The sequence below is a fragment of the Pan troglodytes genome, chromosome 2, assembly GCF_028858775.2.
Source record: "Pan troglodytes isolate AG18354 chromosome 2, NHGRI_mPanTro3-v2.0_pri, whole genome shotgun sequence".
Classification (NCBI taxonomy): domain Eukaryota; kingdom Metazoa; phylum Chordata; class Mammalia; order Primates; family Hominidae; genus Pan; species Pan troglodytes.
The window spans coordinates 130,403,628-130,464,575 of NC_086015.1; the positions used below are offsets into that span (position 1 = coordinate 130,403,628).

At 46.9% G+C, this 60,948-nt stretch overlaps 1 protein-coding gene and 1 pseudogene across 1 annotated transcript; one reads left to right on the forward strand and one right to left on the reverse strand.

Annotated features, from left to right (window-relative positions):
- Positions 1 to 21,037: 21,037 nt before the first annotated feature.
- On the forward strand, positions 21,038 to 26,111 carry PRR23E (PRR23 family member E). The gene is made up of 2 exons (XM_001136135.5): positions 21,038 to 21,199; positions 24,514 to 26,111. The coding sequence occupies exon 2, from the start codon at positions 24,609 to 24,611 to the stop codon at positions 25,335 to 25,337; it is 729 nt and encodes a 242-aa protein (XP_001136135.1). The 5' UTR covers positions 21,038 to 21,199; positions 24,514 to 24,608; the 3' UTR covers positions 25,338 to 26,111.
- A 22,996-nt stretch (positions 26,112 to 49,107) lies between these two features.
- Positions 49,108 to 51,456, reverse strand: LOC134809648 (proline-rich protein 23E-like; annotated as a pseudogene).
- Between the last annotated feature and the right edge of the window lie 9,492 nt (positions 51,457 to 60,948).

Consider the following 60,948-nt stretch of genomic DNA (forward strand, 5'->3'; position numbering starts at 1 on the left):
CATGTCAAGCCCAGGGAGGACATCACCCCTTTCCTAAGCTTCACCTCCTGGTACCAAGGCTCATAGCCCCAATCCTATGCAGGGGAGATGCTGGTGGCCACACTGAGGTATCCCCAGGAAAGGGCATGGAGGGAGGGCCCTGGGGCTGCGCCAGGGAGGCATAGGCCATGCTCTGGGAGAAAGGGCTCTGCACACTCAATGTCTGCCAGTGGAAGATGAGACCTCAAGCCGTGTGTCCATGTGGAGGGATTTTGCGGGAGACACTGGGGCCCAAGGAAGTCTCCTGGAGTCCTGGACCGAGGGCTTGGCTGTGGATGATGGGGAAATTTGGAGAGAGGAGGCATGAAGCAGGACCATGAGAAAGGGGGGCTGAGTGAGCAGAAGGTGAACGTGGGGTATGGGGAGGGAGAGCAGAGGGAGAAGTTGGACATAGGGCACTCGGAAGGTGGAGGGTGCTCTGGAATGCTCCAGAGGAATCTGGGGAGACCACTCCTGTTCATGCCCACTGTGGGCTGAGTGCATAGAATAAAAACAGAGCTCCTCTCATGAGCCAGCCACCCCCCTGGCCTCTCACTCTCCCTGGATGCCCCAGCCCCTTTGCCCCCGACACATGGGCCTCTCTCTCTGGGACTGCTCAGAGCCTCCACACTGCCCTTCTCTGGACAGAACACTTTTCCCATGCAGCTCCTGCTCATCCTTTAGGTTTCAGCCCATGTCCCCTCCTCGCGGCCTCAACCCAAGCTGTCTGCTGTGTGTTGCCCTCTGCTGTGCGTGGCCCTGCCTGATTTTCTTTGTCACACTGGCCACGACCTCCAAGTGTCTTGGTAGTGTTTTTGTTTACCACTTCCTCTCCCAACAGGTTTGTCACTTCCAAGGTGACTTTGCCTACCTTGTTCATGACTGTAACCCCAGCTCCTAGAGCACACCCAGCAGATAGCAGATGCTTGAAAGAAATTTGTCAAATGACTGAATCCAGGCGCCTTTAAATTCTTACCCATGGGAGTGGGGGCATTGTATCACCACACTTGATTTTCAGGGAGGAGGCAGAGGTGAAAAGAGAGTCATCCGTCCATGGCGACTCCACGGGTGAGGGGCTGTGGCCGCTCCTGAGTTGGTTTCCTGCTTCCTTCCTGAGTGGCCTCGCACAGGCCATCCACCCTCTCTGGGCCCCAATGTGGGCTGTGTGAGGAGTGGGCGAGAAAACATCCATGGAGATGCCCTGCTTCGGGCCAGACACCTGTGAGCCCCTGTTCCAGGCCACTGACACACAGATATCTGGTTCTGAGTGGCTCTTACGTGCGTCAACATTGCCCTTCTAACAGCCCTGCTGGAGTGGGGGAGGCCTGAGCTTGGAAGAGCCTCTGAAGGGAGGGCTGATGTGTGAGGGATTTATGGACGCTGCTCGAAATGAAAAGCAATTCAATTCAATCCCAGGGTGGTAAGAGACTTCCCGGAGCCTCACTAAGTGGGTCTGGAGCAGTGATCAGCGTTGCAAATCTATTAGCTCTGCTCGGCATCTGGGGCCGCCGCATGCATGAGTCATCGGGGTGGGAAGCCAGGAAGCTGCATCGTCCGGCAGGCCACTCATCAATTAAACTCCTCTCCATTTAATTAAGACATAAAACATCACCCTGTGTGTCTGCGAGAGGGGCCAGACACCCAGGGCTGTGGCAGCCCCACAGGCAACACCCCTGCCACCCAGACCCAGACATCCACCCAGCTGTGGGGCCACTGAGGAGTCCTTCTGTCCATTTCCCTGCCCAGCACTCGGCATCCCCGGTGGAGGCCCCTCTGCTTGTATGCTGCTGGGGTGACTTGCAGCTCACTCCTCTGTTCCTCTGCCACCCTGGACAGGACGGCAGAGTGGTCAGGTGTGCCTCTGGGGTCAGGCTGCCTGTGATCAGGCTACTTAGCCATGTAACTTTGGCCCAGTTCTGAGTCCCTCTCTCTGTGCCTCAGTTTCTCCAGCTGCACATAGAAGGATGGGACTAGTAGCATCAGTGCAGGGTTAATTTGAGGATTAAGTGAGTTAAGGTGCACAGAGCACTGGGGACAGAGCCCAGGCTGTGGACAGCATCTCTGCACTCACTGCTGAAATGCCTCCTCCCAACCTTCCCTGTCTCTGCTGCCAGTCCTTTGACAGTCAGCCCCAGTGGACCCTGTGCTTGTGCCTCCAGGACCTCTGGGACACATGGGGCTGGATGCTGGGCAGCCCTGCTAGCTCACCTCCTGCACCAGGAGTTCTGAGGAATAGGCCTGGCTCTACTCGCCCCCCATGTCTCTGGTGCTCAGCACAAGCCCTCACGTAAGTGCGAGCCACCAGGTTTCCCAGGTGAATGGATGACATGAATAATTCCTTCTTCGACTCTTCTGGGCCCCAGAGAATAAGATGAAGGTGGATGATGTGTTAGAAAATTGCCATCCCTGGCATCAGGCTGATCCAGTCAAAATTCCAGCTCCTTTGTGTGACGTCCTTCCCATCTCTCAACCTCACCATTCCCATCTGCAAGGTGGGTGCTGCACTGTACCTCTGCTGCTGGCTCAGTATCCATTCCTTCCTTCGTCCTTAGTAACAAACATTGTTTTGCAGGAGGAGCAGTAGTTGTCTCAGCAAAGGTAAGAAGAATCCCTTTGCCAGTCTTCCTTGCAACTAGGGGCAGCCTAGAACTCCCCTGGGACCCCACCAAGCCAATGGAATGTCCATGGGGTCTTCAGGGGGCTCTGGGAAGTCAAGCCTGGCACTGGATCCTCCTTCCTCACTCACGGCCTTGAATTTGGCAACTAGAGCCAGCCTGCTGAGAGCAGAGCTAGAGGCAGCCCCTGCCTGCCTCCAGACCCCTCACTGGACGCTGCATGACCACAAGAGGCTAAAGACTCTGTGAATTGGGGTCTTCTGTTTCTTAGAGCTGAGGGCATCCCACACAAACCCAGCAATGTCACCCCCACCAGGAGCACACAGAGTGCCTACTCTGGTGCCCTGCATGGAACAGGTGCTGGATAAATGTGTGTCCACTCATGCCCAGCCTGGCTCACCATCCTGCTGGCCTGCACAGGTGCAAGAGAAGCAGGTGAGGCTCCATGCTGTCAGCACATGCTGCGGAACCTCTAACTGCTGCAGCCTGCCCACCAGGGCCAGCCCAGAAACCTCTAGTGTGCGGTAGCATGGGAGAGAGAGCCCCAGAGAGGGAGGGTGAGGTGCTCTGTGGGCCCAGCAGCAGTCACTGGGGGTCAACCAGGGAAAGTTTGGCCTTGAGCTGGGCTGGCAGATGGCATGGCTTTGTCATGAGAAAATTCAGGGGAAGGGCAGTCCAGGAAGAAGGTCTGCAGGTGGGAAAGCCCAAGGCAGGACTGCATACCATCCCCAGCACATGGGGCTATGGAGGGCCCATGGGAGGGCACCTTGACAGAGCAGGTTAGGGTGGGAGCAACCGGATGGTGGGCTGCATTCTGGCTTCATTCTGTCAAATGGCATCCCCACACTTCCACCATCTGTGTGTTTTGTCAGGGTGTCATACCACCTACGCTATTATTTACTTCATACACACTTTCAATTCAGTTCCCTTTTATAAACCTAAACAAATGTATCTGTGGATCCCGACAAGAAAGCGGAAAGGCAGTACCACTTGCCATCGGAGGAAGGTACCTGAGAACACAAGCACAATGAGAGCCTGAAACAGCCAGCGAGCCAACTTGCGATTCTGCCTGCCAAGGCTCTGGCCTGACGCCGGTTTGCTCTCTATTCAAAAGGGAGATTCACACATGTTGGAGAGGTGCGAAAGACAGGCTAGAACAAGCAGAGACTTTCTGAGTGCTGGAGTGAGCAGGCTGGGAAGAGCACTGGACAGGACTCAGCACATTGATGACATGAGGCCTGATTTAATGCAGAGCAAATGTGCAGCCCACGCAGGCCTATGAGCAAGAAAATATCATCGGAGAATGGGTTACTGGGGCAGACAGGGTTTGATCCATGGACGGTAAATGAAGATACAAGATTTTGTTGTTGTTGTTTATAGAGTTAGGGTCTGGCTCTGTCACCCAGGCTGGGGTGCAGTGGCATGATTATAGCTCGCTGCAGCCTCTACCTCTGGGGCTCAAGTGATCCTCCCACCTCAGCCTCCTGAGTACCTAGGACTATTGGTTTGTGCAACCACGCCTAGCTAACTAAAAAGTATTTTAGCGATGGGGTCTCATTCTGTTGCTCAGGCTGGTCTTGAATTCCTAGCCTCAAGCAATCTTCCTCCCTTAGCCTCCTGAGTCACTGGAGTTATAGGTATAAGGCACTGCATCCGGGAGAAGGTCCTTCTAAAAGGGAGAGGATGCTGGGGGGAGAACAGGAAGGGGTGAGAGTCAGGGCAGACCCCCCAAGGTATCTGTGTCCTTCTGCCACCTCGAAGGTGGGCTCTCCTTGCTAGCTGAGTGCAGATGGCCTTCAAGGTCTGCTCTTGCTGGGATTCTCTGCCTCCCCCAGTGGGAACTATTCAGGGTCATGGAAATGGAGTCTGAGGGGGTAAGAGAACTGCCTGACCCCAGAGCTTCTGACCCTCAGATCATGTCCATAGAAACTACTGCCCCCCAGCACCAATGGCTCTCCCAGTCTTTCCAAGGAGCATCAGGAGGTGCTTCTAGGATGAAGAGAGACAAAGGGTAGATTGGAGGGGCTGCAGCCCTGTGAGCTTAAGGATACCAGCCCCATGGAAAATCCTAGAATAAACAGTTACATGCACGGTTTGAAGCCAAAAGAGCCAACCACCAGGAGTTGACAGGGGCCCACTAAGAAACATTTTGATGGAAGACCAATATCATGTGCCACAAGTAGATGGTGATCAGATAAACACGAGGAGGATGAAACAATGCCATCCACTACATATCTACCCTGGTTGCTATCTGCCTCCACTTACTGCACTTTTATGAGGCTTAAAGGAGTTTTCTTCAACGCAAAGAGAAGAGACATTTCAGAGCGTATTAGTCTATTCTCATGCCGCTAATAAAGACATACCTGAGACTGCATAATTTATAAGGGAAAGAGGTTTAATTGACTCACAGTTCTGCAGGGCTGGGGAGGCCTCAGGAAACTTACGATGGCAGAAGGGGAAGCAAACACATCCTTCTTCACATGGTGGCAGCAAGGAGAAGTGCAGAGTGAAGGCAGGAAAAGCCCCTTATGAAACCATCAGAGCTCGTGAGAACTCACTCACTATCATGAAAGCAGGATGGGGAAACTACCCCCACGATTCAATTACCTCCCACTGGGTCCCTCCCATGACACGTGGGGATTATGTGAACTACAGTTCATGATGAGATTTGGGTGGGGACACAGCCAAACCATATCACAGGGCAACAGCTGACCTCACTCGAGATTCTTACGGGCAATCAAGAACAGAACAGCACTCTCAGTTATGACTGTTTTTATGAACATTTTTTGAACATTTGTTGGTAAATTCTGGCAAATGCAATAACACAGGAAACTGAAATGGGAGGTAGGACTCTTGTAAACAGCCACGTTTATCTTAGTTTAGTACACTTACATCCCTCTAAAAAATAGAAAACTAATTACAGTGAAGGGACTTCTGTAGGTGGCTGAATATAAGATAAATATATGCAAGTAAATAGCTTTCCTATAAATATAGCAGCCAGTTAAAAACTGTGACAGGCACAGAGATGTGCTGCTCAAAGCCCCTTCATAGAGGGACTTCTTGCTCCACCTGCTGGGAATGTAGTCAGCAGCCTTCAGATGCCAGTCTTTTCAGGGACAGCCTCAACGGGAGATGGCCACCCTGACCTTCCCAAGGGTGGCCTTCCCAAGGCTGTACACATCCAGTGACTGAGGGAAGCAAGGATGAAAGCCCAACTGGACACCTCCAACAGGGTGTTTTAGTTCCTGGGATCCTCATGGGGTCAACTAAGGTCATCAGGCCTGCCTGGCCCATGAGCTCTCTTGAACTTGACCTTGACCTCTCTCTGTCCAGTCCTGCTTCCTTCTCCTCTCCCCCACAGCATTGATTCCAAGAGTCAGCTGCCTGGAGAACCCAACATAGAATAATAATGTTATGGGAAAAATGTCCCCTTAACAATAGCAACAGAAAGTATAAAATAGCTAACAGTAAAATATTAAATGAATTTCATAAAGAAAATTAAAACCAGGGGAGAGAGTCCTGCTTCAAGACAATAGGCCATCAAATGCTACAGTTGCCCTGTGATGCTTAATTTTGGTGTCAACATGACTGGGATTAGGGATACCAAGGTATCTGGTGAAGTGTTATATCTTATTTTTGGGTATATCTGTGAGGGTGTTTCCAGAAGAGATAAGCATTTGAATCAGTGAACTGAGAAAGGAAGATCTACCCTCAACAATGCTAGCAGGTACCATCCCATCCTTTGAGGGCATGGATAGAACAAAAAGACAAAGGAAAGGCAGATTCACTCTTTCTGTGTCTCTCCTTGAGCAGAGAAATCCATCTTCTTCTGCCTTCAAGCAATGTAACTCCAAGTTGTCAGGCCTTGGACTCAGACTAAATTATACCATGTCTTCCCTGGTTCTCCAGCTTGCAGATGGCATATCATGGACCTCTGAACCTCTATAATTGTGTGAGCCAATTCTCACAGTAAATCTTCTATCTATCTATCTATCTATCTATCTATCTATCTATCTATCTATCATTTATCTCTCTATCCATCCATCCTGTTGGTTCTGTTTCTCTGGAGATCCTTGACCTGTGCTAAACCCTGGCCTGTGACATACCCCTCTCTGCACTAAATCCATACCAATAAGAAAAATATTCAACAATTTAACAGAAAATTAACCATCCCACTTGTAAATAAGAAGGGGACTTCTTGGTAGACTTGAAACTGGGAGGAGTCCCCAAAAATGCACAGAATAGATGGGATTATATGGGAGAAAAAACTGCTGGCTGGACAAAGTAATGTCTGCAAATGTCAAATCAGCAAATGTCTAGAGATGCCCATGCTGTCTTCAACAAAGGGAGGAGCCCCTCCAGAGAGAGTTAACACATGAATCTTCAGGAATTTCTAAAAGCTATCGTTAAAACAAACAAACACTACACAATTACATTCAGAAAGATAAAGACTACTACTTCATCCATAAAACAAAGATGGGGGTTATGAAACAGAACTAAATAGAGATGGTGGAAATGAAATATATAACATTCCATGTAAAAGATTAATAGATTGGACACATTGCAGAACAATGCAGCACAAAGGAATAAATAGCTGGAGAGTATGGAAAAATGGGACATTGAGGTTTCAGGGACGTTTCAATATCTATCTAGTTGAGATTCCAGAATGGATTAAATAAGAAGAAATATTTTCAAAAAGTAAAACAGAACCTCTAGAACTAAAAAATAAATTAATCTTCAAATCGAAGGCACACACTGAGCAAATCACCATAAGACAAAAAACTGGCCACACTATGCTCACATTCCATTACACCAAGGATAAAGAATCAACCCTAATAGTTACCAATAAAGAATGTGGGCCATATATAAAAGAATAGTCAGATAAAATCAGCAAAATGAAGGCAAGAAGATAATAAAACAGCATCTTTAAAGTGCTGAGGCAAAGTAACTCTAGAGTTGCAATTCTATACCCAGCCACACTGTCAACAAGGACTGATAATAAGATGAAGTATTGGAATATTAAGGTATTTGTATCAGTTTATCACCCTCACAGATCTTCACCGAAAAAATTAATAAAGGAAGTTATCCAGTAATTACAAAAATACAGTAGGAAGCTGTGGAAGCCAAGAAGCAGTGGCAGGCAGAGACACACATGGAAGGCATTAAGCTTGCAGGCGTACTGATTAAAAGTAGTCTGGGATAGGCGAGAAGGGCAGAGAGGGTAAGAAGATGCCAAGAAACTGGCCTCTGCTGAGGAAGAATGACATGGATTCACACAGTAAAGGGTAGCAAATGCAAATTGATTAAATATATCTGTGGAAAGACAGAGACTGGCCTGTAAATATTAACAAAAGAAGGAGGGTATATTAGTAGCCACATAATCTAAAATAAAATTTAAGGAAATGTCATTATAAAGAGTCAAAAACAATGGATCAATCATGGTTCAGAAGGAAACACTCGAAGGATTAAGAGAAGAGCAATGAATGAAAGTCCTACTTGCAGGGATACTGGTGTTAGAGTTGGTAGCTAGGCAGACATGAGCAGGGCAGGAGAGGGCTCCCCCAGCAGGAATATCAGGCCACCATCAGGTGATGGTTAGGTGGTTGTTAAACTGTCTCTCTAAAATAATAATTGGTTGCACCAGGGAAAGGCAGTTTCCCAGGAGATAGAAAACACCTGGAGCTGGTAATCAGCAGCTTTCCGATAAGATCTCAGGAGTTGGGTGAGTGGGCTCAAACATGTGCACTAAGAGGCAAAATGGAGTTTAACTGGTACATGACCCTCCTCTAGGAACACTCAACTGGTAAGGGAAAAACGCCTCAGATGAGCATGTGCATAACTTCAGTAAACACACTGTGCAACCCCTCCCAAGTGGGCCTCTCTAAGCCCACCCCAAGGGAAGAATCAGGGGAGAAGAAACACAAACCCCAAGTCATGCCAATGTATAAAACCCCACAGCAAAGGTCGGACGAGGCACCTGAATCTCAAGTTGCCAGCCTGGCCCTCTTCCAAGTGTACTTTACTTTTTTTTGGTCCTGCTCTAAAATTTTTAAATAAATTCTCAGTCCTGCTTAAAAACTCACCTTGGTCTCTCACTCTGCCTTATGCACCTCAGACGAATTCTCTCCATCGAGGAGGCAAGAATTGAGTTGCTGCAGACCTGTATGGATTTGCGCTGCTCATATTGGCAGGGCTAAAGGAACCAACAAGAGACGATGAGGTCCCCAAGGCCCTGCCGAGGTCTGCAGAGGAGGGAGAGAGAATGGGAGGTGTTCCAGGGCCCAGGGACACTTGCAGCTTTAGGAGAGGGACAGTTGATTAGGAATGCAGTTGCCACCAGCCCACAGGCCTGCAGGGAGGAATTGGGTGACAGAATCAAGAACCTGAGCCCACCCTCTATCCTGCTCTCTGATTTCTTGAAAGCCAGAGCGGGCAGGAGTGTGGCAGATGCAATCTACTGAGGGAAGCTGCTGGGGCTCCAAGCAGGGCAGAAAGGTAGGCCTGGAGGGGCAAGCAGGCGGTCATCACTGAGGGATGTGTCTCATCCTGGTGAAAGGAATGATCACCAAGAAAATATAACAATCATAACCATCAGTGTACTCAACGATAAACTTGAAAATACACAAAGCTCAAAAGATAGCACAAGGAGAAACAGCAATCTACATCACACGTTCACAAGTAGATCACACAGAAACAGCGAGAACATCAGAAACCTCTGTGATATAATCTAACCAGTACCAATTAAAACAGTAAAGCAGGATATTACCAACTAGACAGAATTCAGGTTTCCCATGATAACACTGGAGCTGGTCTGTAGGGGTAGGGAGGTGGGAGGGCCGCAGTCACTCAGCCAATGAAAGGATTCTGAGAGAAATCCTTTCTTTGGGGAGAAAGAATACAGGTGTCGCTTAACATTAGAATTTTAAGAATATGCATGTGTTAACAATTTAAAGGTAATGACCAGATGCCGGGCATTGTGGCTCGCACCTGTAATCCCAGCATTTGGGAGGCTGAGGCAGGTGGATCACCTGAGGTCAGCAGTTCAAGACCAGTCTGGCGAACATGGTGGAACCTCCGTCTCTACAAAAAATACAAAAATTAGCTGGGGATGATGGCAGGTGTCTGTAATCCCAGCTACTTAGGAGGATGAGGCAGGAGAATTGCTTGAACCCGGGAGGTGGAGGTTGCCGTGAGCCGAGATTGCGCCATTGCACTCCAGCCTGGGTGACAGAGTGAGACTCCAGCTCAAAAATAAATAAGAAATAAATAAAGGTAATGACTATAAGAACAAAACTAAAAGATAACTTTTAAAGAAGTAGAAGGGGAAATGGAACAAAAGAAATGAAGTAATCCAATGAATGTCAGAATGGGAGAAAAAGTAGTGACAAGCATAGTAAATGGGAAAAATAAATAAGGAGAAAAGACTCTGAATGGATTATTAAAAGATTTTCAAATTGGATTAAAACATGAAATCCAGTTACAGTTTACAAGGGACACACCTAAAATGCAATAAAAGTGAAGCAGGAAAATGACAATAATATAAAAGGTACAGCAGACAAATGCTGACAAAAAGAAAGGTGTAACAAAGTTCTCTGGGAAAATATAATTGAAGGTAAAAGTATAAAACGACGAAGAAACATAGTTAATTTTGATAAAAGGCACTTTCCATTAAGAATAGATCACCTCTACTGGCCTAAAGAAGCAGCTTCCAAATGTGTGCATGAAAGCCAACCAGAAACACAGAAGATTTAATAGCATGCAGCTCAGAAAGCAACTGACTGCTCAGAGAAACAAGGGAGACAAGACAAAAGGGTCCGAATAACACAGCGAAGCCCCTGAGGGCGCATCAGTCTTTGCACACCCACACGAACTAGAGGCTCAGAGGGAAGTCAGGGCTTAAGGGTGTAACCCCCTCTCTAAAGTGGGGACAGGAACCCCACTGGAGAGAGCCCTGGTGCCAACCCCAGACCCAGGGCCAGGATGACTGGCTCCTGGCCTCTGCCAGGCCCCACCCCGACAGCAAGGGCTGAGGCAGGTCCAGGTCCAGGTCCAGGTCCAGGTCCAGGTCCAGCTCCCCTCACCCCAGCTGCAGCTACAGTGGCCTGTGGGCTCCTGGGAGGGGTCTGCTCCCTCCCCGGGGGCCTTGGTAGCTGGGCTGCCCCCTGCCTTTGAGGTCCCCAACCCCCTCCACCCAACTGACTCCCACTCCCTTCAAACCCTTCTGCTGGGGTCATTGTTCCCTGACTTCTGACAAGTAGGTCAATTACACACCCTGCCCCTCTCCTGGCCAGCGGGGAACACAGTGCAGTGAGTACCTTTGTTTCTGGGATTAAACAGATGGCTGGATTGATCCCACCAGCTTCTCGCCTAAGGCAGCCCTGGAGAGGTGGACCTTTGACAGGGAACCTGATCCCCTGTCTCCCTGAGTCACACCTGGTCAAAGCCCCTCCCTCCCCTACTGCGCATGCCTCCCCAACCCTTGCCTGCCCCTGGGTGGTAAATCTGGGCCCCTTCATCTCTAGGGGAGGAGTCAGCATGGGTGGAGGCCATCACTGCTTGGAGCCCACAGCAGCCCCGGTGGCCCTCGCTGTCCTAGACCATGCAAGGCTGCCTTCCGGGCACAGCACCAAGGAGGGACATGCCAGGAACATCAGGCCTTTGAGGGTGACCAGCAGATTTTGTCAGGGGAGTCAGGGTGGGGATCCTGCTTGGCACAGGGTGAGAGGGTCAACCTGCCCTGGACAGAGGAGCACAGGCCTTCCCTGCTATGGCCCTTAGCCCTGCAGCCTGTCCTCAGCTCAGTTATGCTGCCCTGGCTGTCCCCTCACCACTGCCCCAGCCTGTCATTTGGTCTATGGACCCTGGGTCAATGTGTCAGGGTGCGCAGGGGGACACTTCTGCCAGGGTGGTCTCTGGGATCCCTTTCGTGTGCCCCAACAATGCATCAGAACGTGTTGATCTGCATATCCAGTGAAATGCCAGGTACATCAGGTTTTTCTACTTTACCAAACTCAGTGATTAAAGCCAACCTTCCATTCTTTTTTAAACCCTCCCCCTCCCTCTCCCCCTCCTCCACCTCCCCTCCCCTTCCTTTCTCTTTCAAGACAGTGTCTCACTCTGTCACCCAGGCTGGAGTGCAGTGGTGTGATCTCCGCTCACTGCAGCCTCAACATTCCTGGACTCAGATGATCCTCCCACCTCAGCCTCCTGAATGATGGGACTATAGGTGCACTACCACACCTGGCTTAAACCTTCATTTTCTTTGTCAGTGACAAGGAGACCCCACATCACCCACCTGCCTGGCCCCCATGGTGGACCTGTCTGTGGACTCGCTCTCTGCCTGGGCACTTCCCTTGTCATAGGGGTCTCCTGTGTCACTGATCACTGGTGGGGGCTCCTGCCACACACCTGCCCAGCCCCCTAGGGTTGACCTGCGGCCGCCCTTTGGCCATTATCTCCGTATGGGCATCCCCCTCCAGCTGCCTCGGCACCTTCAGTTTGAGGTCCTCCAGCTTTTAGTCCCTCGTGGGAAGTCAGCACCCAGCCGCCTTGACCTCCAGGGTCTTTGCTTACCCCAGTCCTGTACTCCTCGGTCCTCCCAACTCAGCCCCTCACTCAGGCAGCTTCTTAAACTGATAATGAGAGACAGCCCCGCACCTCCAACTGTGCTTCTGGATCCTGAAGTCTGAGTCACAGTGCAGGAACTCACCTCCGTTTTTAGGGTGAGAAAGCGGATGGCTGGCCCGTGCAGGTGGGTCCTTAGGCTCTTCCTACAGAGGATGCAGCGGCAGGGAGTCCCCCCACAATGGCCCCTCAGATCCACAGGTGGAGGGGGTGGCAGGAGTCTGAGAGCAGGGGAAGAGGACAGCTCTTTTTTGGGGTGAAAACTGACGCGTTGGTGGGGCGTCCTGCTGGGGCCACAGCAGGCCGGGCTCCGTGGGGAAGGACTGCTGTGGAGCCACCAGGCGCTAGTCCTTGCAGTGCCGTCCCCTCCTCCCCCGCACCGTCTGGATCTGTCATTCACCACTCACTCAGGGAGGTGTCCCCTCCTCTGTCGACCCCACTGTCCTCTACAGCTCTTTATGGCTTCTGTCAAGCTTCGTCTTCTAGCCACTCCTTCTCCAGAGTGTTGTTCTCTAAGGGTAACTCCAGTGTGACATTTTACTTTTGAAAGGGCCTCAGGCTTGATAAAGACTTTTTACTTCTCCCAAGGAGGGCCACTGCATTTCCTTTTGGAGTCTGCTTCCCCCCAACTGCCCTTGTCTGAACAACAGCCAAAGACCCACCAGAAATCTGTTGACAGTGCACACATCCCTGACTCCCAGGCCTCAGGTAGGGGGACAGCCCAGCCGCCCTTTCCCACGGTTCCCCAGCGGCCAGGCTGAAGACCAGCTCTGCAGGGCCAGTGCTCTGCCTGGGACCCAGCCTGCAACTGGGATGGGACCCTTGTGGATGAGCCAGAGGGAGGAGTAGGGGTGGCTGTGGAGAATTCAACTAAACACTTACATTCATGCACACGCTTCTCTTTCCTTATAAATGCATTATGAGAAGCCTTGAACATGATGAAACGTAGAAAGAACAGTACAAAGAACTTGTTGCCCAAATTCCTCAAGTATTAACATTTTACCATATTGCTTCCTCTCTCTCTATCTCTCTCTCCATGCACAATGCCAAACCACTGAAAACTAAATCAGAGATATTACAATACTCCAGAAGACAGCTCTAAAAAATAAGGATGTTCTTTCACATTCACATGTAGCATTATCTTAGCTGCAAAAAATGACCAATTCCATGATGTCATCCGATACTTATTTACTCCATATTCAAGTTCTCATAACTGTCCTCAGAATATATTTTACAGCTTTGTAAACACTAGGGTCAATCAATAATGATGCATTACAGTTGTTTGTTTTGTCTATTGACTATTTTATTAAAAAGTAAGATATACATTCTTGATCCTCTTTTAGATTATATAAATGTATTTCCCTTTACCTCCTTCTGCAGAACAGCATATAAACCTTAACAGTAAAGCTCAATGATTTTTTAATTGAAATATAATTCACATACCACAAAATTTACCCTTTTAAAGTGTACAATTCAGTCGTTTTCAGAATATTCACACATTTGTGCAACCATCACCATTATCTAATTCCAGAATGTTTTCATCACTCCAAAAAAAATCCCATACTCATTAGCAGGCACACCCCCTTCCCCCTCCCCCAGCCCTTGGCAACCTGTAATTTACTTTCTGTTTCTATGAATTTGCCTATTCTGGACATTTCATATCAATGCTTGACTTCTTTCACTTAGTTTTTTTTGTTGTTGTTTGTTTTTGTTTTTGTTTTTTGAGCTGGAGTCTCACACTGTGGCCCAGGCTGGAGTGCAGAGGCACAATCTTGGCTAATTGCAATCTCTGCCTCTCAGGCTCAAGCAATTGTCCTGCCTCAGCGTCCCGAGTAGCTGGGATCACAGGCGTGTGTCACCACACCCAGCTAATTTTTGTTTTTTCAGTAGACCAGACTGGTCTCAGACTCCTGACCTCAAATGATCGATCCACCTCAGCCTCCCAAAGTGCTGGGATTATAGGTGTGAGCTACCACACAAGCTTCACTTAGGATAATATTTATAAGTTTTGTCTATGTTGTAGCATGCCTCAGATTTCATTGGTTTGTATGGTGACATATGTCATGGTATGGATAGACCACATTTTGTCTATTCACTTGTCAACTGATGAACATTTGGGTAGTTTCTGCTTTTTGGCTACTATGACTAATGCTGCTGTGAATATTCATGGACAAGGTTTTTGTGTGGACATGTGTTTTCTTTTGGATATAGACTTAGGAGTAGAAGTGCTGGGTTACATGGTAACTCTATTTAATTCTTTCAGGAAATGCCATACATTCCCACCAGCAAGGTATGAAGGTTCCACTTTCTCCACATCCTTGGCAGCACTAGTAATTGTCTTTTTATTATATCCATCCTAAGTGGGTGTGAAGTGGCATCTCATTGTGATTTTGATTTGCTGTCCCCCAAGGACTAATAATGTTGAGCATCTTTTCATGTGTTTATTGGCCATTTGTTTATGGTCCTTGGAGAAATGTCTATTCAAATATTTTGCCCATTATTAAACTGCGTTATTTGCCTTTCATTGTTGAGTTGTGAGGCTTTTAAAAAATAAATTCTAGATGCATGTCCTGTATCAAATATGATTTACAAGTATGTCCTTCCATTCTACAGATCTTTTAATTTTCTTGATAATGTCCCTTGAAGTGCAACAAAATTTAATTTGGTGAAGTCCAGTTTATCGATTTGATCTTTGCTTGCTTGTACTTTAGGTGTCATTTCTAGGAAACCGTTGCCTAATCCAAGTCATGAAGATTTACATCTACAAATTCTTCTGATAGTTTTAGGTTTCCCATGTAGGCCATTGATCCATTTTGAATTAATTTTTCTGGGTAGGCATGAGGTAGGGTCCAATTCCATTCTTGTGCATGTGTGTATCCAGTTAACCTGGCACCATTTGCTGAGAAGACAGTGCTTTCCCCCATCAAACAGTCCCAGCACCCTTGATGAAAATCAATTGACCATAAATGTATGGACTTCCTTGTAGATTTACAATTCTGTTCCATTGATCTATACGTCTCTCCTAGGTCAGCACCACATAGTCTTGATTACTGTAGCTTTGTAGTAAGTTTTGAAATTGGGAAATGAATCCTCTAATTTTGTTCTTCTTTTTCAAGATGGTTTTGTATATTCTGGGTCTCTTGCATTTCCATACGAATTTTAGGATCAGCTTGTCAATTTATGCAAAAAGCCAGCTGGGATTTTGACAGTTACATTGAACTTGTAGATCAGTTTAAAAAGTATTGCCATCTTAACAATATTGTCTTCTAATCTGTGAATATGGGATGTCTTTCCATTTATTCTGATCTTCTTTAATTTCTTTCAATGATATTTTGTAGTTTGCAGTTACAAGTCTGACACTTTTTTGTTAAATTTATTCTTAAATATTTCATTCCTTTTGATGCTACTGTACTTGGAATTATTTCTTAATTTTATGTTTTGATTTTTTTATTACTAGTAGGTAGAAATACAATATAATTTTTAATATTTTGATCTGCATCCTGCAATCTTACTGAACTCATTTATGAGCTCTCACAGGGTTTGTTTGTTTGTTTGGTTGGTTGGTTGGTTTTCCTGGTAGATTCCTTAGGATTTTCTATATACATAATCATGTCACCTGCAAATAGAGATAGTTTTACTTCTTCCTTTCCAATCTGGATCCTTTTATTTCTTCTTGCCTAATTTCTTTGGCTAGTACCTCCAGTACGACCTTGAATAGAATTGGTAAGAGTAGACATTCTTGTCTTATTCTTTCTTTTAGGGAGAAAATATGGTGTCAGCTGTGAGGGTGCTGTTTGTTTGTTTTTATAGATTTCCTTTATCAAGTTGAGAAAGTTCCTTTGTATTCCTAGCTAGTTGGGTGTTTTATCATGAAAGGGTGTTGAATTTTTGTCAAATGATTTTTTCTGTATTTATGGAGATGATCATGTGTTTTTTGACCTGTATTCTATTAATACAATATATTATACTAACTGATTTTCAAATGTTGAGCCAACTTTGCATTTTGGAGATAAATCCCACTTGATCTTGTATAATTCTGTGTATATGTTGTTGGACTTGATTTGCTAGTATTTTCTTGAGAATTTTCAAGAGTTACTGGTTTGCAGTTTTCTTGTGATGTTTTTATCTGGCTTTGGTATTAGGGTAATGCTGGTATCATAGGATGAGTTGGAAAATCTTCCCTTCTCTTCTATTTTTAGGAAGAATTTGAGGTTTGGTGTTAATTCTTTAAACACCTGGTAGAATTTACCAGTGAAAACTATCTGGTCTTGGGCTTTTCTTTGTTGAGAAGTTTTTGATCACTGATTTAATCTCTTTATTGCTATAAGTCTATTCAGATTTTCTGTTTCTTCATGGGTCAGTTTTGGTAGTTTGTGTCTTTCTAGAATTTTTTCTGTTTTTATCTAGCTGGTCTAATTGGTTGGTTTACCATTGTTCTTAGTATTTTCTTATAATCCTTTTTATTTCTGTAAGTTTGGTAGTAATGTCCCCTCTTTGATTCTTGATTTTAGTAATTTGAGTCTTCTCTCTTTTATTCTTGGTCAATCTGGCTTAAACATTTGTCAATTTTGTGGCCTTCTCCAAGAACTATGTTATGGTTTCACTGATTTCTCTCTATTGCTTTTCCATTTTCTATTTCATTTATTTCCACTTTAGTTTTTATTATTTACTTCCTTGTTCTTGCTCTGGGTTTGGTTTGCTCTTTTTCTAGATTCTTAAGGTTGAAGGTCCGGGTATTGATTTGAGCTTTCTTCTTTTTTTAACCTAGGCATTTACAGGTATAAATTCCCTCTGAACACTGCTTTCACTGTAACCCATATGTTTTGGTATGTTGCATATTTGTTTTCATTCATCTCAAAGTCTTTTCTAATTTTCCTGTGATTTCTCATTGACCCATTGGCTATTTAGGAATGTGTTACTGATTATAATCTGTCTAGGTATGGACCTCTGAGTTTATCCTACTTGGAATTCATTAAAGTTCTTGGATGTGGGGATTGTTTTTCATCCGATTTGTCAAGTTTTCAGCCACTATTTTTAAAAATATTCTTTCTGCTCCTTTTTCTCTTTCCTCCCTCTCTAGGACTCCCATATGTCAATGAATTTTTATTGTAATTTTATCTATGTAAACATATGTAACTATCAAGATATAAATCACCCCTAGCCCCCAGAAGCTTCCCAGGGAACCCTTCCCATCAATCCACACCACCCCCTGGCCCTGGAGGGTGACTTCTAACATTTATCATTATAGATTATTGCTATAGATTATTTTTGCCTATTTTTGAATGTTATACAACTTAAACCACACAGAATGAACTCCTTTATGTCTGGCTTATTTAGCTCAACATTATGTTTGTGAGATTCATGTCTCTTATGACATGGAGCAACAGAACATTTGTTTTTATTGCTGTGTATCATTCTGTTGTATGAACATGTCACACTTTTGTTGATGAATATTTGGATTGTTCCCAATTTTACCTGTTATGAATAAAATTGCTATAAACACTCTTGTACATATATTTTGTGGACTCATGCAGTTATTTTTTCATATATATGTGTGTGTATATATATATATATATAACACCTAGGAGTGTAAATTTTGGATTATAGGGTACTGCTAGTTTTCCAAAGTATTATTCCAATTTAAAGTCTCACTATCAACTTTTGAGGGTTCCAGTTCCTTCACATGCTTCTCAGCACTGAATAATGTCAATTTAAGTTTTAAAAAAATTTAATCAATTAATTAATTAGAGACAGGATCTCACTTGGTCACCCAGGCTGGAGTGCAGTGATTCTATCATAGCTCACCACAGCCTTGGCTCCCACCTCAGCCTCCCGAGTAGCTGTGACCACTGATTTGTGAGCTGTGACCATTGATTTGTAGAAGCTTTTAATATATTCTGTATATGTATCTTTGGTTGGATACATGTATTACAAACATCTTCCTCTGGTCTGTAGCTTGTCTTTTCATTCTCTTTTTGGTATCTTCTTATAAATATCTTTTAATTTTAATGGAGTAAAATTCATCAATCTTTTCCTTTATGGTTACCTTTTTTGTTCATTATTTAAGTAACTTTTGCCTGTCTCAAAGTTATAAAGTTATGCCTTTTTGAAACCTTTTATTTAAAGTAATTTTAGATTTACAGAAAAGTTGTAAAAAAAATACAGAGAATTTATGTATACTCTTCATCCAGCTTTCTCTAATTTTACTATCTTACATAACCATAGTACAGTTATCAGAATAATGAAAATATTCTTATTTTTCTTTTAGAAGCTTTATTATTTTGTCTTGTATTATTTTAAAAGTAAAATCAAGTCTATGACCCACATCAAATTAATTTTGCCTATGATGTGATACATGAGGGGATGAGATCTATTTATTTTTGATATGGATATTCATGTGCTCCAGCAACATTCATTGAGAAGCACTTCATTTAGATACTGAATCATTGGCCCCTTTGTTGAAAATTATGTGTGGGTCTGTTCATGGACTCTTTATTTTATTTCATTAATCTATTTGGCTATTGCTAACTTATTTGTTGTAGCTTTACAGTAGATCTTAAAATCTGGAAGTGTAAGTCCTCCACTTTATTCTTCTACAAGATTTCTTGGGTATTTCTGGCTTAATCTCATTATAAGTGTCAGAAACAGATTTTCTTTGGTGAAACCAGTGAATCATTAATCAACTTCATGAATGTTAGAGGTGATTAAAACTGAAGAAATAAATTAATCTTCAAATTGAAAGGTCATACCAAGTGTGTAGCAGAACAAACCACCACATAATAAAAACAAATCATAATTACATTCCAAAGACATGTCAAAATATGAAAGGATGAAGAAAAATTTATATTAGTTGCATGGGAAAAGAAACTATTTATAAAGAAAGATTCTGATAAAAATTACAGTTCTCAGCAACAAAAGAGAGGCAATAGGTTAATTACACATTATTTTCAAAGTGCTAAGATCAAGTAACTCTGAACCTAGAATTCTATACCCAGCCAAATTGTCAATCAAAATTGAGAATGAACTATGTTTTTGCATATAAAAACTTTCCAAATTTTCCTATGTACAGATCCTCATAGAGTGACTAACAATACAAATTATAGAATTATATGGATTATATATTATAGAAATATAGAATCAAAATTTTAAAGGAAATTAAGAAAGAAATTGTGTAAGTCAAAATGCAACAGTGAACACAGTCATTAGTGAAAGCTGTTAGTAAGTCTAAATAAGTATGGGTTAAAAAATGATATAACAAGATCAAGGTAATATTCCCAACATTAATATAGGATGTTAATATAGGGGAAATATGAAAGGATAATTTTTAAATGGTGCTAAGAATATTGTATTCATGTAGGGAGAATATAGCTATTGATTCGCTAATTTAAGGAAAACAAATATGAATGAAGTAAAGTTATTTATTGAAAGATAAGTACTGACCAGGCCCCTTGGCTCATGTCTGCAATCCCAGCACTTTGGGAGGCCGAGGTGGGAGGATTGCTTGCACCCAGGAGTTTGAGGCTGCAGTGAACTATGATTGTTCCACTGCACTCCAGCTGGGGCAACAGAGGGAAACCCTGTCTCAAACAAACAAATTTTAAAAAAGATGAATACTGACAGTAATGCGAACAACTCAACAAAAACCATGTATGGTAAGGGTGGTCTCAGACAAAATATGATTCAAGGCAAGAACCATTCTGAAGAACCAAGGAAAGTGTACTGGGCAAGTTTCCCGTGTGGAACATTCAAGTGGTTAATTGAAGAACACTGAATGTTAATGCATGGACTATTTTCAGAGGCCTGGGAAAAGGTAAGGAAAGCAAGAAGGAATGTCAAAGTCTGTGGACAATAAGGGGTCATGACCATTCTGGGCTGAACGGCAGGGAAGGCGCAATGTCATCAGCACCCAGAGGCAGCTGGGGCTCTCAGAGAGAAGTGACTGCTGCTGGTCATCTGGGACAATCAGTTGTGTTGTATACATTTTATAATGTCTACTTTGGGGCTTCTTGTGACCTTCTGGATAAGCAACTGGATTTTCTGGGTCCTGTTGATTGCATTAACGTGGGTATCCCCAGGTGGTGTGAGGATGAAATGAGCAAATGCGTGAGAGGTGCTCAGAACAGAACCTAGCACAGAGGAAGCTCCCCTTAAACGTTAGGGTATAGGGGTACTGGGAGCTGCATACCCGAATGACCGCACTCAAAGGAGCATGCACATTCAGAACATTTGACTTCTCTTCCTGTGGGATGGCCCAGTTGTTTAAGTTTCGGACCCAGCAAACGCAGGATCTGCCCCAGCTGAGCACACTACTCTGCTTCTGATGAAAACCGCAATGGCTCGCGTTGCTCCCGGGACAGAGACCAACTTCTTTTGCCCCATCCACAAGGCCTTGGAAGGCGGAAGGCCTCCCCTCTGGCCCTGTGGGCCTCCTGTCTCCTCCCTCGTCAGCTCCACTCCCCCAGCACTGCTGGGGCCCATCCAGCGTGCAGACTCCACCGAAAGCTACCGCCTGCAGGACTCCTCCCCAGTGCCTCCCATCCGAGAGGGGAACGTCTTCATACCCTGGTAACACCTCTGCGCTGTTGGCGTAGCCCTCAATACAACTGAGTTCCACCTCATTTCTGGGATAAGCAGCTGACCCAATCAACCCCACCGGCGTCTACACCTCGGAAACTGATTGAGTCCTGGGACCTCTTCTGACCACCACCAGGAGCCCAGGCCCCGCCCCGCGGCTGCGGGCATTCCCGTAAAAGCCCGGCAGACTGCGCTCCTGGGCCGCTTGGAATCTGGGGCCTCCAGTGGTCTCCTGCCTCCACCTGGACCGGGGACAGTAACGCCTAGGGAGCCCCAAGACCTCTTGAGAGAGCATTTCAGCTCTGTTGACAAACCTCAACCACTTGAGGGACTTCGCTGGAAAGAAACGTTCTAGAAAGACCAAGTGGGTAAGTAGCGAGAAAGAACAAAGTTAGCCTTATGGGATGGCTGAGGGGGTGGGGCGAGGGCCTGAGGACTTTCTCTGACACCATCCTCTCCGCACTCTCCCACCCAACTCCTGGCATCTCCCCTCTCCTCCTTCCCGCCCCTTCCCTGCTTCTCTTGCAGTTCAGCAGGCCTGAAAGTGTCCGCGTCGCACCCCACCCTATGAGACAGCTCTCTCCAGCCTGTTCCCTCAGCCTCAGCCTCTCCCCTAAAAGCCAAGCCCAGGACCCTCCTGCCTGCCCCCTCGCAGAATCATCCCTCCACCCGCTGCAGCTGCGAGGTGTGGGTAGAGGCCCAGATTAATGTGTTCTCTGTTCTGCCCAGCTCCCAGGCCCGCCCTAGGGGACCCAGATGAAAGCAGTCTGGCTTCTTCGGACAAGGAAATCGGGTTTTGAATTTGATAACTGTTTACTCTTTACTTACTAAAGAGTAAACAACAAACCCAGCATGTTTTTCTCCATATCCTTTGAAAAGCCAGTATAGGGCTTTATTCTTTATCAAATTAATTGTAAAAATCAAAGTTCCATTTTTGTAATTTGATTTTTTTAAAAACATGGTGAAGTGGAACATTTTTACATGATTTTGTATAGCTTATTCTGTGGCTTGCTTGTGGTTGCCCTTGGGCGAGATTGTTGATAAGGTCTTATTTACCTGCCGTGGACTAGCAAGAGCTGTCTGTATCTGACATATGATTAGCTCTGGTCTGCCACATGTTGGAGATATCGCCCTCTATTTTGTGGTTTGTCTTTTGATTTTGAACATGATAATTTTGTGGCATTTTTTTAACCAGATATTCAATTTTTAAATAGCCAGTTTTATCTGCCTGTATTTTCTTGTCTTGGTATCATGCACAAAGGGCCTTCTCCACCATATTAAGTTTTTGAGAAGCCAACTAGGCATTTGTGCATGTTAACTCTTGCAGGGGTGTCCAATCTTTTGACTTCCCTGGGCCACACTGGAAGAATTGTCTTGGGCCACACATAAAATACACTGACACTAAAGATAGCTGAAGAACTAAAAAAAAAAAAATCATTAAAAAATCCCGTAATGTTTTAAGTTTACGAATTTGTGTTGGGCCATATTCAAAGCCGTCCTGTGCCACAGGTTGGACTAGCTTGCTTTAGAGGATGATCTGAACTTGCAAGGATACGCGTATCACAGGCCAGAAGTACATACAATGTAGTGTGTTTTTCCAGAACTGATTTTCCATCTAGAGGCTACCTTTGGGCAGTTGAGGAAGAGGGATTTCCTCCTCAGTATGGGTAACCTTGGGCACTTGAGACTTTCTCAGTGCATTTCGGTTTCCTCCTGCCCCCTTTTCCAGGAGTTGGCTCCTGCAGTCTGGGGCCAGGGTGTCTTTGCCTCAAATTTCTGGGTGGGCCATTTGGTCAGTGGTCCACATCTATCCTACGGGCATCTCAGCTGGGCCTCCTCCTACTGGTCCTCAGCTTCTGTCCCTGGAGGCATCTATGAAACACTAAGCTCCTTTCTTGTCGCTGGCTGTCATTGTGTGTCCTTCAGGTCCCTCAAGAAGATCCTCCCTGGGGCTACTGGCCTGTCCTCCACCCCAGGTCCTCTGCCCATTCGGGAGGAAATGAATGCTTCTTCAGCCACACAGGGCCCTCTGCCCTGACCTTGCCCAAGCTTCCATCTCAGAGCATCAGGCCACACCTGAGCACCTCCCATGGTCCAGGACCCCAGCCAGGAGAAAGAGCGCTGGTGCTCTCTTCCCTTAAACCTGTCCTCCCGCGCTGTGGCAGAGAGGAGGGGGAGCGCCACTGTCAGATCTCCAGTTTCCGCTGTAACTGTGTTTTGCCTGGGTGGAGGAGAGAAGAGATACACCAGACCCACTCAGCCCACACACACCTAACTATCCGGGAGTGGGTCCTTGGCACACCCCAGTTGCTCAAGACAGAAACTTGAACATCTGCCTGGCACCTTCCTCTCCTTCTCCTTACATCCATTTCTCTTCCTTTCCCGGGCCGGTTTCTTCCATCTGTGGTCCACCCTCTGATCTAGAGAGGCTCCTGAAACACAAAGCTGGTAGAGCAGCTTCTCAAAGGCTCCCTGCCATGCTCACCCTGAGAGTTCTGGCAGGCACTCCGGGGCACCTTCGTGATCTGACTTCTTGTCTCTGCCCCCAGGAAGTCCCTCCCTGCCCTCACTTGTACCCTAAAAGGTTTCCCAGTGTCCTCATCTGCTCAGCTCCTGACTCCAATGGGCAGCCTCCCTCTAGGCTCTGCCAAAAGGACTCTGGAGGCACCTGGCTGGTTTCTTTCTCATACAGCGTCCTCTTGTTCACCTGACTGGAGGTTGTGGGGTGTTTCCAGTCAGCTGTGCCTCAGTTTCTTCCATTCCATGCTGCCCCTGACCCCAGCCCTCAGGACCCCAGGGGTCCTGACCGCACCAGCCTCCGCTCCTTGATGCTGGGGCTGGGGGTGTCCTCTCCTGGCCACAGGACCTCTCCACCGTCTCTCTGTGCCACATCCTTGTCACCTAAGACAGTCAAAGCATGTACTGCGCATCAGTTCTTATTTCAGAAACAGCTCCAAATTTCAAGGAGATTCCTCTGGGGGAAGCTTCGTTTTGGGGAAAAACACCTGGGGCTACCTGATGTGCCCTCTCCTGGATACTGGGCCTTTGATCATCTCTTCACTTCCTTCTCTTCCTTTCCATCATGTCCTCACTGTGTCAGGTGTGGGTGCTGAATATGCTGTTCACAACATTCCAGAACACTCCAGGAGAAACCTGACAGGCCTTGTGTTCAGACACTGCATCCTTTGGAGGAAATGTTTTGGGAGGTCCTGCTTTGTGGGGCAAGCATCTGTCAAGGATGGAGTGCTCCGGGACCTGTCTGCCCCTTCAGCAGCCCCTGCACTGGGGTGGCCCCTGTGGATTTCTGGCTTTGCTGTTCCTTCATCTGTCAGCTTAGGGGCTTTGCTGAATCTTTAACTCTCCCTCCAGCAGGTCTCCAACAGACTTGGCCATCCGTACTCTCCAGTCTTTGGTCTCTGTGACTTGCATAGAGGGAAGCATGAGGAACTGAATTTGGAACTTGTTTTGATGTCCCTAGAAAATGCCTCACATGGCTGCTGTGCACCCCTCCCACTGCAGGGGCCACTCGTTCCTACCCAGGACACCTTGCTCCCCATCCTCCCTGGAGATGCCTTGATCCTGGCTCTTCTGTCACCTCACCCCCAGCTGTCCCCCTCCTCCCATCCCCTCCTGTGCGACCTGGTCTCCCTGCCCTCTGACTGGCTGTCTGCTCACCCCACAGATACCAGGAGCCCCGTGGGGTGCGTGTGGCCTCAGCTTGCAGAGGAGTGCACTTGCCAGACATTTCGGGGCTTTGAAGAGCACAGCTCATCTAAGATGGGCACAGGTGCATCAGAGGAACAAGCAAAGCAGAAGGTCCACCCTGCCTTCGAGGCCTCCGAGGAAGCCCACGGGACTCTGGCAGCCTCAACCCCCTGGGTGGCCATGGGCTCTGCCTATGGTTCCTGTACCTGCTTGGGAGCCCAGCCTGTAACTGACCTGGCCCTCTGGCCTGTCATCTACTCCTGCATGGGATTTTCCCCACAAGCTTACCCAGCCTTCTGGGCTTACCCGTGGGTGCTCTATGGTGGGTATCTCTGGATGGGTTATCCCCCTCCAGCTGCCTTGGTGCCTTCAGTGTGGCTGTATTGGAGGGGCGCCTCCAGCTTTGACCCCCTCATAGGAAGTCCGTACCTGGCTGCCTTGGCCCCCAACCTATTTCCTTTCCCCATGAAATTCCCACCCACCTACTCCTTGGCTTCTCCCACTCTGGGCGGGGCCACCTCAAGCCACTGTCCCCAGGTGGGATGCTGGACTCCAGCCAGCTCAGCCCCCAGGGCTGCCGTAGAGGGGCCATCCAGAGAAGCTCCCTACTTGAAGACATGCAAAGCCCCTCCCTCAGAATGGGCCTCCAGGTTCGGTATTTGGGCACCTTTGCCCTGCTGCAGTTCAGAGCTCCGCCCTCTGCCCCCTTCCCCCATTGAAGATTCTCAGCTGGACCCCGGCTGCTCCCGCTCCTCCTCCCGGTCACCCTGCAGGGCCCGCCGCCGCCTATTTGAGTGCTAATCAGCCCTCTAGACCCAGACCCACCCAACAATCAGAGACATGTCTGGTGGAGCCTAGCCAGCTGTGGACTTTAAGTTTTTGGAAGAGTCTCAGATGTAGGTTGTTTACCATTCCTCAGTACAGAGTACACCTCCTGGACTCATGCAAGGCCCCTCTATTTGCTATTTCTCTTTACTTTCTTGTTTTTCTGTTTGCCCTTCAACCCTGATACTGGCACCTTTTCTCCTCCCCAGACTGTCCTGGGCCCGCCCTCTAGTAGATTTGCTGTAAGTCCTCAAACATGCATGCATGCAACCTTGTAAAATGAGCTTATTTAAGCTCAATCCAACCTGTAGAAGCGCTCAGTTAGAATAGGCCTCCAGGTTTGGTATTTGGGCACCTGTGCCACCCTCCAGCCCAGGACTCTCTCTGCCCCTCCTCAGCAAAGACCCTCAGCAGGATCCCCGCATCCCTGGCCACCCTGTGGGGCCTGCTGCTGTCTCTTCCAGCATTGGTGTGTCCTCCAGGGAACCACACACTCAAGCACTTTGGAACCCATGGAATCCAGTGAGCACGTGCTGTGGGCTCTGCCTAGAAGCTTCCAAAACCTGTTTGTTCCAGTGGACACAGAGTAGGAAATGCTGACTCGCTCAGAGCGCTAGTGCTCTTGGGTCCTTGCGGGTGTGCTCTTCTCACTCCTCACCCCATCAGCACCTTCTGGGGTAATGCACACACCAGTAAAATGTACAGTGCATGCTTTTAAAAAATTTTAAATAAATGATACTATGCTATAAATCATGTTTTCTCCAATTTTTCATTCATTAGTTTAAGACCTAGCCATATCTGTATATATGTATAGTGTATTTTGCTTATTCAAATTTATTAGCATGTTTTCCATACTATTTCTTGCTGTATTTCTTGTTATGTGCTGTAGTCCATTTTTCTTTAAAATTTTATTGTGTATATTTGAGGTTTACAACATGATGTTATGGGATACATACAGGTAGTAAAATGGTTACCATAGTGAAGCCGACTAACATCTGTCATCTCACAGCTACTTTTTTTTGGTGACAAGAGGAGCTAAAAGCTACTTATTTGACAAAAACCCCTAGTACAATGCCATTTCATTAGCTTTATTCCTCATGCTGTACCTTAGAGCTCTAGGCTTGCTCAGCCTATGTATATTTAGTATCCTTTGACTTACATATCCTGGTTTCCCTACTCCCAGCCCACGGGAACCACTGCTTCTTTCTCTATCTCTGTATTTTAGCTCTTTGTTCTGTTTTAATATTCCACATATAAGGGAAGCTGTGCAATTTTTTTTTCTGTGTCTGACTTATTTCATCATTCCCCATGCATGTTATGGCAAATGGCACGACCTCCTTTTTAAAGGCTAAATAATACTCTATATCCATTATATGTATATGGATATAATCATATTTTCTTTATCCATTCATCCATTGATAGGCATTTGGGTTGTTTCCATATCTTGGCTATTGTAAATAATGCTGCCATGAACATGGGAGTGCAGGTATCTTTATGAGGTGGTGATTTCATCTTTTTTGGGTACATACCCGGAAGAAGCATTGCTGGGTCATATGGTACTTCTAGGTTTAATTTCTTCAGGGACTTCTATATTGTTTTCTATAATGGCTGTACCCCTACTTTTCTTTTCAAATATTGTATAGAAAATTTCCCATGGATTTTTCTGTTTTATTAGTATCTATTTTCGATTCAGTGATTCTGTGTCTTGAAGTGTCTTCTCATTGTGAGCTTGTTTGTTTTGTAACTTCTTAAAGTTAATAACAGCTAGTTCATTTTTAGGCTTGATTCTTTTCTATTACAAGTTTTTAAGGCTATAAAATTCCCTCTAAATATACTACTTTAAAATATATCCTACAGTTATGATATATGATATTTTTGTTTATCTTTTTAAATAATCACTATTAAGGAAAATCAAATAAATTTTATTTTCTTATAGCCTGACAAACCAAAATTGTTTGTAGTTTAAAAGTCTCATATAGAATTTCTATAATATTCCAATTAGTATTCCAATTATTATTGCTGTTATAATGGACTAATGAGAATTAAAATAATGTCTATATGATATTGATAGAGCATTAGTATGGAAGTTATTCACTTACAATATTCATACCAATAATATGTGCACTACCCAAAAAACTATAGCTTCATCCACAGCACTTTGAGCAAAACTTGAATCTCTTGAGTGGCAGTGCTTGTATACCTTTTGCTGATCTTATGCTGATGGTGAAGGAGAAATCATTAATAATACATATTGAAGGGAGGAGAAAGATTGCCAAGTTTCTTGGTATACTTTTGGAATTTGAAATAATTGATCTATTAGAAGGTTGAATTAACCTTGAAGAAACCCAATTCTGTCTCCAGGACATGATAGCCTAGGGAAACCCAGGAAAACCCAGCCTGAGATGAGGCACCCATGTAACCTCCTGGAGCAGGTGCGGAGGGACAGGGCTGCAGGTCTCCAAGACCCTCAGCTGGGGAGGGGAGAGGGAGCTCTTCAGACTAGCACTGGGGAATTGATTTCTCCCTCGAGCCTGAAGATCACCCCTTCTGCTCTCCGTAGTTTTCTCTTGGCTCTGTGTTTTGGATGATGCCTTCTCTAGAGTGGTGGTTTCTCAAGATGGTTCTGTTTCTGCAAGTGCCTTTTACACAGCCCGAGGCTTTCTTATGAACTTCATGTTCTTGGATGAGGGCAGCAAGGCTCATGCCAGATGCTTTTCTCTTTTTACGCTGATTGCAAAAGATTGAGCAAATGTAGGAGACTGTTGATGACAGGTACACACACGGCTGGCCCTCCAGGGGCTATGGAGGATGGGGGCAGCCCGGGTTGTTGGGCTGCTCGACCACTGCTTCCTGCAGTGTCCCCAAAACACTTGGGTGGCCCCTTGGTGCTGCCAAAGTCTTCCACAGGCTGAGCTCCCCCGTGCCCAACAAGGAACACAGAGCCCCCAAAGCCACCTGCTAAATGGGGCAGAGCCTGCGGAGAGCTGCTTGCAGGGAGCTGGGAGGACGTGTGGGGCTCCCTCTCATAATCTGTTTTTACATTTTCTTCTCAGCTTTCCTGAGGTATACAGCAGTCCCTCCTTATCCTCAGTTCTGCTTTCTGAGGTTTCAGTTACCCACAGTCAACTTTGGTCTCAAAATATTAACTAAAAAATCCCAGAAATAAGCAATTTCTAAGTTTTAAAGGGGCCACCATTTTGAGTAGTGTTATGAGATCTCTGTCTTGCCCTGGGAATGGAGCCTGCCTTGTCCAGAGTTCCATGCTGTCTTCAGGTTCCACACTGTCTTCATCACCTGCCTGTTAGTCACTCCACCGTCTTGGTTATTAGGTCCACAGTGGGGGTACCTCTGCTTGTGTTCAAGGAACCCTTGTTTTATCTAATGGTGGCCTCAAGGCGCTAGAGGAGTGCTGCTGGCAATTCACATAGGCCAAAGAGAAGCCATAAAGTGCGTTCTTTAAGTGAAAATGTGAAAGTTCTTCACTTAATAAGGAATGAAAAAAATAGTATGCTGAGGTTGCTGAGATCTGTAGTATAATAAGATGCTGAGAGACAGGGAGACCACATTCACATAACTTTATTACAGCATATAGTTATAATTGTTCTGTTTTATAATTGATCTTGCTGTGCCGAATTTATGAATTAAACTTTATCATAGGTATGTATAGGGAAAACAGTGTATACAGGGTTTGGCACCATCTGTGGCTTCAGGCATCCACTGGGGGTCTTGGAACATACTCCCCTCAGATAAGGAGGGACTACCGCAATTACATTTTTACATTTCTATTTGAAGAATTTTAATTATAAGGAGTAGTAGAAGGAACACCCATATATCCCCCATCTGTATACAATTGTTAATACTTTGCAACTTTTGTTTTATCTCTTGGTCTCTATTCATACAAACAAATACACTTACGCATAGTATCATGCATATGGATTATCTATCCATTTGTAGGGCTGTCTATCTGTTAAACCATTTGAAAGTAAATCACAGATGTCTGACACTTCCTCCTGCACCTCTCAAAAATAAGAGCATTCTCCTACGCTACCACTTATCATTATCATACCTGACAAGATTAATAATTCCCTAATGTCTATTATTCAGAACATACTCAAATACTCCCAGTTGCCCCAACAATATACAGTGTTTGATAGCTTTTTAGAAAAACCTAGGATAGATCACATAGCCATCTATATATCCTATTTTGTGGAGTGACTGTCCCAGGTTTTTTTTCCTTGGGTTGGTTGTGGGGTATGTGGTGTGTGTGCACTTATTCTATACATGAATGTTTTGTCAGATACAAGTATTGCTTATATCTTCTTTGTGGCTTTTTACTTTTAAAATGGGACATGTCAATCAACAGAAGTTGTAAATTTTATGGATATCCAATTTTTATTAATATTTTCTCTTTTGGGTAGTGCTTTGAAAAGCCTGTTTAATAGCTTACCTGAAGGTCATGGACATAGTCTCATATTTTTTTCTTGAAGGTTTATTGTGTTACATTTTATACTTAGGTCTATAATCTACTTCAAATTAATTTTTGAAATTTGTTGCCTCTTGGCTTGTGGAACAGCCTTTGGCCTATTTTAGTACATTTTCCCATGTACTTAAAAATTCTGCAATTTAGGGGTATAATATTCCATATATGTCATTTAGGTGAAATTGGATAATTATTTTGTTCAAATATATGTTATTATTGCTTTTTATCTTCTTGTTTCATCAGAGTTGGCATTAAAATCTCCAGCTCTGATTGTGACTTATTCTATTTCTCCTTCTAGTTCTGTTGATTTTTGCTTTATATTTTTAAAGTTATGTTATTAGGTATATAACAAATTTGGGACAAAGGATGATTTGTCTTCTTTATAAGATGTCCCACTTGACATCTTTCAATGCTTCTAACATTAACATCTGTTTTGTGTGATGATAATATATTCATTCCACTTTTCCTTTTCAGGCTAGTCAAGTGAAGCAGTGAGGGTGGAAAACGAACAAAGAAATCTATAACTGCCTGTGATCCATTAGCTGTAGACACCACTGCTTGTGTACTTTTCTTTTGGTTGGTGCTTGCCTTACTTTCAATCACTTCATGTTCTTAAGTGTTTCATAAACAGCAGGTCGATGGTTTGGTTTTTTCAATCCAGTCTGACAGTCTCTGTCTTTTAACTGGATTGTTTACACCATTTATATTTAACAGAATCACTGCTATCATTGACCTGATACCATTACCATTACTATCTCACTATTTGTGTTCTCTTTGTTCCCTCTGCTCTTTGTTCCTTTATTTCTCCTTTCCTGCCATCTTTCATAATATTCAAAGTATTTTTTAATTATTCCATTGTACCTCCTCTATTACTATTTAGTTACACATTAGTGTATTATTCTTTTGGTGGTTACTCTAGAGGTTAAAATATGTACCCTTGATGTATTACAGCCTACTTTATATTTGTGTTTTACCACTTTTCCAAATCATGCATGAGCCTTCCAGCAGTTTTAACTCCATTCTTCCCTCTGCTTTTGCCCTATTGTTGTAATGCCTTCTATTTAAGTTGGTAGTTTCACAAGACATTATTGTTTGAGACTTACAGCCATTGCTGTTATACAATTACTCATATATTTCCCTTTCCAGCAGTCTTCTTTCCTGCCAAAATCTCGATGCCTCTGCCTGGAATCATTTTCTTTCAGCCTGAAGAACTACTTCCATGCTTTGAATCATGAGGAATTCTTTCAGCTTATGTTTGTCTGGAAACATCTTAATTGTGCCTTCTATTTTAAAGGATATTTTTGCTGACTCTTTGTCCTAGGTCAGCAGATTTTCCTGAAAGTATCATTCCATTTTTTTTCCTCATGGGATTCTAAGTCACAAGGAAGACTTACACACTTTGGACAACTTTCAGAACAGGAAAAAATCTTCAAAGGCTTGTGGACACTCCAACATGTTCACTAAGGTCATTTTTTATTATTGATGGTAACTTGATTCCATTGCTTGAGAATGCAATATAAAACCAGTTCTTTGAAATTTATAGATATTATAAACCCAGTAAATTTTGTAAACATGTTAAGTACATTTTCATTGCAGCGTTCTTTATATGTCCATATATGGAAGAGTTCTGATCAAGTTTCTAATTGTATAGTTTAAATCTTTTATATCATTAACTATAATTTTTGGTTTCCTGATCTTTCAGTTATTTAGAGATGTGTGCTGTGTGTTGAAATTTATCAAAGTATTTTTCTTGTATTTACTGTCATCTTGTATTAATCATTTTTTTATCTTCTGTAGTCTAATAATGCAGTGAATTGTGTTGAATCATCCTTGCAACTGCAATCTCCTTGCAGTTGAGATAAACTAAATCTGACCATATTTTTGTATTTTGCAATATATTTTGCAATATATTTTGCATTTGGTTTATTGATGTGTTATTTAGGATATTTTACATAAGGGAAACATAATCTAGGTATGTTTCTTGTGTTGACCTTACCACTTTTGAATTAAAAAACTAAATTTCACAGCTTTTCCTCTGAAAAGAAATTTCTGGAGTCTGTTTATGAGAAAGTTTGAAAAATCACCTATAATCACCTGTTCCTGGGACTTTTTTTTTTTTTTTTTGGAAGGAGTTTCACTCTTGTTGCCCAGGCTGGAGTTCAGTGGTGCAATCTCAGCTCACTGCAACCTCCGCCTCCTGGGTTCAAGCGATTCTCCTGCTGCATCCACCCGAGTAGCTGGAATTACAGGCATGTGCCACCATGCCTGGCTATTTTTGTATTTTTAGTAGAGACAGGGTTTCTCCATGTTGTTCAGGCTGGTCTCGAACTCCCAACCTCAGATGATCCATCTGCCTCGGCCTCCAAAGTGCTGGGCATGAACCGCCATGCCTGGCCTCCTGGGACTTTTAAGGAATAAAGGAGTTACCACTTTGCTTGTCACATTTATTTTTGTATTAGTAGTTTTTATATTTCTTTTATATAATGGTTCTATATTTTATTTAAATGCATCTTTTCTCATCTTAATCGATCTTCTCAATGTTTTGTCTATCAAAGTATTTTTCAAAGAAATCATTTTTTTCACTCTTATTATTTTGTCATTCTATGTTCATGGATTTCTGCTTTTGTATTTTGTCCCTTCATTTTATTTCCATAGATTTGTTCTGTTGCTTTTTTTTTAAACCTCAGTGGAATGCATAGTGTTTTCTCTTTTGCCTTATGATGAACCTAAAGCTATACATTTTCTTCAGAATACCCACCTCTTTAGCTTTGTCCCACAAATTTGGTAGGTGGTATATTCCTTATTGCCTGTTGGACAGGGCTGAGGAGCTCCTAGAGCTTCAGTCCCTGTGGGGGACCAGGTTACCTCAGCCCAGCCTCAGGCCTCAGCAGCAGAATCCCACAGTGCAGCTCTTGCCTGGACAGGCTTGGGGCCGCCATAGCATTGGGCCCAGAACTTAGCATCTGGGCATCAGATCCTCCTCTTCTTCGGCCTCTTCACCCTGCTCAGACTGTTAAGCCCATCACTGCCCCCATACAAAGCCCACACACGTGCTGTGCACCATGGCCAAGGCAGGAGCCCACCCAGTACTCATTGAGCTGCCGCTGTGAACCCTGCCTGAGCTCCCCAGTATGAACATGCCTTGCTGACCTGGGGCTCCTGGCCACACCCTGAGCAAGTCCAAATGCGCCTGTGTACCATCTCAGCAGACATGAGGGCGCCGGGTTATGACGGGATATCCTCGTAGGGACCGTGCACTGTCTAACCATTTAACTGCACCAGCATTGCTGAAGGCATCTATCTGGGTGCCAAAGCTGGAGAACATCTTCAGGACTCTCCCATTTAAACTCAGAGTTCACTTTGGAGCCCGGTGGGGCATTTTGGAGGTTGACAGCCATCCTCCAGAGCCACTTCCTCCAAGGGACACAAGAGGCTGGTGTTTCTATGGGTCAGGAGTGATGAGCCGTGTGCTACAACCAGGGAGGGGAGGAAAGCAGATGTGGGCCGGCGTGAGTGCCAAACCACTCAGGAGTGGAGACAGCACAGAGCAGGGGCAAAGCTAGTCCTGGGCCTGTCCTGCCACCAGCCTGCACGCCCTCCACCTCACCTCCACTCACACCCTCCACAGGCTCATGCACTTGCCTTTCCACAGGGCGATATTTAGATAGTTAATTCCTTTCCAAACTCCTGGCATTCCTATGCCCACATTAGAGCTTCTCCCTGTTCTTGTACTTTATATACTACTTTTTTCAAGACTTGAGTCACAGATGATATATTTTATTTTAAATTAGCTTTTGTTACTCCATATAATCCTTTTTTTTTTTTTTTTTTTTTGAGACAGGGTCTCTTCCTGACACCCAGGCTGAAGTGCAATGGTGCAATCATGGCTCATTGCAGCCTCAACCTCCCTAAACAGGTGATCCTCCCACCTCAGCCTCCTGAGTGACTGGGACTACAGATATGTGCCACCAGGCCTGGCTAATTTTTGTATTGCCCAGGCTGGTCTCAAACTCCTGGGCTCAAGTGATCCACCAGCCTTAGCCTCCCCAAGTGTTGGGATTACAGGTATGAGCCACTGCGCACGGCTGTAAGGCCTTTTCAATAGATGCACTACATGTTACATCTAATCACTAAAGGAAATTTCAGCGTCACTTACCAGATGCAGAATATAAAACTAGATACAGTGAAAACAGAACAATGTGATTACATTCTGACTGGCTGAAGGTGTCGGTCTCAAGCCTAGACTTGCTTTGCTAAAAAGAGAGATTGGTAGGTGTTGGTGTTACAGTCCAACCCTCAGCTCTAAGAGGCCACAAGAAGCACACTGGGTCCCTGATTCCCCCTTGTTGCAGAGCCTGAGCTCTGGAGGACAGACCTAGAATCTCTGGCCTTAGCCACATCCACTCCTGTCTGCCCCAAGTTCCCCACATGGAGTTTCGGTTCTGCCCAGGGTACGGGGCAGAGATAAGAAATGAAGTCTCTGCTTCCTTTCCCAGTCGGTGGAACCCAGCACTGGAAGAGGAACAGGAGCACCCTGTCCCTGGCTCCCTTCTTCATAGGTTTCTGACTCAGTTTCCCCACTCACACTCTATCTCTGTGCTGGGGTTGAAGCCCAGCTGGCCTCCCCTAGGACACCCTGAGGATGGGGCACCCTCCGCCTCTGGGCAGCTCCTCTCTTGGACATGTTGGCTGGCCAGAGCCAGGGAAGCTGTCCCCCTAACCTCTACCAACGGCCTGGACTGCCCCAGCCTCCCCTGTGAGATGCTCACATGGCCCAGGGTTGAAGGAGTCGACTTGCAAGGGCAGGGCCAGGGCCAGGGGCAGGGGTAGGGGCAGGGCCAGGGGCAGGGCCAGGACCAGGGGCAGAGGCAGGGCCAGGGCCAGGGGCAGGGGCAGGGGTGTACACACCTCACCCTGGGCCTGGGGGCTGGGCAGCTACCAGTTTGCCCCTGTTGTCCTTCTGCTGGGCTCTGCACGAAAGACCTACAGCTCCCAGGCTCCCTTGCCAAGTGGCTTCCTGGCAGGCGTTGGCGAGAGGGTGAGAGGAAGGGGAGAAGCCAGGGTGTCTTCCCATCCTCTCTCTGCCTCTTGGGCTCTGGCTCCCCTGGGCGGCCCCTGCTGTGGCCTGGCTCCCTCTCAACGCCCTGACGTGCGGGTCCTGGCAACATCACTTCCCTCCATTGTCTCCTCAGCCTTGCAGCGATGGTGGCTTCCGGCCATGGTTGACCGAGCTGATCACTGTCCCATCAGGCTTCCCAGCAATTCCATCACCCAGAGAACTTATTCTCTGAATTAAATTCACTTGGTTTATAAAACTTCAAGGGATTTGTCTCTTGGAGGGACAGGCTGTGCCCTGTGGAAGTGCAGCAGTGGGAAGCAGAGGGGGCCTCTGAGGGCTGGCACACCTGCCTGGAGAGGGCTGAGCTGCAGGGTGGAGCAGGCCTGCCACTGTCCAGGCCGCCGGTGGTGTGCTAGAAAGAAACTACCCCTGGGTTTGGGTGATTTTTGGGACTCTAAGCGCAGGGGTTGGCTCAGATTGGCTATTGCAAAAAGTGGGTCAACGCCACGACTGGGTTTCTGGCTAAATCCTATCTATAGAGGGGGTGCATGTAGACAGGCTGTCAGGGGGACAGAAGTGGCAGTTGCTTACTTTGGCTGAAAGAGTGGTTGCTTGGTATTTTGTGGGTGGCACAGCAAGTGACCTCACTTTGGGCAGAGACACATCATGAAGTGGCCTTGCTTTGTCTCATGTCATCATGTCTTAGTGACCTTGGCCTTGGTTGGTCTTCTGTGCAATGGTTAATGTCTAATAGAGTGGACCCAGCTGTAAGTGCCTGGCCAGCTTCTGGATGGGAGGAGCTGCCCTTTTTCTTTCTGGAGAGGCATCGTGTGAAACATTTCTGACCATGGCCTTCCCTTGCTCGAGTCCCAGTGATGCTCTGCCTGGCCCAGTGTACCCAGCACAAGTGCCCCTGAACCTGGCTCCCAGGCAGACCAATGGTGCCAGCACCCACACTGTGCGGGAGGAAAGCACTGCACCCAAGCTCACACATTTAATCCTGCAGTATGTGTGGCACTAGCACCATTTTCCAGATGAAGAAACTGAGGCATGAAGAGGTTAGGGCCTCTGCCACTGTAAGAAGAGACAGAGCCGGCCTTCCCCAACTTACCCTAACAATGATAGCGGTCATGAGAAGAACAGCAGCAGCTGACAAGAACTGATCCCCAGCTGCTGGCCACATGCTGAGGCCTGTGCCTATGAGCACCTTCACCAGCACAGCAGCTTGAGGAGGTTTGATTGTCATCGCCACTTTACAGGCCAGGACTGAGTCAAAGAGGCCAGAGGCTTTAGGGTCACTCAGCCAAGGCATCTAAAATACCAAATCCCTGTCACCCCAGGGAAGCCACTTGCCCCCCAACTTGCTCCCGTGCAGCCCCCGGTGCTCCCCTGAACGCTTCTTGCACACCCACCCCTGTGGCTGCCTAGTTCCCAGCCCATCTTCCCTGCCACCGTGGAAGCTTCTGGAGGAGGTAATGGCCCAGTTGATCTTGTGCCCCTACACGAGGGGTGTGAGCAGGCAGGATGCAGACATGACAGCAGGCGAGGATACGGGCTGCAGCGTTCCCTCTGACTGTGTGAATAGGGAAAGGGCTGGGGAAGCCCACCCTGTCGGCCCCATCGAAGTCACAGATGCCAACACCTTCAGTCGCTGCTGGCAGGCAGGAGTGAGGACTGGGGAGCCGCAAGCAGGCAGGCTGCCAGGACGGTCATCAGGTGTCCAGCCTGAGCTGGAAGGCAGGTGGAGAATCCAGGCTGCAGTGGGGCCCGGGGCTCACGCTCAGGAGCCAGGCCCGGGCTGGAGGTCAGGGAGCAGTGGGCAGAGTGACCACAACCCACAGCCCCTCCTGTGAGGCCCAGACTAGAATGGCCCTAGGATGCCTATGACCGAAGGTCTCTGTGACATTTCAGCAATGACATCATGCCTATGGGCTGTGTGGTGTAACACCCCAGAGGCGCGTGGCCTAGTTAAGTATTCAGACTCTGGCCTTGCAGCCATTGTTTCCTAAGAAAAGTCACACTGCAAAGTGGCTGCCACTGGTACCTCATCTGTCTGTGTCATCCACCCCAGAGGCTCGGCCAGTTTGCTTTACAAGGGTTAGAAATCAGTTTTCAAAGGTGGAATTGGTGGCTTGTTAATCTGCATAACAGATGCTGAGAGTGGGCTATCCCTGGGAAATCACCACTGGAGGTCTGTTGATTGGCTAGAATATTGTGCCCTAAGCCGTCCTCTGTCCAGGCTTTGGTGGGGAGGATGTGGTGGCTGTGATGTGCTGGAACATCTGCCTTTGCCGGAGCGAGCCTTTATGCAGAAGGCCAGAGGGCCAATACCTTAACCAAATTCCCCATGGGCCTGTGAACTGCCTTTGGTGCAGCCCCTCTGGAGAATATTTGTGTGCTACACTTCAGCATGCAAGGAGGAATCTGGTCTGCACCTTGCTCTCAAGATACCCCCTGATGAAGCTGAAACAGCACTCACCAGGCAGGCACTCACTACAAACCTTTTAGCAGCTGATGTCATCTGGACCCGACATGTGGCAGGATCACACTGCCTGGGGTGGGGGCAGAAGGGCTGTGAAACACAGAGGCCATAGGGTGCACCTGGCTGAGGGGGACACAGGGTGCAGGCATGTGCACGCTGCATGGAGACCCTCGTGCTGGCCAGCGTGGGGACACCCCGGGCTTTATCAAGAGCAGGAATCAACTGGAGACTTGACAAGCTGGTGTTCCCTGCTGGGGAACACCGGAGCTCAGCCTGTCCATCAGTTGGCCCCAGAGGCTGGAGTGCAGGCAGGACTGTGAGGCCCACCTGCTGCTAACCTGCCAGGGAGGGCCTCTTGAAGCTTGTCTGCCTGGACATGTGCAAAGTGGCTGATGGTGGCTGTGCCAAGTCCTCTGGGCCCTGAGGCACTGAGCAGCCCCACAGGAGCTGAGAGGTGCTGCACCCGACCCTCCCTCCAGCAGCGCCATGAGGAAGAATGTGGCTGTGCCTGCATGAGGGGCCAGCTGGACTTGGGGGCTGAGATGGACGGAAAGAGGATTACTCTCCTCGGGGGCTGCACCCCCAGTCCCAACCACTCTGGGACTGTTTGGGAATCCTGAGAGCTCCCATGGCAGACACAGATCTCACTTAGTCTCGGCCTTTGTGGATTAGAGTTGTCAAAAGCCTGCTGTGACCTGGGAGCAAGGGAGGCCAGAGCCCAGCATGAGGCCCCAGTCAAGCTACCTGGCAGCTCAACCACTGCAGTGGGAAGGAAGTCGTGTCCCCCAGGCTCCGTACAACTGTCAGCAGCGCAGTCATTGTGGGTGCACCCCCCGAGCGGGCCATTCACCAGCCCTAGACTCCCCAGGCCTTACCTCAGAACCCTCTGCTTACAGCCCCACGACCCTAGGCCAGACCCTGAGGAGGCCCGCAGGCTCTGGGCAGTGCAGTCCTGTGTCCATGCAGTGCCTCACCTCCCTCACCTGCAGAAAGAAAAGCAGGGCCACTGGAGGGGAATCCCAGTGGAGCTTGTGGGGAGAGGTGGGGACCCTGGGGGAGGTGCCTGGGCTAACTCCAGGCTCTGAGCTGCTGTGTGACTTGGGCAAGTCACTCACCCTGCGGTGCTGTTATCCAGGCACTCTGATATCCTGGGGGTTCTGCTAGGGCTGGATGGGTCACAGCACACGCCTCATGGCCATAGAGCTTTCTGTGTGGCTGTTGTGCCCCGAGCTGACTTGAGCGATGGGGGACACTAAAGACACTAACCACCCACCAGACGGCGTGAGGGATAAGGTGCCATGCTTTCCCGAGTCTGACTGTCCCCTGAGGTTTCTTGGTGGCAGTCAGCAGCAGGAGGTGGGAAAATGAGATTGTGGCTCACTTTTCCAGGCACCCACAGTTGCAGGTGCTTTCCATGAGCTGCTAACCCTGTAAGCAGGTGCCGCTGAAATCAGCACCACCCTCCCCATTCCACAGAGGGGGAAACACCGGCAAGGAAAGGCCGATAGTAACCTCTATTTCAAAATTGCTCAGAGATTACGTTTCCATTGCTCTCACCATAAAACGTAAGTATGTGAGGTGATGGCTAAGTTCATTAGCTTGATTTAATAATTCCACATTGTATACATATGTCAAGGCATCACATTGTACCCCATAAATATAGGCAATTATGATTTGTCCACTAAAAACAAACAAAAAAAACAAACGAATAATCAGGTCGAGGCAGGATGAAGCTTTGGGGAGGAATGGTCAGAGGAGGACGACTGAGCCCCATGCATGCCTCCCACACCCCCAAGCCTGTCCTTTTGACATTCAATTCAGGTTTTGGTTTGAAATTTGGTGGATCTGGCCTGGAGGATGCTGTCTTCTCTGAGGCACCCACAACCCCAGGTTGAGTTGAGCCTGTGCGGCAGGGCAGCCCCTGAGGCTGGATGGTTCTGAATGAGCCTTCGATGTGTCGGATGAATCCGCCACCCCCAAGGGATGCAGTGGCAGCCTGACAGTGCCACACATAGGCTGCCATCTCTCCCATGGGTTCCTCCTCGTGAACTCACTTCCTGCTAAGGATGTCTCAAGGGGACTTCTCAGCACCCAGGCATAGCCCTGGGCACTCACCATCTCCCTCATGGCTCCAGGACGGCCTCTCTGCTCATAGCACCAGGAAAACAGCAGAGCTTCTGCCCTCCCCAAATGCCAGCACCCCACTGAAGTGGGACAGAAGTGGCTCCAGGAGCAGCAGAGTGAGTTCCTTCCAGCCCTTGCACCCAGGCCAGGGGCACAGCCCAGGGAGAGGAGCTCGTGGCCATGGGGAAATGCTGTGCTGGGGAGGGGCAGGGGCGCCAAGCCGGAGACGGCACTCAGGGTGTGGGTGAACCTGAGGCTTCAGTTGGAGGAGGGTGAGAAATGGCACCAATGAGACCCTGGGCCAGCATGTTCCGAGGCAGAGAGCTCGAAGGGGAGCACTGACTCAGGTGCAGGACACAGGGACAGGCAGCTCAGGAGACCCAGAGCCTGGAGCAGGACCCTGTGGCACATCAGTCCCTGTAGCAGGGCCGGGCAATGTCCTGAAGCAGGAACAAGCAGTTCAAAGAAACCCCTTAAGAAAATGCTGGGAATGGAAATATAATGGAGACAATGAAGGCCTTCATAGCAGGGAAAACAGAATTAATGAGCTGGAAGATGAGGTGGGGGAACTCGCTTGGAAGGCATGCAGAAAGGACAGTGATGGAGCAGGTACCAGGAAGATGAAGAGGCGCAGCAGAGAAAGCCTCAGCACCTGGATCCCGGAGTCTCACAGAAGAAAGGACAGAAATATTCAAAGAATCAATGACCAAGATTTCGCAGAAATAAAGAAGCTTCAAAAGATTGAGAAATACCAAGAAGAATAGAATAGGAACCCCCACCCCCCACCTCCAGACACACAATGAGATTTAATATCCTCAAGCAGAAGCTTCTGGAAGGCTCTGGAACATGGAGCCCCACCAGGACACACATCCAGGGTGATGGTAGGCCCCACCCCATGCCGCCATGGTGTGCTGTGCTGAGTATGCCTGCATCTCTTTCTTCCTGTCCATCCACCTCTGGTTGTCAGAAGTGGACAAGATGAGAACACAGATGTGAAAATATGAAGTACCATTTTGGCTCACCAAATGCAAGAGTTTATTTGACACATTATGGTCAAGTAGGTCTCACCTAGTCCTGGAGATACTGACCAATGTTCTAAGTCAGTACTGTAAGTTCCCACTGAGGAACTGCCAAGGGGCTCCCCTTGGCTCACCTCGACACCCCCATGTGTGTAACAGAATGCACAGCTCTTTCCTTCCCCCACATCCCAACACATGGCTGAACTTCACAGTCCATACAAAAGATCCTCAGAACCCATCCAACATTCCTGTTAAGGAACTGCAGAATCTAGAGGATCCTAGGGCGCCCACCTGCCAGGCCTTGCACAGCCTAGGCTGTCCCAGTCCCCTACAGCATCCTCATCCTCCTGCAGTGCTGCAGGTCGCAGAGTCTGTCCTCAACAAAGTACCTCTTGGCAGATCTCATCTCCAAGGCTGCCTTCACCTTCTTGCTTGAGAATGAATGGCCAAAGCCTAATGGGTCTGACACTACTTTTTTGTACCAAATATTAAATAGCACTTTCATCCGTCTTAATTATTCTGAATAAAATTCACACATGCAGATACTTCCAGTTCCAGACAAACTTGGAGTAGAGCACTTCTCCCTATTCATCCTGCTAAGTACAGCCAGAAGCCTTGGATGTTATTCATAAAACAAACTTGAGAAGAGTCGGAACCATGGAGGGGAGAAGGCAGGGGCTGGGAAGGACCTGGCTGTAAATTTCCCGAGTTTTCTTTTCCCTCCTATAACCTGGAATGGGTGCTGGGAAAGCCAGCAACCCAGAGGTGCCAGTAGGAATAGACAGAAGAGAACTCAAGCCTCCTATCTCTAGCCAAAGCCCCAGGAAAGAGGCAGCCCGGCAAATCAGAAAACATGAGGACAATTAAGTACCCTTCCCCAGCCAAACCCCATAGAAAAACCACAGCCTGACTCCATTAGCAAAGGTGGGTGGGGACGCAGCCTTGGCCTTGGCCCTTGCCTGCTGTAAGGAGGCGCCCCTCCCCCTTTCCTTCCCCCACCCTCCCCACCCCCACTGGGCTATGGGAGAAGCCTGCGTGGGGACCTGGGACTTGTACTCCTGCCTGGCTGCAACAAGGTCCCCATCCCTGCAGTGTCAGTGGAGGCTGCACAGGGAGGGGTAATGAGGTATCCTCCTCTTCCCAACAGTTGGTATCAGTGGAGGCCTAGTGGGGAGACTGGACTCCCACCCCACCTCCCCACGAGGCCAAGGAAGGCCAAGTGGACAGCATGGACTTCCAGCCCCACTTGGCTGGAACTAGGTGATCCCCCTTTTCCTCCACTGGCCTGGTGTCAGAGGAAGCCAGCCAAAACAGTTAAAGAAGACCAAATACTCACAGCATAATGCCACAAATGTCAGGATACAAACAAAAATCACTCATTATGCCAAGAATTAGAAAAATCTCAATTTACATGACAAGGTACAGTCAACAGATGCCAACACTGAGATTATATGAATGTTGGAATTATCTGACCCTGTAGATCAACCACATGAAAGATGTTTCATTGAGCAATTAAGAACATTCTTGAGGCTGGGCACAGTGGCTCACACCTGTAATCATAGCACTTTGGGAGGCTGAGCAGGTGGATCAGCTTGAGCCAGGAGTTTGAGACCAGCCCAGGCAACATGGTGAAACCCCATCTGTATAAAAAATACAAAAATTAGCTGGGTATGGTGGCACATGCCTGGAGTCCCAGCTACTCGGGAAGCTGAGGTTGGAGGATCACTTGAGCCTGGGAAGTTGAGGCTGCAGTGAAGTGAGATTGTGCCGCTGCACTCCAGCCTGGGTGACAGAGTGAGACCCTGTGTCAGAAAGTAAAGAGCAGACTTGAAACAAATGAAAATAGAATTTCAGTAAAGAAATAGAAAATATAATGGAGAACTAAACAGAAATTTTAGAACTGAAAAATATAATAACTAAAAACTTAAAACTCAGTGGATGAGCTCAACAGCCAAATGGAGAAAACAAGAATTAATGAACTTAAAGACAGAACAATAGAAATTACCCAGTCTGAACAAGGGGAAAATTGAACAGAGCCTAGGGACCTGCGGGTCTGTAACAAAAGATCTAACATTTCAGTTATGGGAGTCCAAGGAGAGGAGAAAGGTGGGGGGTGGTTGAAAAAGTGATCAAAGAAATAATGGCCGGAAATTTCTCACATTTAACAAAAGACATAAACCTACAGATTGAAGCAGCAGAGCCCGCCAAACAGGATAAGCCCAAAGAAATCCACACCAAGACACATGACAGTCAAAGTTCTGAACACCAAAGATAAAGAAAAAATCTTGACAGCAATGAGAGAGAAATGACACCATACCGGTAAGAGAAAAACAATTTGAGTGGTGTGGAATTCTCATCAGCAACAATGGAGGCTGGAGGGAGACGGCACAATATCTTTCAAGTGCTGAAAGAAAAGAACTGTCAACTCAAATGAAGGAGAAATCAAGACATTCTCAGATAAAGGAAACGAACAGGATTTGTTGCCAGCAGATCCACCCTCAAAGAATGGCTAACAGAAAGGAATGGAATGGCTCAACAGAAAGGAAATGATGAAAGATGGAATCTTGGAACCTCAGGAAGGAAGCAGCTAAAATAGGGTAACTGCAATAAACTGCTACTCCTCTTGAGTTTCCTAAATTGTGTTTGACAGTTGAAGCGGAAAGTATAACATTGTCTGATGTGGTTCTCCAGGAGTGTAGAGGAAATATTTAAGACAATTGTATTTTAAACAGGGGAGGGTAAGATTTCTACATGTGCCTCAAACTGGTAAAATATTGACACCAGGAGACTGATAACTTATCTATATGGAATGTGAGATCTAGAGCAGCCCCTGAAACATCCATACAGGGAGAGTATGAAACATCCATACTCAAAAACACTGTAGATCAATCAAAATGGAATTCTAGAAAATGTTCAAGTATCCATAGGAAGGCAGGCAAAAGAAAACAGAAATGAAAGTCAGAGGGAACAAATAGAAGACAAAAAAAATAGATTTAAGTCCTAACATATGAATAATTACATTAAATATAAATGGTCTCACCTGCTATATGACCCCATTTATAGAACATTGGTGAAATGACAAAGTTATAGAGATGGAACACAGTTAGCAGTTGCCAGGAGTTAGGCGTGATGGTACAGGGAGAAAGGGGAGGTGTGACCAGAAAGGGGTTGTATGGGAGAAATCCTTGTAATGATAAGATGTGTCTTCTGGCAGCGATAATACAAAGCTACACATTTGATACAAGGGCATAGAAGTATACACATACACTGTACCAATTTCAGTTGCTGACTCAATATTGTACTCTAACAAGGCAAGATGTCACCACTGGGGAAAATGAGTGAGAGGAACATGGGATCTCTTTGCACTATATTTGCAACTTCCTGTGAATCTATAATAATTTCCAATTTTAAAAAAGTCAGACTGTAACTTACATATGCATTTTTTAAAAAGGCCAATCCACTCTTGTCATACATAGGAGAAAAATGTGTATTTCCCCATGGAAATATGTGGGCATGACACCCTAGAAAACATGTCATCAGCTGTCTCCCTTACTATTATGATTAAGTCTGGATGTGAGAAATAAGATCACAGCCATTTCCACACAAAAAATGCAGGAAAGGAAAGAACAGAGGTCACATTCAGGAGCATTTGGTGCACCTTAAAACCAGCAAACACACTTTGTGTTTATATGTCAAATGAGGTACCCGTCAGTCTTCAGTAACTACGAATTGTTCTCATCTCTGTGAGAATCAACAGGGCCTCTGAAAGACACACAAGCTGAGGGCACTTCCCCGGGGAGGGACAGCTGACACACATAAGTCATTTAGCGTCTGCAGTCCCTGCCCATTAAAAGGCAGCAGCACTCTTCTAACACCATGTCAATCAGAAAAGCCCCAGAAGGTTTTGGGACATCCCCAGGGAGGAGTAAGAACTCCCTGAAGCATCCCTACTGAAACAGAGGGACCCTGTGCCCTGCTGACCTCTTAGTGATGGCGGCTTTCTCTCTGTGTCCCACGGGTACTTCTTGGTCCTCACCACCACCTCCACACCACTGTCCCAAGGGTATAATCTGACTATGCCGCTGCTACTCCCTCTCGCCATGGTCGTCAATTCCTATGATCTTGCAGCTGGCCAGGCAGCTTTCTTCACCGCTTCTCCTGCCCTGCTTCGAATTGCAATTTCCATATCCACACGGATAATTTTCCAGGAACTTTCACCATCTCACCGCCAAACTATCTCAACCACCCACTCCCATGGCCAAACCTGCATCTTGTCATTACCAATAACTACATCCATTTTTAAATGAATTTAGCATTTCCAATCAGTTACCCCTACCTTCCCACCTCACTTTCTCTAGTATCTTCCACTCCAATGATCCTCTGAGTCATTTAAAACTCCACTTTACTGAACCTGCCTTCTCTCCACCATCCCTGGCCCTGGGAGGGCTTCCTCACCCTCCTGACGCACTGTGTTCCATCACACTGTTTAATCATCCTCATGCCTCATGTCTTTCTTTCTCCTTCTGGCCCACTTGGCAATATCTAGCCCCAGCCAAACCCAACCCTCCATCTACTCTGTACTTGCATCCATGAAGGTAAACACAGCTAGACAAAGACCCACCACCATAATGATGGGTCTCATCCTAAACTCGTGACTGTGAACCTTAAGCAGTTAAACCTCCTGTGTTTACTGGGTCCATTTCCCCTGCTGCTCATCTATGCAATGACTTCACCTCCTCCTACGGACCAGCAGACTTCATGCCTGCCACGTTCCCTTCCTGTGCTTTGTCAGCACTTCTTCTTTCCACGGAGCCTCTACGTGGGCATGAAAACATGCTGTTGTGTGCCCCATCTTCACCGCCCCTCGGCCGCTCCTGTCCCTCCAGCATCCACTCTGTGTTTCTCCTGCCCTTTACAAAGAACCCTTATGAAAAAATTTCTGTGATCTCATCTCTGCTTCTTCTGCTCCCATTCTGCTAATTATTATTACTATTTTTTCATGTGACTTATTTTTTAGAAGTTTGATTTTAAGCTATCTTTAGATTTACAGAATTGTAAAAATTGTGCAGAGAATTTGTTTTCCCTCACTCAGCTTACTCCAGTGTTAACATCTAATATGACTCATGCTTTTTTGAACTCAAGTTCTCATCATCCACCAAAAATATTCTCATTAAAGTCACTAATGACCTCTGCCATCTCCAACCTGAAGCCAGCCCTGGTCTGAATCACTCTGCTGGCAGCAGTTGGCAGAGCTAGGAATGTTGCTTTTGCAATTCGTTCACTCTCCTGTTTCCTGTCCCACTCACCATGCTTGTTTCTCCCTATCTTCTCAACTTTCAAATGTTGGAGAATGCCAAGCCTCAGTCTTTGTCCCTCTTCCTGCCTGCCCTGCACATACTCCCTAGGAAATCTCATCTACTTCTGACACCTGAAAACCATCTGTGCTGACAACTCTCAGATGTGCATGCCGACCCAGCCCAGCCCTCCATACTCCAGACTCGCATCCAGATGCCTACACAACAACCCTGTTTTGCTGGAGAAGGCATCACAGAATCAACGTGCCCCAAACGGAGCTCCAGGTCCTTCTGCTTCCCCCTGAGCCGTTCTTATCTCCCTAAGTAGAGCTCTGTGCTTCAAGGTGCTCAGACCAAATGCTCTTGAGTCATTTCACTCCTCTCTCTGGCAAGCCCTACACCTAACACAGCAGCATGTTTCATTTCTACCTTCAGAGTATATCCAGAATTGAGCCACACTGTACGTACCTCCCTCACAGCCACCACCGGGATGAGCCATCCTCACCTTGCCTAGACTCTCAGCCTTCTGACTGGTCTCCATTTCCATGCTGCCTCCTCCACCTTCAGTCTGGTCTCACGGCATCAGCCTGAGGTGAATCTCTTCACTCCTCTGTGCAAACCCTCAGACAACTCCCGCGACTGACAATTTTTCCACCCCTCCCTGCCTGCGTTCTAACCACACTGGCCTCCCTGCTGTTCCTGGAAAAAGGCAAAGGTACTCCTCCCTCTCCTCCGCTCCACCCCTTCCTCTTGGCTTCTGCTCAAGTCACTTTTTTTGGTGAGGATTTTCCCGAGCCCACCCACCATCACTCTGCATCCTCCTTACTCTTTCTTTCACAGGACTTACCGCCAGCCGCTATTTATTTGTTTGCCGCCTCTTCTCAGATAGATAGAAGGCTTCGTTGGTAAGGACTTACTTTTCTGGACTACGCTATCTCCAGCACCTGTGACAATGCCTGGCACACCTCGGATGCTCTATGCGCATTTATTGAATGAATTATTTCATGTATGATAATTATCTCATAAGACCCGACAGAATAAACTGAGAACTTACAGGATTGCAATTGAACATTTTTTTAATTAAAAAGGAAAACATATGCATGTCTAGAAATAAATGCTTTAAAGGAAAACAAACACCATGAAGATCATAAAAGAATGAATATAACATACTCATGAATAGAGCAAGCTAACAAGGTGGATGTCAATTTGTTCTAACTTAATCTATACATTTTTATCCTAATCAATCTAGTTGGATTCCTTTGAAGAAATTAGACAAATTCACTTCAAAATTTATATAGAAGAAAAGAACTATAAATCACTGTCAAGTCTGAAAAAGTAAAGCAAAAAGGGGTTAGAGTGGCTGTGAGGAGTTGGCCTAGCAGATACCAACATGCATTGAAATGTAACAAACAGAAGTAGAGAGTGAATGAAGGGACAGACCGGGGCACAGCCTGGAGAGCTCAGGAACAGACCCCTGGGCACACAAATGCCTGAAACATACACAGATGAGCCCTCGAATCAATAGGGAAGATGTTTTGTTTAATAGCACTGGACCTGGCAGTGACCTGGAAAAAGATAAGTTCAGGTCCTTATGTAACATTATCTATAAGGATGGACTCCCAGGCAACATCCAGGGAAAACTGTAAGGATATTTAAAAATAGAGGGGATCTGTGCAAACTGGAAGAGACCAAGGACTTTCATGGTTGTGTTTGGGGCTTCTAAAGCAAAGCAAGAAGGAAGAAAGGAAGGAAAATAAGGGGAAAAAAAGGAGGACTTACTACAAAGTCATATATATATATATATATATATTTTTTTTTTTTTTTTTTTTTTTTGAGACGGAGTCTCGCTCTGTCACCCAGGCTGGAGTGCAGTGGTGCAATCTCAGCTCACTGCAAGCTCCACCTCCCAGGTTCATGCCATTCTCCTCCCTCAGCCTCCCGAGTAGCTGGGACTACAGGTGCCCGCCACTGTACCTGGCTAATTTTTTTTTTTTAGTAGAGACGGGGTTTCACCGTGGTCTCGATCTCTTGACCTCACGATCCGTCTGCCTCGGCCTCCCATAGTGCTGGGATTACAGGCGTGAGCCACCGCACCCGGCCATATATATTTTTAAATAAATATATTAATAGTAACCTGTATTATATATCATATATAATAATATAGAATTAAAATACAAAGATAAAACTTATATGTAAACATATAATTTTTTTAAATTGAGAAATAGCAGCAACCAGTGGTCCTCAAACTTGAGCGTGCATCAGAATCATCTGGTGGACTTAAAACAGGTTGTAGGCCCAACATCTGGAATTTGTAAATCAGAATCTAGGGTGGGGCTGGAGAATGTGCATTTCACACAAGTTCCCAGGCGATGCTGATGCTGGGTTTGGTGGCACTTGGAGAACCCTCGGCAAAGGTCATATTTGTTGACAGACACCGAGGAGACATTTGCATGGCCTAAGAATGAAAATGGATATCCAGAATTTACGATCCTGAAAATGACTGAAAGATATTCTATATAATTTATAGACAGAGGAGGCCAAAGGGCTGACAGGAAGTCAAACCAGAACAATAGCTTGCCACTTTGTGCCTATCCACATGGAGACAGTCAAAGTGGGCTTCCAGCAAGAGGCCATGCTGTGTGGGGGCAGCTCAGGCACTGCCGAGGTAGGAAGTGGAAGAAGCTGTTCTGGAGAGGGATCTGCTGGCTGTCCCAAATAAAATCAAGCATCATCTTCCCATGACTCAGAAAAATGTTCACACAAGCCCTAAAAGGTGGTGTGGGGATTTTCCCCGGGGCTCTCCGTGGAGTATTTATAGCAGGGAATCGAAGGCAGCCAACATCAGGAGGCAGGGGGGATGATGTCCTTGAGAGCAGTTGGAACCACAAACAGAATGTACATACAGCACAGTGCATCGATCTGAAATATCGTGCCTGCCGATAAAGAGCAAAGAAACAGTTTTTATAGCACGTCATTTATGTAATTTAAAAACATATGCATGCAAAGCTCATTTCACAAGGTTGCATGCATGCATATTTGGGGACTTAATAGCAAATCTACTAGAGTGCTGGCCCAGAACAAGGGCTGGGGAGGACAAAAGGTGCTGGTATCAGGGTTAGAGGGCAAAAAGAAAAAAAAAGGTAGAAAAATACCAAATAGAGCAGCCCTGCATCTGCTCTGTGTTAAGGATAGTGAACTTACATCTGAGATGCTTCTAAAAACAAAGTCCACAGCTGGCTGGGCTCCACCAGACATGTTTCTGATTGTTGGGTGGGTCTGGAGGGCTGATTAGCACTCAAAGAGGCAGTGGCAGGCCCTGCAGGGTAACCGGGAGGAGGAGCGGGGGCAGCCAGGGTCCAGCTGAGAATCCTCAGTGGGGAAGGGGCAGGGGGCAGAGCTCTGAGCTGCAGCGGGCAAAGGCGCCCAGATACTGCACCTGGAGGTCCATTATGAGGGAGGGGCTTTGCACTTCTTCAAGTAGGGAGCTCCTCTGGATGCTCCTCCGCCAACTGCAGCCCTGGCTGGAGTCTGGCATCCCACCTGGGGACAGTGGCTGGAGGTAGCCTTGCCCACAATGGGAGGAGCTGAAAAGTAGGTGAGTGGGAATCTTGCAGTGGGGGCGTTGGGGGTAGTTGGTGGGGGAGGAAATAGGCTGGAAGCCAAGACAGCCAGGTACTGACTTCCCATGAAGGGGTCAAAGCTGGAGGCCCCTTCGATACAGCCACACCGAAGGCACCAAAGCAGCTGGAGTGGGATACCCCATCCAGAGATACCCGCCATAGAGCACCCATGGGTAAGCCCACGGGACTGGGTAAGCTTGTCTGGGGAACCCATGCAGGAGTGGACGACACAGCTGTCTGCAAGCCCGGCCAGGTGGCCGGGTCAGTTAGAAATTTGTTTCCCACACAGGCACAGAGGCCCCCGGCAGAGCCCACATCCACCCTGGAGGCCGAGGCAGCTGTGAGCATGTGGATTTCCTCCCAGGGCTGGGAAGCATGGGAGAGGTTTTTCTGCATGGCTAGTTCCCAGGAGGTGGCTGTCCCCATTGTTGAAGGGATCTTCTCTCCCCAAGCCTGGTGACACATGTTGGGCTTGCTCTCCTGGCTCCCCGACCATGGAGCAGACAGTGGTTAGAAGAGAAAAAAAAGAGGTTCAGGAAGGGGTGAGGCCACCCCAGAGTGTCCAGGAGGGTCAAGACACCACCCTCTGTAGCTCATGGTGGTAGAGAGGGCTGGGGGGCATGCAGTCTTTTTTTGAAGCAATGTCTTGGGTCAAATTAAGAGTCATTCCTTCCCATCCCCATGAGGCCCCAGTCCCCACCCCAATGTGGTGCACAAGCACCCCAGAGGACTGATGGATAGGCTGTGTGGGGGGCTGAGGTGGTGTTAGGAAGAAAAGGAAGCAAAATCCCAAAACAGCTGTATCTCCTTGCTGGAGCCACAAACAAAGAAAACTGGTGGCAAGGGGCTCCTCTTGGAGAGTGAGAAAGAACCCCCATGGAGGGAGACTCGACCTACCTCCCAGGCAGGGTGGCCCCCACGAGACCTGCCTCAGAACATCAGTGAGTGGGCAGGTCTGTTTCGGAAGTGCACTCTGGTTGCAGTGGGGTGAGGGTAGAGACCAGCAAAGTCAGGGGCTGGACAGGAGTCGGGGGGAGGTGATGGTACTTAGAACCCAGGGAAGCAGTGGGAGGGAGGGGAGAAGGTAGGCTTTGGGAACATTTAGAGCATCCTTCCTGACCAGATGTTGGAGGTGAAGAGAAGAAACAGCTCAGAACAGTGCCAGGTGCGACGGACACATGAATGTACCAGGGCACTAGGAAGGCATGCGTTTGGGGAAAGACAGTCTGGGTGAAACCGGCCACATCTGAGTCTGTGTCCCTCAACACCTCCTGAGGCAGCTGATTGCATTAGAGGCCCGGATCCTTCCCCTCAATGTAAGCTGCCCCCATGTCACGTGACCCACTTAGGCTCTGGGTAAAGGGGGTGTTAGTAATGAGTGCCTCTGCGACTGCCATGAGAACATGCCAGGTCAGCTTGCCAGAGTAGGAGAAACATATGCACAGAGCTGAGGCACCCCAGGCCTCCAGGGGCAGCCCACAGCACTCGACCTGCCGATGTGAGCGAGCCCAGGACGGGTGGGCTCAGTCTGCTAAGCCTCGAAGTGCTGGGCAACTTCTCCGGGTGATTCTAATCTTGCTACTGCTGAGGAGCACTGGCCCAAAATGGCCTGCAGCTGCCTGCTGACACCTGCCTGACCCCAGCTGAGAGCCAGACCACACTTACGACTGGTCCTGGTCAGAAGCCGCAGGTATGTGGGCTGATAGGCGTTTACTGTATGCTCTGAGGGTGTTTTGTTGTTGTTATGCAGTGTGATTTTGCAGTAGATGACTGATACACTTTCCAAAATGCCTGCTTCCTAAGAGTAGACAGAGTCTAAGGCTAAAGGAAGAAAAAGTCTGAAGGAATAAAGAAATGGAGTGCTCCGGTCTGTCCCCTTCCTTCCTTCCAGGACACGTTCTGAGGGGTAGGCCAGAAGGACAGGCTTGAGGGAGAGAGGAGCTGGGCTCATTTCTGCCCCCTTGCTGACCAGAGCAGTGACTGTGAAGACAGATGTGGGAGGGGTGCAGACGACCATCCCCTCACCCCAGGGGAAGGAGCAGTCAGCTGCCCTCCCAAGTAGCTGAGGGGGCCCTGACGTGCAGTGACTGGCATGAGGTTAGCGTGTGGACAGGATCCAGGTGTAAATGCAGGTATTCGGATGCTTCCCTGGATGCCAGAAGCCACAGAGACTGGAGAGGGAGAGCAGGGGGTGCAGCCCCACCATAGCAGATGAACCCACATAATGCTTCCCATTGGTGAGCCTCACACCCACTTTCACACAGATGCAGCCTTCTGTTCGAGGTGGAAACCGTCACTGCACAGAGGATGGGGAACCTCTGAATACAATCAGATTTCCTCAGAAAAATTTCCCCAACAAACAAAATGGGGGCAGTTAGAAATTATGTTCAGTTATGAGGAAAAAAGACAAAAAGCTATTGGTATTGAATAGTAAGACGATGAGCAACTCCACTGAGAAATGACCAAATGATGGCAATAAGAAAGCCACATTAGCTGGGTGGGGAGATGAGACATCAATAAACACGAGAAAAGCTGTTCAAACTTATTCAAATTAAAAGACTGCGCTGAACTTCTAGGTAAAGATGGCAGGTGACAGGTATGTACTCATGATGGCCCCTCCCCAGCCCCACCATAACAGTAAGGGAAATTTAACAAGCCATTAGCCCACAAGAACAGCTATAATGTGAGAGAAAACAGGAAGGAGATTTGGGTGGCAAGAAAGCAGATGGCCGTGCAGGAAGTGACTGAGCAGAAGGAGGACGCTGAGGAACGGAAGCCTCAGCCAGCAGCAGGGATGTGAAGAAGCCACTTGCTCTCCACTGCAGAGCCACTCAGGAGATGTAGAATTCCTGGATCAGGCAGTGGGATTGGAGATGACGTGAAGTGGGATGAAGATGAGACTAAAAGCGGAAGACCAATTAGACTTTCAAGGACTATCTGACAAGTCGCCAGCTGGGAGACACACCTCCCCCAAACATGGCCACGTGCCCTCCCCTTCCTTCTTCCAGCAGAAGAGACTCAAATTTTCTCTGGACTGAAAACTGAGGCAGGGGTGGGAGAAGATCTTTGCGTTCTGCTGAGACCCCAGCTCTCTTCCTCTCAGCTCCCAGCATGCCAGCCCAATTCCCTTCAGGCGGGAAAATAAAAGAGCCTTCTTAGGAAAATTTGAACCAAGATTTAAAAGTAATCCCAGCACTTTGGGAGGCCAAGGCGGGCAGGATCGCTTGAGCCCAGGAGTTTGAGACCAGATTGGGTTACATGGTGACACCCCGTCTCTACAAAAAATACAAAAATTATCTGGGCATGGTGGTGCACACCTGTAGTCTCAGCTACTAGGGAGGCTGAAGCAGGAGAATTGCTTGAGCCCAGGAGGGCGAGGCTGCAGTGAGTTATGATCACACCACTGCACTCCAGCCTGGGTGACAGAGTAAGACACTGTCTCAGTTAATCAGTCAATGGAAAGATCTAAAGGTAGTAACTTTGGCATTTCCCCAAACACAAGACCCAGCCAAATCTTGCAGCTACACTCACAGGTTCAGGACTCTCAACCAGCCCTTCAGTGCCTCACTTATGCACATGAGCCAAAAACTGTGTATTTCTGGACTTCTGCAGAAAGCCTGCAGCATGCAAGTTAGAGACCAGCACAAAACTGGACCAAATATAGAGCCATTATTAGATCAGATAGCTCTGCTATCTCAAAGACAGGGAACAAAATAAAACTAAAAAATAAAACTTGGAGGACAAATAACATACAGAGAGGAAAAACTCTCAAAGCTAATTAATATCCTCAGAAAGCCAAGACTATATCCTTAAAATAAAAACAGAATACCATGGGGAAAAGGCACTTTGAACAATAGAATAGCTGAAATGAAACACACAAGGATTGGAAAATGAAGCTGAGGAAATACCCCAGAAAGTAGAACAAAATTACAAAAGTGAAAAGTGGAAGAAAAATAAGTAAAGGGTCACTAGATGTCTAACATCTGAATAACAGGGGTTACAGAAATAAAACTGAAAATGGAGCGAGTTAATCAAAGACATGATTCAAGAAAAGTTCCCAGACCTGAAGGATGTTTCTAGAGTGAATGGAGCCCACCCAGGGTGTAGTAGATATATGAAAATAGACCCACATAATGAATACTACTGTGAAACATGAGAATAGTAGGTACAAAGAAAATCTTACATTCCTCAAATAAAACAAATCAAAGGTATCAGAATTGGAATGATTTTGAACTTCGACATCTGTCCTAGAAGCTGAAAGAAAATGGAATAGTGCCTTCAAAATTCTAAAGGAAAGTTATTTTCCAACTTAGAATTCTGAACCCAGGAAAATTATAAATTAAGGGTGAGGCTAGAATCAATATATTTTAAAATAGGCAGGATCACAAGTTTATCTCTTATGTACCCTTCCTTTCTGGGAAAACTACTATAGGATATACAGCATCAAAATGAGGGGGTAAACCCAGAAAAAGGAAGACAAGGGACTCAATGCAGGAGGGAGGTAAGGGGTCCCGGTGACAGCTGTGAGCCAGGCTGGTCTGGAATGGAGCAGGTCAGAAGATTCCTAGTGAGAGTGCTTCAGGAGGATGGAATTGGTGGAATCCCTGGTGTGTCCGAGCATATTGAGGTGGTGTAAAGGAGCTAAACTCTAAAATGAGCTAAATTCTATAATGCCTAGGACTAAAAGCTATGTGCTAGCATGTTATCTGCAGATATGGAAGTAGATACCCAAATAATTAGCTGAAAAGAGTTGGGAGGGTGGTGGGAGGCAGCTCCTTTTCATATCAGTTCTGTGATACTACTTGATTCTACATTGCATGTATGAAATTGACACCAATGAGAACCAAACAAAAAGAAAGGACTCTCAGTTTTCACTAAGGTTGGCCAAGATGGAAAAGGTTGATAGTACTGAATGGGAAAACTGGCTGAACTCTTCCTGGTGGGAGCAAAAATTCACATGATCTCTTCAGAGGTCAATTTGGCAGTAAATGATGAAAACTTAAAAAGGGCAACTCACCCTCAACCCTGCAAGTTGTTTCTCTCCCTCAGTTGTGTATGGTAGATCTGGAACAGGAAGCTGTGGGTGGAAGGGAACCCCCGGAAGGCACTCCTAGGTGAAGGAGGGGCAAATACTTGGGAGCTGGTGTCAGCAGGCAGGATCGGGATGGGTGGAGGACCAGACTGCAAACCAGCTGACCCTTGTCTTCCAGTCTCCTTCCCTGGTAGGGGAGTCTCACTGTGGAAGCCTGAATTATGCTCTCCTGAAACATTGCTCTGGGGGAGACAAGGGGTAGGTAGGGTGGCAGCTGGGAAGGGTGGGGAAGAGGGGTGTGTGTGTGTGTGTGTGTGTGTGTGTGTGTGTAACGAGGACTGGGCTTGTTTGTAAGATAGAGAGCCAACAGGAGGGGAGGGAGCATGCGGGGGCTGGGACAGGAAGGTCTGATTAGGGAACCCCAGATGCTGAAGGAGGCAGATGAACAAGGTCAGCTTTGGTCCGGGAGGCAGGATGTCCCGTCCAAGAAAAACGGAAGAAGACTAACCCCCACTGACGAAAGCTGCTCTCTCTCCTGAGATCTCGAACACACACACCCGACTCTCCCAGCAGGCCCTCTAGTGCTGAAGTGCTCCTGAGGGCAGCCTGCAGTCTTCAGTGTCTGGGCAGCGCCGCGGTCCAAGGTCAGCCGGGCGCTGTGCCCCAGCCCTGATGAACCAGCCGCCTCCTCCTCCCCCTCCCCCTCCTCCTCCTCCTCCTCGCAGCTCCAGGGCAGGAAGCAGTTCTGAGGCCCCACACTTGGTGCCCTTACGTGAGGGGGTGGAGCCAAACACTGTCATGTGAGGGGGTGGGGCAAGGCCACTGGTGTGGCTCAGGAAGACGAGGGGATCAGGTTCCCTGTCAAAGGTCCACCTCTGTCTTACACGAGAAGCTGATGGGGTCAATCCAGCCATCTGTTTAATCCCAGCAACAAAGGTACTCACCACACTGTGTTGCCCTCTGGCCAGGAGAGGGGCAGGGCGTGTAATTGACCTACTTGTCTGAAGTCAGGGGACAATGACTCCAGGAGGAGGGTCTGAAGGGAGTGGGAGTCAGCCCTGCCAGGTGGAGGGGGCAGGGACCTCAAGGGCAGACGGCAGCCCAGCTACCAAGGCTCCCGAGGAGGGAGCGGACCCCTCCCAGGAGCCTGCAGGCCACTGTGGCTGCAGCTGGGGCCAGGAGGATACTGGGCTGAGTCAGGTGGTCCCATCCTCCAGCGACCTGGGGGCCCAAGTAACCGCAGCCATGATGAAGGTTTAGTTAAAAGGGCAGGTTTGAGTTTCAGAGCAGCAGAGCTTTGCTGCAGCCTGAGGGCCAGGATGTGGGGAGGGCAGACAGCAGGCTGTGAAGGGTTTCTTGGGTTAGCCATGAGCCCTGGTCAGGAGAGGACCCTGGTAGAGAATGCAGCATGACAGTAGGCACCTGGGGGAAGGGTGTGGAGGTTCTCACTGCTGTGGTGCTGCACGCACCAGACACTTACCAAAGGATGGACAGGCTCTCCTAGGTCCATCTCCACCTAGCTACCTTCAGCTTTTTGATTGTGCTATTCCAGTCCTCATAGCTTTCCCTATTTTTTGTGTACTTGATTTGGAGTTTTCCAAAAGTGTGTGTTAAAAAGTCTCCCATGAAGAGTGTGGATTTGCCATTTTCTTCTATATTTTTGTTGCTTTTTTACTAACACATTTTGAAGCCAATTATTTATATAGCAATTACCAGATGCCAGACACTGTCCTCAGTACTTTCCCAGTATGAACTCATTTAATCAATATGAAATATCCTAACAATAGGAGGCTAGTTTAGAAAATTACACAGTAAGGACTTTGAGAAAAATGTAATAAAAGTTTATTGATTAACAAGGAAAATCATCCATGATATATTATGAAATGAAAAACGCAAGTTACCATGCAGTTTATACAAGCTCATTGCTTTTTTTGTGATGGAAAGAAATGTTATCTATGCATAAGAAAAAGGTCTGGAAGTGTGCATACCAAAATAATGACATAGATTATCTTTGGGAGATAGAATCATGTGCTATCATATTTTTTTGTTTATACTTATATGCATTTTCTGGTTTTGATAATGAGGATCTATTAGTTGATAATTTAAAAAACTCATTTGGTAAGGACCCTAATTTTCAAAACAAGAAGTTGAGAAATTGCAGATAAATGGACTGAAAATCCTTTGATTAATAATAAGGTGCCCAATATAAAAATGCAAAGATCTGAACACAGAGCTGTGTGAGGCAGAATTAGAATTAGCCATATCTGGGTAAGGAGAGATGAGAAATCCAAACCACCAAAGTAGAGATGTTCCGTTAGCCCCAGGAGTTCTCAGACTTTACATTATTTAGCTCAGAGGGCTTGTTACAGCACAGAGGGCTGGGCCCAGCCCCCAAGTATCTGATTCTCTAGGTCTGTAGTGAGGCTGAGAGCTTGCATTTCTAGTAAGTTCCCTGGTGATGCCAAGGTTGCTTGTTTGAGAAGCAACCACACTTTGAGAGCCCCAGCCACAACTGGAAGTTAACGTGGCATTGGTTTATATGGTGTGGCTAGTACATACTCATTATTTGAATGTTGGAAAAAACCCATAAAACCATTTGGGCCCAGAGCTTTTTTAGATATGACTTAGCTTTGCTCATGTTTGTGGTCTTCTCAAAGGCCTTCACTTCTTGAATCGATTTTGGTTAATTTATTTACAATATTCCATTGCAAATCTGTTAGCATTGAACTATACATAGTCCACTCATATAAATATTTATACTTCTTTCTGCTGCACTAGTCTGAGTTCACAGCTCTCCAGTTCCCTCCCCAGGACAGCTGTGACCCACAGCCCTTCCAGGTAAAGTGGCCTTGGAGGACAGTGACCATGTCCCCCTCAGTCTACTGTACTGAGGGCATGGTTTGCATGTTCTGTGACCCAGTGAGAGTCCTATTCAGGCTCTGAGCAGTGTGGACATTTGCCCTTGGAAGTCCCTCTCAGGAAGACTCGGGGTTTATGTGTAGGATGCTGCCCTGGCCATTTTCATAAGCACAAGTTCCTTTCACAGCTTTCCCTGCTCCCACTTACCAATCTCCAGCTCACTCACCAAATTCCCTCAACAGGGAATAGAGGATCCCTATATGCCAGGCCGTTGGTGCTGGGGACACCATGGTGAACCAGATAGGCATGGTCAGTGCCTAGAGGGACCTGAGTCTAGTGAGGGAAGAACAGACATTAGTATAACACACAAAGAATATTTAATTGCATGTTATGCTGAGGGCTATGGAGGAGAAAGAGGGTGCTCAAAGGAAGCGTTACAGGGAAGCATATTGGTCTGTGCAGCATAGAAGGCTTTTTCAAAGAGGCGGCCTGTGACTTTAGCCTTGAAGATTGGGTAGGAGTTAACCAGGTTGAGACGAAGGGAACTGGAAAGTACATTCTAGGCAGAGATAGCAGGTTTTACAGAGCCAGAAGGAGCACCATATGACTCGGAGACTGGAAGGACCCCGGGGGCTGGAGCAGAGAGGACAAGGCCATGTATTACAGGCTACAGAGCTGGGCAGAGCCAGGTTATACTGGGCCTTAGAAGTATGGGCCCACTGGGCATGATGGCTTATGCCTGTAATCCCAGCTCTTTGGAAGGATGAGGTGGGCAGATCCCCTGAGGTCAGGAGTTTGAGACCAGCCTGTCTAACATGGCACAAACCCATCTCTACTAAAAATACAAAAATTAGCCAGGTGTGTTGGTGCATGCTTGTAATCCCAGCTACTCGGGAGGCTGACACTTGAGAATCACTTGAACCAGGGAGGCAGAGGTTGCAGTGAGCCAAGATCATGCCACTGCACTCCAGCCTGGGTGACAGAGACTCCATCTCAAAAAAAAAAGGAAGTATGGGCCCTGTCCTACAATTTTGGGGAAGCTATTGAAGGATATAAGCAGGTAAGTAGCAATTAGCTTTGAATTTAAAAATCTTTCTCTAAAATTTTTCTTATAGGAAGATTGTGGTCCATAATAAATATGGAAGAAGTGAAAAAATTTTTGCAAATCACCATTTTCCAAATTCTGATGAAGTGATTGATTCAGACAATGATCATCAATGATTGAAACTGTTAGCTAAAAGGCAAACAGAGATTTATGATGGAGGAATCAGGCTGTCATCACTGAGCCCACCATCCCCATCTTAGTGGGATGTCTGGACAATGCACACCTCCTGGTAGGTGTGATATGAAGCACACAATAACACCAATGGAAGACTCTTGCCAAGAAAGTCAAACTTGAATTTAATCCAAACTCTACAGCAGCAGTGTCCAATAGAACTCCTATGATTCTGAAATGTTTGTATCCATATTGTGTGGTAAGGCAGCCCAAGCCATGTGTGACTACTGAGCACTTTAATGGAGGCTAGTACAACTGGATTTTATTAAAATTAAAACTGAATTTTACATTTCATTTTATTTTAATTAATTTAAATAGCTCTTTTTGGCTAGTGGCTACAGTATTGGACAGTGTGGTCCTAGAGCTAACTTTCACTTGCAGGAAATCCAGGGGATAGAAGAACAAGCTAGAGGACACCACAAGGAAACAAGGAGATGAGGCAGCATGTGGGACACTGAGCAGTTTTCTGCACTATGTCATTGCATTAAAAACAAAGTGAGGAGAGACTTTTCTGGACAAGAGACATAACAACTACATATTATGTGTGGACCTTGTTCAGAACTAGATTCAAATGAATTATGTAAGACAGTTTGGAGACAATATGGGAAACTTAGCTATGGATGCTCAGATTCTATCAAGGAATTATTGTGCATTTTTTTAGGAGGGAGAACTTACTGTGGTTATGCAGATTCCAGTTAGAAGGCTTAAAATCCTAGCAGGAGGTAGATCAGAGTAGGATCAGCGAGTTCAAGGGAAATGGATTGTTCCATGATGTGTTTTGTGAGGAGGAGTGGCCAGGCTTTTTGAGTGAGTGTAAGGGGAAAACAGATAAGATGTCAAGGATGGCCCCCAACTTCTGGCTTGCACAGATCGTGAGTGGGAGGTCAGGAACCTTGGAGCAGAACAGGTGTGAGGGAACCACCTGGACACTGGCTTTGGTTGTATTTGAAGTGCCTGTGAAATCTTGAGAGCTATCAAGTGGCCCATTGCCTACAGGGTCTGGGCAGCCGGCTGAGCCCCAGCATCACCAGTGGGGGCATTCGGTGGATATGGAGGCTGGTCCTGTGGGCAGAGACCCCAGATCTATCCCACATCTGTCCCAGCTTTCCTCCCAACACTAGGGCAACTTTGTTTTCAGCAGAAAGCCCTTAATATTGACACTTTTAATGAGACAGAGTTGCTTTTTAACTGTCTCCTCTTGGATGACCATTCTATCAACCTCGTGGGTTGCCCCTCCCTGCTTCTCTCCCCTTGGCCAGGAGAGGTGTAAGTTGCCCTGGGATGCCTGCGGCTTCTCCTGAGGGTGATTGCATCAGCTGGCTCTGGGCACTGCAGCCTGGCACCTGCAGATCTGGGGCGGGCCTTCAGTCTCTTGGCTTCGGGGAGCTGGTGTCTACTGCTTGTGTCCCTAGTCACTGCTGCGGCTGTGGTGAAGAGGGCATCTCAGCCTGATGCTGGCTGCTTCTGGCCCACTTATCTACGCAGTCTTTCCTCACCTGCTCTGGACTCAGGGGGTTCTGGCTGTTTTGCCAAAGGTGTGTGGGACTCTGTGATCCACCCTCAGGCCCAACACCCAGAGTTTCAGATGCCTCTGTGAGCAGGGCATGGGTTCTGGCACCAGATGGAACACAGGGTTTTTCTAAGAGGCATGCAGGCTTCCAGGTGCTTTCTCAACTTGCCCAGTGTTTGCAACATCTTGCTGCTCCCAGGACTGGTGAAGGTGGAGGAACTGAGGGGACACTGGTCCCCCTTCTGGGACCCAGTCATCGTCCACACCATCCTCCTGCTGACCTCCCTGTGCAGCAGAAACTCCCTCCTCAATCTCATCCTGCATTTCCCCAGTGATGCAGTTTATGAGGAAAGATCTCTCTGTTCAGTACTGTACACTTAACTCACTACTGTCCTTTTTTTTTGTCTTTTTAGTTTTAACATAATTATAGATTCACAGGAAGTCAGAAAGATGGTAGAGAGGCTGTGTGCCCTTCCCAGCTTCCCCTAGTGGTTGCATCCTACAAAGCAGTGGCACAATGCCTGAACCAGGATGCTGGTGCTGGCATGATGAGGGATGGTCTGGAGTTAAGGGTGGTTGTCATCGTACAGTGAGTGCAGGGGCTGTCTGTGAAGAGGGAGCAGTTCTACATCTTGTTTAGGGTGGAGGTTCCATGAATCACCCCATGATGAGAGGCATGGAACTCAGCTCACTCCAGAGACCAGTTATTTGTTCCCCATCTCTACAGTTTCTGTCTCACTGCATATTAAAACTCAGTTTTGGACGTACTTAGGAAGCAGTTTTCTCTCTCAAATGCTGGATCTCCTGAGGCTCTCAGGCCTGCAATCATGCT

Coding starts and splice junctions, on each gene's coding strand:
- PRR23E (XM_001136135.5), top strand. CDS start 24,609: ATGGGCACAGGTGCATCAGAGGAACAAGCAAAGCAGAAGGTCCACCCT.